The sequence below is a fragment of the Phaseolus vulgaris genome, chromosome 1 (assembly GCF_051622355.1).
Source record: "Phaseolus vulgaris cultivar YP4 chromosome 1, ASM5162235v1, whole genome shotgun sequence".
Taxonomy (NCBI): domain Eukaryota; kingdom Viridiplantae; phylum Streptophyta; class Magnoliopsida; order Fabales; family Fabaceae; genus Phaseolus; species Phaseolus vulgaris.
The window spans coordinates 41,789,027-41,840,542 of NC_143498.1; the positions used below are offsets into that span (position 1 = coordinate 41,789,027).

General features: G+C 33.2%; 1 protein-coding gene and 2 pseudogenes across 2 annotated transcripts; 2 read left to right on the plus strand and 1 right to left on the minus strand.

The window, feature by feature from the left end:
- Positions 1–9,058: 9,058 nt before the first annotated feature.
- On the minus strand, positions 9,059–12,305 carry LOC137814102 (cytochrome P450 93A3-like; annotated as a pseudogene). The gene is made up of 2 exons (XR_016521187.1): positions 11,398–12,305; positions 9,059–11,106 (listed from the first exon to the last, which is right to left on the minus strand). The product of XR_016521187.1 is annotated as a cytochrome P450 93A3-like (transcript).
- A 30,585-nt stretch (positions 12,306–42,890) lies between these two features.
- Positions 42,891–43,403, plus strand: LOC137814107 (heterodimeric geranylgeranyl pyrophosphate synthase large subunit 1, chloroplastic-like; annotated as a pseudogene).
- Positions 43,404–48,406: 5,003 nt separating this feature from the next.
- Positions 48,407–50,275, plus strand: LOC137814103 (3,9-dihydroxypterocarpan 6A-monooxygenase). The gene is made up of 2 exons (XM_068616675.2): positions 48,407–49,394; positions 49,510–50,275. Exons 1-2 carry the CDS (start codon positions 48,489–48,491, stop codon positions 50,116–50,118), a joined length of 1,515 nt encoding a protein of 504 aa, XP_068472776.1. The 5' UTR covers positions 48,407–48,488; the 3' UTR covers positions 50,119–50,275.
- The last annotated feature ends 1,241 nt before the right edge of the window (positions 50,276–51,516 follow it).

Below are 51,516 nucleotides of genomic sequence, written 5' to 3' on the forward strand. Positions count from 1 at the left end.
CTCTCCTCAGCATATGAGTCACTCAACCAAGAACTAGATGCATGTGAAGATCTTTTTTTGTTTTTCTTATGTATTCATCCTTTTCTTTCACAATTTTCAACTCCTCTTCTAAAATAGCAAGATGAGCATCCCTTTCTTTTTTATCTTCTATAATTTGGGTCTCATGTTGCAATTGTCTATGTGATAGTGATTGAAAGTCTTTGACTAATTGTTTTAAAAGAGATTTTATAGACTTTCTATCACTTTCACTTGGAGTAGAAGAATGAGATGACATGTTGAAAGTTATTTGTTAGAAGCAATTCACCAAAAGAAAGATAGGTGGAGTATCGTAGGTAGATTCCCAGGAAAGGGAGGTGGATCACTTAAGTACCAAGCCTTTCCTAGCCAGATTCTATTCCACAATACTTTTACAAACCCTTCTCTAAGTAATTCACTTAGAGCACAATCAAAGATGAAAACAAAGTTTTATGCAAGAAAACAATGCAAAGCAATAAAACACACAATTGAAAATTGCTAACTAGAAAGCTTTAAAACTAGGCGTTTCCTAAGGTGAGGTTTCTTGGCACTTAGAATCTTGAAGACACACTCACCGTCTAAGAAGAAATTAATCCACTAATTTTTCAAGGTTTTGCAAAATACAACTTAAAGAAATACAAAGAAATTAAATCAACGTTGAGGCATAAAATTTTGTGTTGATCAACTTAGGAAATTAGATCAACTTAAGTTAACTAATTTTGAGGCACAAAATTTTAAGACCTATTCTATGCACTCCTTCACTTTGTAGCTCCTTTGTGTTTATTTTTATGCTAGCTTGCTGATGTACCCTTGTTATACCTCTTTAGGATATTTAACTTTGAACATTCAATGTAAGAAATTATGTAAATTAATTTCTATAAAGTGACTCACATGACTTAGAGTTTGGACTTTGGGCCCAAATACGAATTTAATAATAATAATAGAATAAATAGTCCATTGGTTAACGTGAGAAATATATATCTGATGATATACCTAATGAAAACCTAGGTCAGATCAAGGTAAGTGCCTATTCCTTCTTGATTGTATGATTGTGTGAGAGTCATGATATGATAAGATCTATATGTGAACATTATTGTATGTGTTCAATTTACGTCCATTCATGTTTTAAATTTACATGTGGTATCAAAGCCTCGTTGCTCATTTTTTGTGATTCTCCATTAATGTTTTTCAACAAAATTAAAGAACCCTAATTTTAAAATATTCCCAATTTAAGAATCCTAATTTAAAATTAGGATTTATAAATTAAGATTTTCATTCCTCTATAACAGATCCCTAATTGTCCTAAACCATCCAAAAACAAAGAATCCTAATTTTAAAAATAATCCTAATTGAAGAACCCTAATTTTAAAATTAGGGTTTATGGATTAAGGTTTCCATTAACATAACCATAATCTTCCTGCATCCAATTTCATTAACGACGTTAATACTCTGTGCGAGAATCCATTATCGGAGTCGCTGTTGGCGTGGAACCGGAAGCCACCGTCGCTCGCGCAACCTTTGTCGCTGTCGGCGCGCACCTCTCCGTCACCACCCATATTTGCAGTCGACGACGCAGGTCGCCGTGACCTGATCGTCGTTAAGGAACAGAGTGGTTCATGCGGTGATCGTGGATCTGTAAGGATCGGGTTGAGCCCAGGGTGCGGTGAACGTGCCTTAGGGCGCAACGGCGTTAGGGTTGAAGAAGGAAAGCGCGGTGGCATCGGGGTTGGAGAGGGAGAATGACGGCGTCGCGCAATGTCCTTTTTGGTGGCGCGGTTATCGTTTTCCTGAACAGGGTCCAACATCCATTAATGGCGCGGTGACACGGGGGCGCGGCTGAGCAGGTGACCCGCGCCACGTACAGGGAGACGGCGGTGGGGAGCTGTCGAAAAGAAAGGGAGAGTAAAATGAGTAGGGTTTTTGGTGTGTGATAGTATCAGCCTCGGCGTGATGATGCAATGGAAGGGAGGTTCACGGAATTGGAATGCAACATAATCTTGGATTCAAAATATTATAATATAATATAATGAAATCCGTGTATGAATTATCCACTTTACGTTATCATTTTTTATTAAACTTTAATTAAAGTTTTTTTTTAATTAAAGTTTTTTTTAATTAAAGTTTTATTATATTATAATGTAATTTAATTTACATTAAGTTAAAAGTTTAATTAAAGTTTTTAATTCAAATTTTATTATGTTATTATAATTAATTTAATTTGAATTATATTAAAGTTTAATTAATTGATTGAAAGTGAGGAATGAAAAGAAAAATTATTTTTTTCCGCTTTATGTATTATTTTTTAATGATATAATTTTTGGAATTATTTGTATGATAGATTTGTAAACACCAAAGTGATCAAATCTTTATGTTTTATTTAATTCCAAATTATGGATGAATTTTATTTCAATTAATGATATACTTTTTGGAGTTATTTGTATGATAGATTTGTAATCACCAAAGTGATCAAATCTTTAAGTTTTATTTAATTTCAGATTACTGATAAATTTTATTTCAATTACCTATAGAATGGATGCTAAATTATTTAAATATGGGTAAATGGAAATTCATTATTATAAGACATTTTTGGATCACCCAAAGGTTGATTAGTTGTCCTTATAATTAATGGATATGATTGTTGGTAGTGAGTATGTGTTATTAGTTTTGCTTGTATATACTAAGATAACAAGTGTTTCTAGTTGATGCATATATCTTGCCAAATAAAGTTAATACTATTAGCATCATTATGTTTTGTGTATTAATGAAACTCCCAAAGGAGAACATTAGTATACATAAAATGTTTTATGAATCTGTATTGTATGGTTTATGAGTCGAAGTATTAATGTTAAGCATGTGTGATTGCAGTATCTGTACTGTAGCCTTACATTCACAAGCTACGTCTATTCCAGTATGTAATGGTCTAAATTTTTCTGACTGGAGTGAAAAAGTCCAATTTCACTTAGGTGTATTGGATCTTGATTTGGCCATTCGAATCGAGAAACCTGCTGCTATTACTGATGATAGTAGCAATGAGGAGAAAGCTCATTATAGGGCTTGGAAAAAGTCAAATAGACTTAGCCTGATGTTTATGCGAATGAGCATAGCAAACAATATTAAGTCTGCTCTTCCTAAAACCGAGAATGCAAAAGAATTTATGAAATTTGTGGAAGAGCGCTCCCAAAAAGATGATAAGTCTCTTGCTTAGACATTAATGAGTACATCAACCACCATGAATGCTTATTATGTATGTTTTGAATCAAACTTAACGGAAGTTCCACATAATTCTTGGTGGATTGATTCTGGATGCACAACTCATGTTTCTAACATGATGCAAGAATTCCTTTCAACCCGAACCATAAAGTCAAATGAAAAATTTGTCTTCATGGGGAATAGAGAGAAGGTTCCAGTGGAAGCAATCGGGACTTATCGTTTAATCCTCGACATTGGATTTTATTTAGACTTGATGGATACTTTTTATGTACCTAGTATATCTAGGAATTTAGTTTCATTGTCTAAACTTGATGTTGTCGGATACTCTTTTAAATTTGGGAATGGATGTTTCAGTCTATATCAACGTACCTATTTGATTGAATCTGGTACTCTTTATGATGGATTATATAGATTGAATCTCGATAATCTATATGGTGAAACTCTTATGACCTCGCATCATAATGTTGGCACTAAACGTAGTTTGGTGAATGAATGTTCTGCTTTCTTGTGGCACAAACATTTGGGACATATTTCCAAAGAAAGGATGGAGAGATTAGTAAAGAATGAAATACTTCCAAGTTTGGATTTTATTGATCTGAATGTATGTGTGGATTGTATTAAAGGCAACAAACAAAACACACAAAGAAGGGAGCCACAAGAAGTACTCAGCTTCTTGAAATTATACACACTGATATATGTGGACCTTTTGATGCAAGTTCTTTCAATAAAGAAAGGTATTTTATCACCTTTATTGATGATTTTTCACGTTATGGTTATGTCTATTTACTGCATGAAAAATCACAAGCAGTGAATGCTTTAGAAGTTTATATAAATGAAGTGGAAAGGCAATTAGATAGAAAGGTGAAAATTGTCAGGTCAGATAGAGGTGGTGAATATTATGGAAAGTATGATGAAAGTGGACAACACCCTGGTCCGTTTGCTAAGTTCCTTGAGAGACGTGGTATTTGTGCTCAATACACAATGCCAGGTACACCACAACAAAATGGTGTTTCAGAAAGGCGTAATCGAACCTTAATGGATATGTTAAGAGCATGTTAAGTAAGTTAACTGTACCTGTTTCATTGTGGATGTATGCTTTAAAAACTACCATGTATTTGTTGAACAGGGTTCCTAGTAAGGCAGTTCAAAAGACACCTTTTGAATTGTGGACAGGAAGGAAACCCAGTTTGAGACACCTGCATCTTTGGGGATGTCAGACAGAAGTCAGAATATACAATCCACAAGAAAAGAAATTGGATGCAAGAACAATCAATGGATATTTCATTGGTTATCCAGCAAAGTCAAAAGGGTATATGTTTTACTGTCCTACCCATAACACAAGAATTGTTGAATCTGGAAATGCACGGTTCATTGAAGATGGTGAAACTAGTGGGAGTGATACTTCACAAAATGTGGAGATTAAGGAAGTTAGAGTACAAGTTCCTTTAACTAGTACCTTTACTTCAAGTATTGTTGTTCCTAATGTAGTTGAGTCACTCAACGATGAAGAAGAACAACAAATTAATGATCATGAAGTTAACAATGAACCTGTAGTAGAACAACCACAATAAATAGTATTAAGAAGATCTCAAAGAGAAAGAAAGTCTGCTATTTCGAATGATTATGTGGTTTATCTACAAGAGTCAGAAAATGACTTAGGTATTGATAATGATCCAGTTTCATTTTCAGACGCCATCAATGATGATAATTTTGATAAGTGGTTAGATGCCATGAAAGATGAGATTAAATCAATGGCACAGAATGATGTATGGGACCTTATAAAATTGCCAGAAGGATGCAAGAGAGTCGGGTGTAAATGGGTCTTTAAGACTAAACGTGACTCTCATGGCAATATTGAACGTTACAAGGCCCGACTTGTTGCCAAAGGATTTACTCAAAAGGATTACATTGATTATAAGGAAACATTTTCACCTGTTTCTAAGAAAGATTCCTTTAGAATTATCATGACATTAGTAGCTCATTATGATCTTGATTTGCATCAGATGGATGTCAAAACTGCCTTTCTGAATGGGGATTTAGAAAAGGATGTTTATATGGACCAACCAGTGGGGTTCATTGAAGAAGGAAAGGAACACATGGTGTGTAAACTTAAGAAATCAATATACGGGCTTAAACAAGCTTCTAGGCAATGGTATCTTAAGTTCAATGATACTATTGTGTCCTTTGGGTTTAAGGAAAACATCGTTGATCGGTGTATATACCTAAAGGTCAGTGGGAGCAAGTTTATATTCCTGATTCTGTATGTTGATGATATCTTGCTTGCAACTAATGATTTTGGTCTATTAAGTGAGACTAAGAAGTTTCTCTCTAATAACTTTGAGATGAAAGATATGGGTGAGGCATACTATGTGATAGGAATTGAAATATTCCGTGACAGATCACAAGGACTGTTAGGTTTGTCTCAGAAAACATATATTAATAAAGTTTTAGAGAGATTCAGAATGGATAAATGTTCGAATCTCCTGTTCCAATACTGAAAGGAGACAAATTTAGTCTCATGCAATGTCCAAAGAATGATTTGGAACGGAAACAGATGGAGAATATACCTTATGCATCTATTGTTGGGAGTTTGATGTATGCTTAAACTTGTACACGACCAGATATTAGTTTTGCAGTTGGTATGCTTGGAAGATACCAGAGTAATACAGGATTGGATCATTGGAAAGTTGCAAAGAAAGTTTTAAGATACTTGCAAGGAACGAAGGATCACATGCTTACTTATAAAAGATCTGGACATCTTGAGGTGATTGGATATACATATTCAGATTTTGCTGGCTGTGTGGATACACGAAAGTCTACTTTTGGTTATGTGTATCTTTTAGCCGGAGGGGCGATTTCGTGGAAAAGTGCGAAGCAGATAGTCATTGCTGCATCCACTATGGAGGCTGAATTTGTGGCATGCTTTGAGGCTACAGTTCAGGCTAATTGGTTGCAGAATTTTGTTTCAGGACTTGGAATTGTTAACAGTATTGCCAAGCCGCTGAGAATTTATTGTGATAACTCCGCAGCTGTCTTCTTTTCTAAAAATGACAAGTATTCCAAAGGTGCTAAACATATGGAATTGAAATACTTTGCCGTTAAAGAAGAAGTTCAGAAACATAGAGTGTCAATAGAACATATTAACACTGATCTTATGATTGCTGACCCTTTAACAAAAGGGTTACCGCCCAAAACATTTACTGGTCATGTTGTAAATATGGGCATTATGTCTACTCGTGAATGATGAATGTTGTTATTAATGCTTATTTGACACTCTGAGCTCATTGAATAAATAAAGTTTCTGAAATTTATGTTTTCTACTTTATGTATATGCATGTAAATTATGTTGTGGAAAACAAATTATGTTGTTATTGATGAAAATGACATTATGTTTGAACCTATTATGGATTTCTCATTATAAAGTCATATTAAAGAGAAAGGATGATATAGTAGTACATGGAAGGAAATGTGTCGATTAAAATGACATGTAACCGCCATGACTCTTATTATTTCTGTATCCTTGATTTTGATTAATGATAGAATCAATTTATGTAAGGCCCTTTAAATGCGAATTTATGTAATTATTAAATCATGAAAGTATTATAACTCATATGAGTCAAGTGGGAGAATGTAAGAAATTATGTAAATTAATTTCTATAAAGTGACTCACATGACTTAGAGTTTGGGCTTTGGGCCCAAATATGATTTAATAATAATAATAGAATAAAGAGCTCATTGGTTAACGTGAGAAATATATATATGATGATATACGTAATGAAAACCTACGTCGGATGAACGAAATTGCTAAGAGATAGATTGGGACAAAGGAAATAAAGTAATTGCTCAATTAGGATCACTCATGGATCTAGGTAAGTGCCTATTCCTTCTTGATTGTATGATTGTGTGAGAGTCATGATATGATAAGATCTATATGTGAACATTATTGTATGTGTTCAATTTACGTTCATTCATGTTTTAAATTTACATTCAAATCTGCACCTCTTTAGTGATATAGCTCTCACAAAAAATTTCAGCTCCACTACTCACCAAGACACTTTTTGAGTTGCTTCCACCAAGAAAGAGATCAAACAAGTTTAAAGCAAAAAAAACTCAATTTAAAGATTGGACCACAACAAAGGGAATTGATATATGACAAGACTTGAAAGAGTATTCAATAAAATTGACAAACAAAAATTAAGGTACTCAAGAAAAGGTAATACACAAATTGAACCTAGAGAGTGTTACTAGAATTGGATGAAGAAAATAAAAAACAGCACTACTAAAATTTTGTGTAAAATTTGCGTGACTTTAAAAATTTATGTTTGCATGACTTTAAAAATTTATGTTGAGCCAAATATTTCAAATTTAAATGTAAAATTTAAACCACAAAAAACTCAATGTCTAGCTCAAATTAGACGCTGGAATTGTACCAAAACAGTGCCCCAATTAATTATGATAAAATTTTCAAAATCATTGCCGCTTCACTCTAAATTAACACAGGTTGTAAACAAAAATTTGACTCAAAACCACATTAAAATCATTCCGTGACACCAAAGATCCTGTTTGTGATTAATACGCATAACGAAGAAGTCGGTTTTTTGACCATGATGGGGTTATTTTTTTTGTTTTTACAAAAATGGGGTCCGTTTTAAAAAAATTACAAATTTAGGCAAGTCGTGCCTAATTGGGACGACTTCATATGCAGAAGTCGTCTCAATTAGGCACGATTTCTGTCATGTCATACTAAAGTCGTGTCAACTTGGTACGACTTCTGTCCTGTCATACTGAAGTCGTGCCAACTTGGCACGACTTCTGCCCTGTCATTACTGAAGTCGTGCCAACTTGGCACGACTCTGCCACGTCATAATTTTTTTTTTATTGTTTATATATTGGGTAGTAAGTTATATAATGTTAACAATTAATTTCTTCTCATCATTACGTGTTCTGTAAAATCATTACTTCTCAAGCTATTTATTTTGCAAATTCATAACAATAATTCTCTATTTATTTTCCAAATATAATAATTTTTCATTTATCTATTTATTTCCAAATTCAATAACAATTTTCTTTATTTTATAATTAATCAAATAATCAAGTTATTGTATTACATTACCGTCAAACATGATCCATACTCGATTATCCAATTTTTTGTTTCTTAAAAATAACACTCTTAGAAAATTATGTATCAAATTAATTTTTAACATTACATAACTTACTATCCAATATATAAACAATAAAATTAAAAATAAAATAATATATATATATATATGATGTGGCAGAAGTCGTGCCAACTTGACACGACTTCTGTATGACAAAGCAGAAGTCGTGCCAAGTTGGCACGACTTCAATATGACGGAGCAAAAGTCGTGCCAAGTTGGCACGACTTCAGTATGACATGACAGAAGTCGTGCCTAATTGGAACGATTTCTGTATATGAAGTCGTGCCGAATTGGCACGACTTGCCTAAATTTGTAAATTTTTTTAAACGGACCCCATTTTGGTAAAAAAAAAAAAAACCCATTATGGTCAAAAAACCGAAGAAGTCAATCTGATATTTCTTATACAGGAAATAATAAATTTCTTTAGAAATAATGAGAAAAGTTAGATCTAGCTCTTTTAAGTGTTTATTTTGTTACTCAGTACATAGCAAAGGTTTGTATAAGTGTAACGAAATCTTAATTCTAATTGAATAATAACATAAGTTTGGAATAAACCTTGCATGCGTTCATTTTGCAAAGCATAGACAGAGTCTGCAAAATTTTTTTTTTATCAGCAATAAAATAAATTAAATTAAGTGGGATACTTCAGGGTATCCCAACCCGTATACATCAACCATATAAATAGTTCTCCATAGGACATGGAGATAGCAACCAAAAATTGGCTTAACTTACATAAAATACCCAAACTAATGAACAACATCACTTAGTGGACATCTAAACCCAACAACCCACTCCCTTAATAAGAGAGCAATTAGCACACAAAAGGTGCATCAATCATGACAATACCACCAAAGAGATGTGGAAGGACCAGAAGACAATAACCGTACCCTGAATTCTTTTCTTCATCTTTATAATAACAGCAACCTGCCATCCCCTTACCATCATCCTTTTGTTCATTCATTTCACGTTAAAAACCGTGACAGCTTTGTATTTATGCCTCCAAACTTCACTCTTATTCCACTATTATACAAGACATACATATGACTCCAACACCTCCACACCGACTCCATCCAGCACCTGCACCTACATCTTTTCCGTTTCCAACAACAAGCACACCAAATCCTTATGTAAGCAACTGTTCACATCAAAACCAACCTACAACCTTACGATTGCAGTTGCAGCCTCAAGCACATACCATGGCTGAAGCACCACAAAGATACTAAAACTGGATTCAGGAATCTCAACTGCAACCTCCACACTCTAGAATGAATATGAGAATTGGGCTCTTAGTGCAACGCCAGTTCCAAAATCCGACCTTGATAAGTGCACCTCCCAAGTAGAGTAGGCTTGTCAATACTCACCCAACCCAGTACAACCCAGCTTTAGAAATCTGCAAAAGGACTCCCTTGGCAGCACCAAAAATGCACCTAAATTCGAATCCTAGGCACCATTCAGCAGCATCATTGAGGCCCTTTAACTTCTGATTGTCCACATAATCTTAAAACTTAGTCTTCATAAACTATTTTTATAACCTCTATTTAATACAACTTACAAGCACCAAACCTTTAGTTCCTCCAGCACATCAACACCTTATCTTCCTTGGGTCACCACGGCTTCCAGCAGAGACACAAACTTTCTACACCATAAAACTAATTGCTAGAGTCCTAGAACTTGATATTAACCAACCAGATCAAGCATCATCACCAAGACAAAAACCAGAATTTTATCCAGCCTCTCAATCTGACAAAGGGTAACCAGCGAATCAGCTCCATCACAACCAACACACCATTAGTGTCCGCGCCAGCAGATCAACAAACCAATAGCACCAGCAACCACCAAGTCAGCCAACAACTCCTGCCAGAGCCAGTGAACCAGTTCAGCAGCACCTTTTAGTGATAAGTGGTTCATCAATCAACATGCACCAGCCACTACAACATTTCGGACTACCTGGTTTAACTCCATCTCCCGCAGCACCTGTGAAATTTATGATGGTGAATACTACAGATAAACAAGAATGAGCCAAAATGTGAATTTTCAATTTGAAGTTTTTCCTTTCTGACCCAATCTTGATTTTGTCTGATCACTGTCACAGGGGAGGAAAAGGATTAAGCCTAGGAACAGGAACACAAACCAATGGATGAGCCCTTGAAAGAGTTATCCCAGGTTTCTCTTCCATGTCAACAGTCTCATTGCCTCCTTTAACTTTCCATTCAAAGCACTGAATCATAGCAGCAAGATTGGTCTGTACAACCTGCAAAGCCAGTGAGGTTCCAGGACAACCTCTTCTTCCACTCCCAAATGGAATCAGATGAAAATATTGTCCCCTCACATCTAACTGGCTCTTACCATTTTCCTCTTCACTAAGAAACCTCTCTGGTCTAAACTCAAGTGGGTTCTCCCAGTGTTTGGGATCCCTACCAATAGCCCACACATTAACAAACAACTGAGTCTTGGGTGGAATCTCATAGCCCCAGATAGTGCAGCTTTCAGACGATTCTCTGACAATTAATGGACCTGTGGGGTGAATCCTCAGGGTTTCTTTGACTATAGCTTGTAGGTAAGAAAGGTTGACAAGGTCTGACTCTTCTACTAATCTACCACTTCCAATCACAGCATCAATCTCCTCCCTTGCTCTCTCCATCACATCTGGGTGGTTAATCAACTCAGCCAAAGCCCATACGATTGTCGAGGCTGCAGTGTCTGTTCCTGCCATGAACACGTCCTTCAAAATTTAGAACTATACCATCAGTTTTTCATGTTCGACAAATTCTGGATCCAACACAAAAACTACTTAAAATTGTCAGTTAAAATCAGTTCTGAACCTAAAATCAATTATTTAATGTAAAAACACACATGTAAACATTTATCTTACATCAATTAACTGATATTTTAACATAATTCTGGATCATCTAACGTCAATCAAAGCATACAACGGGTCGTGAGTCCCTTATTTGCATCATAGCAATACGGTAGAGTAGAAGTCATTAAAATCTTGTGACAGAAAGTGACTTACCAAGATGAAGGCCTTTATGTTCTCTTTTGTCAATTTTATGTCAGAGTTCTCATTTTCATGTATGTCCAATAATACATCAAGTAGATCCTTGATTTGACCATCTCCTCCATTTCCCACTTCCTTTCTCTTCTTCCTTTCCTCTTGATGCTCCTTGATCGCCCTCTCCATCATGGTGTCAAACCTGTCTCGAATTTCCTTGAGTCTTTTCCCGAACCCCTGGACATCCCAGTTCTTAAAGAAGCAAACGAAATCTGACACATTAAACTTCCCAATGAGAAGAACTGTGTCTTGCACCAACTTCCTCACCTCTTCAGCTTCACTGTCATCTTCAGAACATGTTTGGCTCATAATCATCCTCGACACAACGTTATTCGAGAGCGTCAAAAGTTCTCTCCCAACATCAATAGCCCCGCCTTCCCTTTCTTGAGAACAAGCCTAAGAAACCTTAACGTCTCTTCCCTTTCCGACATGCATATTTTCTTCATGAATTTCCAATAAGGTCCATACGGCGCTAAAGTGAAGTTCTGGGAGCCATATGTTAGAAAATCAGCTGCAGAACTTTGCGGGCGGTTGGAGAAACTGGTTTAGTGAGTTTTGAGGAATTCTCTAGCAGCTTCGGGTGTGGAAGCATTGACAGAAGGCACAGAGCCAAGGAAAAGATGCATTATGGGTCCATAGCGAGTAGAGAGCTTGTGAAGAGCCTGGTGAGGTATTGGAGAAAGAAGGTGGAGATGTCCAATGATGGGTAAGGCTTGTGGACTTGGTGGTCTATTACTCTTGTTTCGTTTTCTGCTAAGTATGGCTCGAACCACGATTGTGGAGACTAAACATGTGATGAACAGCAGGATATAGTCTTGGTAATAATCAGCCATATTTGATTAAATGTTTGGCAAGTGAATGAAAATATGTTGGTTGGCAACGTATATAAGGAAAAGATTTCTAGTTAATGTTTGCTAAATTTCTAGTTCATGTTTGCTACTCTTGTCTATTTTAATCCTTTTTAATTTATTTTTTAATTAAAAATATTATTATAATGTGGTGTCAAGCATATATTTTTATTGTATTATTTTTATTGTATTTAGTATCAAAGAAAACATTTCCATTAGCATTTCTAAGTCAAAGTTGACAATGGTGTAAGCATCATTAATTAAATTCATTAATTTTTCATTTTTTTAATTAAAGTTGTCAATTGTGAAGAAATTATGACAATTTTATTTAAATTGAACTTGTCAATTCGGTTGACAACTTCAGTTAAATTATTTTTAAATAATTAATATTTTTTTTAAAAATTCATATAATAATAATTTAAATATTGTTTAAAATTACATGAAGTGAATAAGAATGTTTAAAAATTTGTATTTTATAAATAAATAATATTAAAAAACTTAAAACTAAATGTTATTTTGACATAAACAAAGTTATCTTAAATCAAGTTGGATCAAAGTTGCTTGTCGATTTCTACTTTAGTTAAGACAACTTTCGAAAAAACTAAAACATGGTTTGTTGAACGAGCCTTCAAAATAGACATCATGTTACACACATGCCATTATTATCCAGAAAATATCATGACCTTACTTAGAAAAAATCAACAAGATTCAACTATATGTTTTGTGGAAAGGTTTAATGCAGAAAATTCTGAATTTGATATCCGAGAATTAGCCACCCCCCAACATGATCGACAACATCAGTCATATACAGTTAAATTAAATGATTGGTGGCCACTTCCAAGCTCTTCAACTTCTCTATCGTCACGTTATTACCGTTTGTTCCACTTGTCATTTACAAATAACAATATTAATTGATCTAGTTTACAACCTCCACACGATTAGAAAGACCTATAAAGTAGAATTTCATTCCGTCGAAGCGAGGATTATTGGTCTAGTTATACCAAGCCAAATTTCATACCCGACCTCACATGCAACGTAAAGACTCGAGACGACCAATTACATCTCGTTTGCATAATAAAATGGATCAACCAATTCAGAACAAGTAAAAAAAAATGTTCTTACTGTCGCAATGAAGGTCACAACAGAGAAAATTATCTATTTAGACAGTAGAATCATCCTTTGTAATGTTATTCTCATCAAATATTTTAATATCATATTATTTTAATGACTTATATTCAATAATTTAATTTATTTTTTAATACATTTATTTTAGCATAAATACATGTATATTATTACTTTTTACATATTATATAATCTATACTTTCATATATTATATAATCTAAAAATTTATACATAAACCATCACTACAAGAAAATGAAGATTTAGCTGCCAAATATTTGCGTGGGCCAACTGTGGACGCAAATATCATCGGCCAAACGGACGCAAAACCCAAGCAAACTTAATTTAGACGCAAAACGGACACACCTACGGATTTATTTATTTATTTTTTAAAAAAAATTCATTTTGCATCAGCCATGACCCACACATAGTTTAATGTATGCGTCGGCCACGACCCACGCATAGTTTAATGTATGCGTCGGCCACGACCCATGCATGTTTATATTTTAGGTTTTTAAAATTTATTTATTTAAATTTATTTAATGTATAACATTATAAGAATTATTTTAATATTTAATTCTTTATTTTATTTATTTTAAAATTATTTCTTTAATATTATAATAAATTATTTAATTATTTAATTTTTAATATAATTAATTAAATTAAATTTATTAAATTAATTAAGTGTTTGATTTAAAATTAATTGAGTAAAAGAAAAGACGTATTTAAATTATTTAAATGTCATATAAAATATTTTATTATTTTAAAGATTATTTATTTTAAATTTATTTGATTTATATATTGTCATAAATATTTTATGTTTGAAATTATGATATAACATAATTTTAGTAATTTTAGTAGACTTAGTTCTTAATAAATGTAACATAAATAAGTAAATTTCAACTGGATATGATATAGAATGAACTTAAAATCATGGAATAGAGTTCATGATTACATTTTGGATTATAAGTTAATAATCCTAGTCCATTGTCAAGGTAAGAGTTGAACTAAAAAGTGCATTGTAAAGGTTGAAAGAGAGTATCATAAGCAATTTGAGAACTATGAATCATTTCGTGATAGTATATAGAATTACCTTATAATCAATATAGTTGATTATTAGATTTTGGATTAAAATAAAATAAAATAAATTTTTGAAAGTTTTAATATAATTTTTATTAAATTTCCCTTAAATACTTAAGAAAAACTTAAAAAATAAATCTGTTGAATTTTTTTTCCATCCCTTTATGCGTGGGCATTGGCCCACGCTTATGCGTCCATTTTTTTCGTGGGCTTGGCCCACGCAACGTGCGTCCAACTCACTGGCTCACGCCAATTTTCATTTGCTTCCAAGGTTTTTTCGTCGGAACTATGACCCACGAAAATCCGACGCTCATGCGTCCGTTTTTGGCCTTTTGAGTCCGTTTTTGGCCCACTCTAAATCATTGTTTTCTTGTAGTGCATATTCTATTTTTATAAGTGTATTTTTAAATTTAACAATATTTAAAAAATAGTCAATATTTTTAATTTATCACACAAATCATTTTTAATCCAATTTATTTAAAATTTTTATAAAAAAATAATTTTAATTCTTCAAATTTATATATGATTTTCTTGAATAAAACAAAATTAAATTTTGGTAATATTTATAAAATAATTTTTTTAACTATATATATTTTTTATTTTGAAAAAATATTAATTATCATTGATTTTGAAAAAAAATTCAAGTGAACTTGCCAACCGAATTGATAACTTCAATTTAAATAAAATACACTAAAATTGTCAATCCAATATTCAATTTTTTCACCATTTATTTAAACTTGTCAATCTGATTGACAATTTTAATTAAAAAAAATAAGGTGACAGATTAATGAATTTAATTGATATTACGTTTACCATTTTGACAATTTTAACTCAGAAATGAAAATTTTCATAATACATGGTAATCTATTTATAGATAAAGAATTGTTAATTAATGGGCAAGCCTAAAAATATTTAATTATTTATTTTTTAATTATTTTAGTTATTTATTTTATCTTCGAAAGAATTGATCATATTTATGTGAATATTCACTTCTCAACTTTTGAACTAATATATAAATTAACAATTTTGAAAAAATATGTAAAGTAATAATTTTTAGGAAGACTACTATATAAATTTATAATATTGTAGCGTACGGTTTCATCAAGGCTTACACAAAAGAAAAAGATATAAAAATAATGTAAGGCGATGGCAGATTATAAACTATAATTTCTTTCTTCCAGTAAAATAATTAAAGCTAGTTTGACCCGTAATAGCCTTTTTTTTTTGTCAGCAAACACGTAATAAATACGTAATATATTAAAAATTATTGCCCTTCTTCCAAATATAAAAGCTCGTTTTTTGGCCGGCAATTAATTGGTCAGATATATAACATTTCTTAACCTTCAAATCATATGACACGTGTTTTAATTTAAAGGATACGTGGAAGATAAATTAACATAGATTAATTGAAAATTTGTTATTACGTCTCGGGATCGAATTTTATTTGTAATAAACAATTTTTTATTGTCCGTGTCTGATGATTTTATGTAGTGAATAAAAAATTAAAATTCTAATTCAAACTTAACATATTTGACTTTAATAAGATTATCCAAATTATGGCCTTTTTAATAACTTTTTACATAATATTTTATTTTACAATTGTATGCGGCAAATTCTAGAAAAGAAAAGTTTCAAGTCCCCATCATTTTATGTATTTTTATTTTAACTATCAAATATATTATTTGTTAATTTGAATATCTAATAAATTTTGAAATTTTAGTTATCTTCCTAAAAAAATATATATTGATATTTATGGTCCTGTAGAAACTAATTGAAAGAAATATTATGAGGTAAAAAGTTGTAGAAACTGATGAAACGAAATAACACGAAATTGCAAAACTGGTACATTTATTTTTTATTTACTTTAATAATATATAATAAAATTACAGTTACTGGAACACTACAAAAAAAAGTGTATATTGTGGCGGTTATTTTCGTATAAACTGGCGTTTATAACCGCCACAATATACGCTTGTGGCGGTTTTCCAAACCGCCATAGAACTGGCCGCCACAAAGTTTAATGTGGCGGTTTTACGTTACCTGCCGCAACACCCACCACTTTAAACATAGTGTAAGTAGTGGCGATTTTTATATGTAAATAATGTCAGTTATAACTGTCGCAATTTACATTCATTGAAAAAGATTTTGACGCCATAATATACGTAAGTAGTGGCGTTTTTAACTGACGTAATTTTAATTCTAAATAAATAAATTTTAATCACCACTTTTTTATAATTTGATTTATACAATTATAAATTATGTGAGACCTTATGCATCCTATAATATCCATGTCCCTATCAGAATACCTTGTATATCTCTTATATATTGATTCTTTATTTAATTAAACTAAGGAATCTAGCATTCATCTTAATATTTGTTACTGCTTTGTCTATCACAATATTAAATTCAGATTATTCAACCTCCTTTTTCACCTTTCCTTTTTTACCCTATCTAAAACCTAATAATCTAAATAAACTGAAGGAGTAGCATCACCAATCATAACACTGTTCTACTGCTATATCTTTATACACTTGACTATTTGTCTCTCTTGGTTTAAGTCCACCTTTTTTAAGCGTTATTATTGATAATATTAAGTTACATTTTTTTTTCTTATTGATAATATATCCAACAGTCCACTAATGATCATACCAATAGTGACTTTTCTCCCGTGATCATTCCAATATCGACTTATTTTGACTGCATCTCACATTAACCACATCTTTGTCCTTGGCATTTTCTAGCCCTACATAGAGAGCAGTTTGATGCCTATCTTTTGCCCCAAACTCCAGCCCAAAACATATTTTCTGAAACAACAAATAAAATCAGCACACTGCAACTACATTCTTCAAATACTATCCCCCTTCATTTCATGCATGGTGAAATCAAATTCAAACTCTAATAGCAGCTAACACACATATAAACTAAGGTGTTCATTTCCGAAGAGAAGGAATAATATCTTGCATGGAGTTGCAGATTTGTTATGACTGCAAAGTGCTGCAAATGATGTGAACACATTGCTCCACGATAACTAGTTCAAGCCAGCATCATTCAGTAAAGGTAATAATCTCTCGTAGACAATCTTTTACTTCTATCTATCTTCTTATCCATGTAACATTTTAAACTTTTTTCTTTATGAAATATTATTAAAATAGAAATGAATTTTACTCCTTGTCTCCACATTTATATTTTTCAATCAAATTCAAATAATAAAAAATATATTTTAAAATGAGTAAGGTAAAATTTAAAAGAAAAGAAAAGGTCAATTGTATATTCGTATAAAAATGTATTATTTTAATTAAAATGAATACTTTAAAAAGAATTAATAAATTTTAATGAAATAAAAGTTGAGATAGATACATTGGCATGAGAACAAAAACTAGAATTTATAGGTTGTCGGCGCTGAAGAAGCTGAGAACCATGTCCATCAACCATACCAGGGAGCATTCCTGGTACCTACTTATTCCATTGATGAAAACACATCAGTAACATTTATATGCATAGTATACTGCCACTGTGCATTTGGGTCTTTCTTCTTCTTCTGTTTTTTCTTTTTTCTATCCTCATTATCTTTTGATTTCTTTTTAGAAGTAGATGCCTTAGAAGGCAGGTCCTACTTTATTTCCTTCTTGGCAGGCTTCTGAAAATTTGCCATCATTAAGGTATCAGACATACCATAGATTTAAGAATAGAGAAGTACTACTAAGATAACAAAGGCAAAAAAGAAAAGCAAGTGCCTCTTTCTCATCTTATTTTTAATGGCATCAGAATCGTCTGCCCCAAAATCATCAGTAGGAGAACCTTCATCATCCTTGTCAGCAACAAAATCTGAATCTTGTAGACATTTACCACAATTTAATAATATAGAAACAAGACTAGAAAAACCTTGCCACATTAAGCTCCAAATAGGGGGATCAAGACTAATAATGACGAAGGTATGTGGTTGATTAGACTACACATACATATAAGAAATCGTCACTACACTTAACAAGTCTAAAAAAGAATCAATTTAAATACATGGCTGGCTAATGTAATTGAAATTTTATTGGTCACTTAATATGAAAACAAATATCAGTCGAATGAAAGTACAGAATCAGGAAATGAACCTTGGGAAGTAAAAATAGGCGAACCACAATGCTATATTGGATTTTGAAATCATTAGCCTGTCCCTAAAGCCGCAAGAATGACATGTGTAACTCAACAATGTATCGTCCTCTACATAAAAGAACAAAGTTTTATTATTAATACTTAATTGGAGGGACAATAATACAAGTGGTATAAACTATGAGAAGCCAAAAGCCCAAAAATACTTGAATATATGTATATGCCTTTAAATACATTACCTTGGTGTAAGGATCAGTCAAATACTTCACAATTAATAAGGCAAATTAGGGATCTTGTTTCAACAACGACTCACTTGTTCCTCAGTTGAACCCTTTGTATATGCCTCAGGAATATCTGAAGTTGGTGGGAGTATACTCTACATTAAACATGACAATGTCCAAAATCAATAAAACAAATAAATTCAATATAATCAAATGATTAAGAATGCAGCATATTTTACAAAAATGAAGATCAAGACACACGTGCAACTGGACCATGAATATGTTATACCATATATACCAAAATATGTACATGGGAAAACCATATATACCAAAATATTAGGCATGGTGTAGGAAGGTTCACCCAAGGTTTTGTTGCATTCCTCTGCAGACAAGCATTTCATCTTATTTGGTTTCTTGTGATAAGTTTGTCATGGTTTCAAAGATATTAGTGTGACTATTTTATTCCCACTTTTCCTTTCTACTCCCTATATAACTATACATCACCAAGTTAATCCTTTGTTTTTGAAGAGGTAACATGGAGATATCAAGAAACTTACAAGTGTAACTTTATATCACATAAGGGTAAGAATATTCCAAACAAGTGACATCTAACTTAAATAAATCAATAAATATTCAAATGAACATTATAATCCATAGAATCTGGAAGAAATGACAAACTACCATAAGTACTGTTACTCTGCTTCTTTTTCCCACTCATACGGTTACTCTGCATCATCATGATACCATAAGCTGCTGGTCAAACATTTATTTTAGTTGCCTTCCTTGTTCCTCAATTCTCAGAACCTGCACCACCAGAGTAAGTTATATGAAAACTTGAAGTGAGGAAAGAGTGTTAAAAGAATCCAAATATCGCCCCTCTCATTCATTAGTTTTAGCATCCAATTCCTCAAAATATGTGCCTAACTTTTATCCACATTTTAGCACATGATAGTGCAAATTCACATCATCACCTATGCCAAAATGAGTATGTCTTGCTTTAGTAAAAGGCCAAAATGTTTTATAAGAGGTTTGAAAGGATCACAGATTCAGTACAATGTAAAAACCTTAAAAGTTTGGAAAGCAAGAGAATATACTAGCATAAATAAAAATTCGCAAGAAAAATGATAGCACGGATATACCTTTAGTTGTTCGTGAAGACACCTCTGAGCATCTAATTGAAGCTTAAGTGCCTCTCTAATTTGTAAGCCACTGAAGATCAAGAGCAGTGTTAACTTAGCAGATTATAAAACGAACTAAGCAACTTCATGGAAATACAATTATTATAGGAATATAATGAGTAGCATTACGTTTTTACATCAAGATGATGCAAATTCTTTATGTGGGTTCTTTTGTCAGATTTCCCTGAAACAGAAGAAAATTTTCGGTTCAGTATGTGGAGTTAACCTGATATTTGAAAGAATTGAAGAACAACGAAGATCATGAATAACTGGTTGGAAGAATAAAAGGGAACAATAAGTCATATCCTAAAGGAGAACAATACTAGCAGAGAGAATTGTACCTTGGAAATTTAGGTTGCTCTGATTTTGCATTTGAAAGAGATATTGCATTTTCTTAGAACTTAAAATGAGTTTTAGAATTCTCTCACCAATTATATAAACAATATTCTTATATAAAGAACACACATATCAGTTATTGTAACAACATCAAACTGCACAAAAACTTCCTTTTGAGTTTAAGACCTTCATAACCAATTTGTAGGTTCTTCACACTGTATAATCAAGGAAACAAGGGGTTAAGATTGAAAGGATTGTTATTACCTTGGTGAAGGCTATTCTTCACAACTTTCTGACCATACTTCCTCCATTTGTAACCATCATCAAGCACATCCACATCACTTCTTGTCTGGAAACAAAACTGTGGTTCTCTCAGCTTCCTCCTTACTTTCACCTTGTTCTTCTCTGACCTGAACTTCTGCACCTACCATCACATCCACACAGTAACATTTTTTTTATGAGGAAAAAAAACTGAATAAATTGCTATACAAAGTTAAACGGCTTTTTTTTCTTAATCACTTCAAAGCAAGATTAATTAACCTTAAACTATACAAAGTGAAGTATAAAATTAAGAACAAGGATAGATTGCACACGGTTTTGAACAATCAAATCAGAGAACACTAGATTGCACACGGCTTTGCACAAGGATTTGAACAAACCTGAAAAAATCCTTCCGCGGAGGCGCCGATGGTGGCGATTTCGATGCGGTACAGCTTCGAGCGTTTAGGGTTCGTGACTGTGAGGAGCGTTTGAGCATTTAGGGTTCGTACAACAGAGAGAGAGGTTTGATCGTTTGAGCGTTTAGGGTTCGTACAGCAGAGAGAGGTTTGAGCGTGAGAGCGTTTAGGGTTTATTTTTCAGACCTAGAAAGATGTTTGTGAGGAGGGTTCTTCGTGAGGAGAGGAGCGTTTAGGGATTCAAACCAATTTTTTAAAATTATTTTAAAAAATAATTAGAAATAATGAGAGAAGAAAAACTTTTTTTTGAAGGATAATTATGGCGGTTGAAAATGACATATTTTATAAGATAATTGTGGCGGTTAATCAAGTGACGTATTATACTGAAATTTGTGGCGGTTATTAATAACCACCATTTTTTATACGATTTTTTGTAATGGAAGTTATAAAATAGAAATACTAACAACCCTGGAAACTGACCACTAATGCAATACTAATGGTAAATAATTTAAGGCTAATAAAATCTGAATTAACAACCAACATCTTCTGATCTGCAGTATTCTAATTTGATCATGTTCTTCCCAACTTGGTCTCGCAGGAAGGGATATTGAATATCAATGTGTTTACTTCTTTGATGAAAAAACGGATTCTAGAGACATTGTCAACAAAAATCGTGATTGGAACATCTAGATTAAAACCAATTTGAGTCATGATATTGCTGAGCCAAATTGATTGACAAGCACTGTTGCTGCTACATACTCTCAGCTTCATAAGTAGATAATGCAACAATTGACTGTTTCTTTGATGACCACAAGCAAACAATTGACTGTTTCTTTGATGACCACAAGCAAACAGTCTTTCCGATCATAAAACAATGACCACTTGTGCTCTTCCTCTCGTCTGAATCTCCACCCCAATCACTGTCTGAGTATCTGACGATCTCAATCTTCTTAGATGAAGAGTAAAATAGACCCAAAGTTGTAGCACCTTTGATGTAGCGCATAATTTTTACAGCTTGTAAATGAACTTGTCGAGGTGACTCCATGTATCGATTGACCAATCCCATATCATAACATATGTCGGGTCTAATACACGTGAGATATCTAAGGCTCCCAACAATCTGCTTAAAGTATGTTGCATCTACAGTTCGCACATCACCTTCCTTCATGAGCTTAATTCCAGTCACAATTGGAGATTTAACTGATTCCATCGTCTCCTTGGATGATTTCAATGCCCAAAAAGTAGGACATAAGACCAAGATCAGTCATCTCAAATTCCTTCATCATGATATGCTTGAAGTCACCAATTATTTTGAGATTACTTGTTGTAAAAATCACATCATCAACATAAAGACATAAAATTAGCAAATCTCCATAATCATTAGTCTTTACCTAAAGACCATGATCTGATGCACATTTTTTGAATCCAGTGGCATGAAGAAATGAATCAATCCTTTTGTTCCAAGCTCTTGGTGCCTGTTTAAGACCATATAAAGCCTTAGTTAGTCTGTACACCTTCTTCTCTTTGCCAGATTTTATGAAACCCGACGCCTGCTTTACATAAACCTCTTTATCAAGTGGGTCGTTTAGAAAACTTGACGTCCATTTGGTGAGTTTTCCATTGCCTTTGTGCAACTAAAGCAATGATTAATCTCATTGTTTCCATTCGAGCTACAGGAGAAAATATTTCTTCGTAATCATAGCTTTCTCTTTGCTCGAATCCCTTTGCCACCAACCTTGCCTTGTATCTATCAATCTCACCATTTGCTTTCACTTTAATCTTGTACACCCACTTCACATCAATTGTTTTGTGTCCTTTTGGAAGATCAGTGAGCTGCCATGTATTGTTTTTCTCAATCGCCATCAATTCTTCATTCATAGCCTCTTGCCATTTGGGGTGTTGAATGGCATCTGCAAGCCTCACGGGTTCTGAATCTACAAGAAAAGCAAAGTGAACCAATTCTCCATTATCATCAACTTCATCATCAAGATTTACTTCATAATCTTGAAGGTGTAAAGGTTGTCGCTGCTGCCTTCTTGTTCAAGTTCAGGTTGAATTACAAGTTCAAGTTGAACTGCAGGTGCTTCAAGAGTGACTCCATCTTTCACATCATCATTCAAAACATAAATATATCGTTTGAATATGCTCCATTCTTCAATCAGAGTTGTGTTAGGAACACTCCGAGTGGGTGATCTGTTTATCAAATATAGCGCACATGTTATGACCTCAACCCAAAAAATAATTTGGCATACCTTTCGCTTTAAGCATGCTCCTCGCCATGTCCATGATTATTCTATTCTTTCTCTCGGCAACTCCGTTGTGTTGAGGTGTGTAGGGATAGGTTATGTTATGTTGCAACCCAAGTTCTTCACAGTGCCTTTTGAACTCATTAGACTTGTACTCACCCCCTCCATCACTACGCACCATCTTAATTAGTCTTCCACTCTGTCTTTCAACAAATGCTTTAAATATTCTAAAACAGTGGAATACCTCATCCTTGCTTTTCAATAGATAAATCCAGGTTTTCCTTGAGAAATCATCAATAAAGGTTAAAAAATACTTATTACCTCCAATTGATGATATGTTCATCGGGCCACAAACATCTGTATGAACAAGCTCCAAAGGAAATTTCGCATGCCAAGGCTCCTTAACAAATGGTATCCTGTGATTCTTTTAAAAAATGCAAGCCTCACACAATTGATTAGGGTGATGAATATGGGGTAAACTATTCACTAAATTTCGTTTGGAGAAATTTTCCAAACTCTGAAAATTTAAGTGCTCAAAGCGTAAATGTCATAACCACGATTCATTATTCACTATTGCATTCAAGCACTTGAAATCATCCATATGAAAATCTGTTGGAAACATGCGGTTTTTTGATAAAAAAATTTTAAGAATCAAATTACATTTTTTTAACAAAAATTGATAATTGATTTTCAACTATGTGCATCACGTAACCCTTTTCGGCCAACTGTCTCATACTCAATAGATTACTTTTCATATAAGGTACATAGAAAACATCTATGATGTACCTGTGATCATCATTCTTCAATGTGATAAGAATTCGCCCTTTTCTAGTCACAAGAATGAACCTGCCATCACCGAATTTCACTTTTGTGCGAAATGAGTCATCCAAATCTGCAAACAACTCCTTCTGACCACACATATGATTCATGCAACCTGTATCCAAATACCAAGTCTGATTGTTTGGAGTTTCATTTGATGTGGTTGCCATTAGTACTACATGATCATTCATCTTGTTCGTGATTACTATCTTCTTGAGCATAATTGGCAGCATGATTATGACCTTTTGATATGCACTCATTTGCACAATGACCGCGTTTATGGCAGTTATAACACTCCACATTTGATTTATTAAGCGTCCTCGTGCTCCACGACCACATCCTCCGCGCCAAGAGTTATTTGAACTTGGATTGTGATTGGAACCAGTGTTGTTTTGGTCAGCGCCTCCATGATTTTGGCCACCACGACCTTTGCTGGAATAGCTACAACCACATCCCCGTCCTTTACCTCGTGAACTACCGTGTTTATGATAGGAGCTACCAATTGAGGCTTGTGCTTGTAAAGCCTGTTCAATCGATTTTTCAATCTTATTGTCATTCATCCGCTGCTCATGCATGCACTCGTAGGGAACCGGACAATAACCTTACTGTCATTGTTGAAATGTTATTGGTCTCTTCAATTGCGACAACAACATGTTCAAATCTAGGAGTTAAAGACCTTAAAATCTTCTCCACCTTTGCCTGCTCCGAATGTATTTCACCATTGGTCTTCATCTGATTTGTCAATGCAAGAACTTTGTTTATATAGACATCAACAGTCTCTATGGTTTCCATTTGCAGCAGTTCATATTAGCGTCTTAGGGTTTGAAGACGCACCCTCTTGATCTTGTCATCACCTTTATAATTGGTTCACAAAATTATCCAAGTCTCATTGCAGTTGTTGCTCCTTCTATCTACTCACGATGCGCTACTCGTTGCGTCTCAGTTGCATTATCAGCTAATGCAAACACTCTACTCTCAACGACATCCCATAACTCATAATAATAACAAAACTCTCATTTGCACACACCACCGATTGTAATTTTGTCATTAAGGATAAGAACTGATAATTGGGTAAAGTTCATGATAACAGACTGGCTCTGATACCAGTTGTAGAAACTAATTGAAGAAAATAATAGAAGGCAAAATGTTGTAGAACTGATTGAACGTAATTGCACGAGATTGCAAAATTGTGAGCTGATACATTTATTTTTTATTTACTTCAATAATATATATAATAAAATTATAATTACTGAAAGCTATAAAATAGAAATACTAACAGTCCTATAAATTGATTATTAATACAATACTAACGATAAATAATTTAAAACTAATAAAATATGAATTAATAACCGACAAGTCAATTCTTTTAGTTCATCTTTGAAATATTTATAAAATTATTTTTTATTTCTTCAATTTTTATTTATCATCATGCTTGATATCTTTTATATCATACGGTATATTATATTAATAATTAGTAAAAGAGATATATAACATTTCTTAATCTTTCAAATCATATGACAAGTGTTTTAATTTAAAGGATACGTGGAAGATAAAACTCATGTAAGTATGATGAGAGCCTTAAATTCAAATTTTTAATTTATTAAATATTTAAAATGAAGAAAAATAATTATTTGATATTCAAAACAAAAATTAATTATATATTTGGGATCCATATTATTTAAGTTAAAAATAAATAACAATAATAATAAAATAGTTTGTTTTGGTATATATTTGAAGAATTATATATACCTCAATTTTGAAAAATATAAATAAATTATTAAATAATTTTATATTAATATTTTTTCACAGCTGATTGTAACTTTGAATCTAAGTTGATTTTAACAATAAATTATCTAATAAAAAGTTATTAAAGGTGTTATTCATTAAAAAAAATAAAAAATTACTAGATATTTATTAATGAAGATTAATATAGCCTCTACTAAGTCACACACATAATAGAGATTTTTAAACCTATGGTAAGTGTCAACAAATTGATAATAAACTGCAATAAAATATTTTAATTTTGTTGTTTTTAAGAAATTCCAGAGATATATTTTCTCTGAAAATCTTTTTTAGATAGTTCGCTCTTTTTTTGAAGAAACTTCAACGGAGGTAGTGTTTTATTTTGGAGGTAAATAATTTCAACTCTTTTGATTTTCATCTAGTTACCTTCCCTGGAGTGCAATATAGACACCTAAATCCTCTCACGGTTGATTTTGGCTTAATCTCAAGTCTCACATCGGTGGGTTCATTGTTTGGGAAGGAGGTTTGAGGGTTATAAATTAAACTCTACTCCTTCACTGTTATATATCCCAATTTGTAATATCTTCTCTCATAATATAAAAGTGAGCTGTTTTTGCTGTGCTCGGAGATTAGGCTAAATTGGCCGAACTCCGTTAACAATTTTCTGGTGTGTTTTTTTCCTCTTTATCTCTTTTATTATTCCGCTTTATTTATTCAATATTATTTGTCGGGTAGCTCTGTTAGGGTTTTGTTTTAGTGGGAAAATTACCCGTTTTTCCCAACAAGTGGTATCAAGAGCCGAAGGTTCGCCTTGGGTTGTTTGAAATTATTTGTAATATTGAATATTATATTTTGAGTTTGTAATGGCAAATCAAGAAGAAGAGCGAAGAATGTATCCAGAGTGTCGGGCTCCTCGTCATCATGGTCGAGGTTCCCGGTGTCCACTTTGAAATTGGCGGTGGAAATATTTGATGGCACTAGACATTTTGGCATGTGGCAAGGAGAGGTCTTGGACTCTCTTTTTCAGCAGGGTCTTGATATTGCTATTGAAGGAGAGAAACCAAAAGAGGTAGAGGAGAAAGACTGGAGTATCATCAACCGGTTAGCATGCAGAACTATTCGATCCTGCCTGTCCAGAGAGCAGAAGGACGCTGTAAAAAACGAGACTTCTGCACACAAACTGTGGAAGGCATTGAAGGACAAGTTTCTGAAGAAGAGTGGTCAGAACAAGCTCCTGATGAAGAAAAGGTTGTTCCGATTTGACTACCAACAAGGTACTACTATGAATGCACACATCACTATGTTTAATCAATTAGTAGCAGACCTGTTGAATTTAGATGTGAAGTTTGAGGATGAGGATTTGGCTTTGATGTTGTTATCATCTCTTCCTGATGAATTTGAACATTTGGAGACTACGCTCCTTCACGGGATCAACGACATCAGAAGAAGCATTGGTGGCAAGAGGTCGTCAGCAAAGCCAAACAAAGGAGAGAAGAGGGATGTCTAAATCTAAAGGTCGAGCCGTTGCCAAAGACGAGTGTGCTTTCTGTCATGAGAAAGGACACTGGAAGAAAGACTGTCCAAAACTGCAGAAGAAAGAGAAGGTTCCGCAAGATGCAAATGTTGCAGAATGCAAAAGTGATGTGGAATCAGATATCTCTTTAATTGTCTCGCTTTCAGCATCATCGTATCCAGATGAGTGGATATTGGATTCAGGTTGTACTTATCATATGTGTCCCATTCGGGATTGGTTTTTTGAATTTCAAGAACTCGATGGCGGAGTTGTTTACATGGGAAATGATAATCCATGTAAGACAACTGGGATAGGTTCAATCAAGCTGCGGAATCATGATGGATCCACCAGAATTTTGCGGGATGTACGGTACGTGCCAAACTTGAAGAAGAATCTCATCTCATTGGGGGCTTTAGAATCTAAAGGCCTAGTCGTGACGATGCGAGATGGAATTCTTAAAGCAACTTCAGGAGCACTGGTGATGTTGAAAGGCGTGATGAAGAACAATTTGTATTACTATCAAGGTAGTACAGTGGTGGGGACAGTAGCGGCAGCAACTTCTAGCTCTAAGAAGGATGCTGAGGCAACGAAGTTGTGGCATATGAGGTTGGGACATGCTGGAGAGAAATCCTTGCAAATTCTTACCAAGTAGGGATTGTTGAAAGGTACGAAGGCTTGCAAACTTGAATTTTGTGAGCATTGTGTTCTGGGAAAACAACGAAGAGTGAAGTTTGGCACTGCAATTCACAATACCAAGGGTATTCTGGATTATGTGCATTCAGATGTGTGGGGACCTGCCAAGACTCCGTCAATCGGAGGTAGGCATTATTTTGTCACTTTTGTGGATGATTTTTCTAGGAGAGTTTGGGTGTTTTACTATGAAGAACAAAAATGATGTGCTTGAAATTTTCCTTAAGTGGAAAGCTGAAGTTGAAAACCAGATAGGAAGGAAGATTAAGGTTCTCCGAACAGACAATGGAGGAGAATACAAGAGTGATCCGTTCCTGAAGGTATGCCAAGATTGTGGCATAGTTCGACACTTCACTGTTAGAAAAACACCACAGCAGAATGGGGTGTCAGAGCGTATGAACAAGACACTTGTGGAGAAAGTTCGTTGTATGTTGTCTAATGCTGAGTTAGGCAGAGAGTTTTGGGCTGAGGCTGTGACATACGCTCAACATCTCGTCAATCGTTTGCCATCATCTGCTATAGATGGCAAAAGCCCGTTAGAGGTATGGTCTGAAAAACCTGCAACTGATTATGATTCTTTGCATGTTTTTGGTTCTATTGCATATTATCATGTGATTGAATCAAAGTTGGATCCACGGGAAAAGAAAACTCTTTTCATGGGCTTTAGTCCTGGAGTGAAGGGATACCGTTTGTGGTGTCTAGAGGCAAAGAAGACGATTATCAGTAGGGATGTTACCTTTGATGAATCTGCCATGTTAAAGAAGGTAAATCCAGAAGGAGCTGACAGTACTCCACAACAAGTGGAGTGTGTTCGGAAGCAGGTGGAGTTTGAGCCAACAGTGGTGATCCCAACACGAAATACCACAAGTGACTCTCCTATGGCAGAAGAAGAGTCAGATGAGGAAGAGGTTCCTACCCAAGAATCTCAACAACAATCAGCGCCAATTGTAGTTAGAAGACAGAGACGAGATATTCAGAAGCCTGCTCGTTTCATGGATATGGTTGCCTATGCACTTCCAGTTGTTGATGACATTCCATCCACTTACCCAGAAGCCATTCTGAGTTTAGAGAGTGGTAATTGGGCAGGTGCGATGGAAGGGGAGATGCAGTCTTTGAAGAAGAACAAGACGTGGAAGCTGGCACAATTACCAAAAGGTAAGAAGGCAATTGGGTGCAAATGGGTATTTGCAAAGAAAGAAGAATTTTCTAATAAAGAAGATGTTCGCTATAAGGCAAGGTGGTTACAAGGGCCAAGTTTGAACATTGTTTAGACTTGGTTAATATTTTGCACATTTGAAGTTGGCACCCGGAGACGCAAATTTGAAGCACTGTAAAGTTTGTTTTTGTTATGTTTTGAGAAGATTTGTTTTAGGTGGGACTTGAAATTAAGCCAAGGTGGAGATTTGTTGATTTTGGCTTAATCCCAAGTCCCACATCGGTGGGTTCATTGTTTGGGAAGGAGGTTTGAGGGTTATAAATTAAACTCTTCTCCTTCACTGTTATATATCCCAATTTGTAATATCTTCTCTCATAATAATAAAAGTGAGTTGTTTTTGCTGTGCTCGGAGATTAGGCTAAATTGGCCGAACTCCGTTAACAATTTTCTGGTGTGTTTTTTTCCTCTTTATCTCTTTTATTATTCCGCTTTATTTATTCAATATTATTTGTCGGGTAGCTCTGTTAGGGTTTTGTTTTAGTGGGAAAATTACCCGTTTTTCCCAACACTCACCTGCAACAATGTCTTGTCAAGGAAACCAATCAGATTCCAACCGTTTGCCGAACTCTTTGGCTCCTTTTACCGCTGTCGTAGGCCAAGGTCGTGGTCTTTGTTGCAACCACGATCACGGTTAACAGTCTTTGCAGCATCCTCGATCAACAACCATATCTACCAATGTCCTTTGTTTAATCTCCCAAACAGTTTTGTATATAGTCTTCAGTTCTTAAGGTATTTCTAGAATTTTCTGAACAGAGCCATCTTCATAGATAATATTATTCTTCAATGTAGGAAACCATATCCCCATTTTAGTCAAGTCATAAAGAAGATGCTTGTTGACAACAACAAATTCACCACTTAAAACTCTACGACTGTAGATATTTGAAATATATGGTTCAAAGCACTCATTATTTCCAAGAATCTGGCTAGTGGATACAGTAGGCATAAGAGCCATAAGAAGTGAATTTCTCACACCATTCTCCAATATCATCTCCCTAAGTGCACCCCAATCCCAACATTTTGAGGGCGTCACACCCCACATGTCTAGCTGGAGAACTCCCTAGGACTACCACTATATGTCTCATAGGGACCTTTTTTTTTGCAACCAAATCACGTGAAGTTTTCAGCACATGAGAGTAAATAGTCTCAAATATCTCTATTAAAGGATACGGATACCAGTTACAGAAGGATCCTAATATTAATTGAGAGTCTTTTCTAATTATCAGTTGCTTCTCTTTATAGAAAAGAATAATTGGGTGTCTTTTCTAATTATCAATTATTTCTCTTTATAGAAGGAAATAACCTTTATTTTATTTTTGTGTGTTATGATTCTAGTATTTAATATTGATTATTTCCTTCTTTAGTAAAACCCTAGAATGAATGTACTTCTTGTATATATTCAGACCATTTGTTTTGATTTGAATAACAAGAAAGAAGAGATATTCATTCTCATATCCTTTGTCTTTAGTTTACTCTTTTGTTTATCTCTGTTCCCTTTTGTTCATCTCTGTTCTATTTTGTAATATGGTATCAGAGCCATTTCGAGCCTATCCTAGCGAGTGTTTGTGTTGGGCCTATCGTGCCACCCGCTATCGTACCACCCATAATATATAGTCCCACGCACGAGTTGGTAGTTTCGACGTGAGGGGGGTGTGTTGGAGATCCCACATCGACTAGAGATTAGAGCCTTTCATTGTATATAAGTGGGTGCAAACCTCAACCCCATGAGCCGGTTTTATGGGGTTGAGTTAGGCTTAAAGTCCACTTTGTAATATGGTATCAGAGCCTTTGCCATCCTTGAATAAAGTTTGCTCTCTTGTTACACAACAAGAGAGACAAATATTTGGTGATCAATCCAAGGCAATGATTGCTACTAGCAAAGGAGGTTATAAAAACAATGCTACAACCTATGGCAGAGGTGCTGGATACGGAAGAGGAAGCAATGGAAGAGGATATACTTCCAAAATTTGTAGTCATTGTGGAAGGACAGGGCATACCATTGATACATGCTATAAAAAGCATGGCTTTCCACCTCATTTCAAGTTAAAAAATCAGAATCATGATCAGAGTCATACTAATGCAGTTTTTCATAATACAAATTTCAATAATAATGAGCAGAATCATGAAGGTTCAAAGTCAGAAGTGGAGTCTCAACAAATTGGTTTTACTCCTGAGCAGTATCAAACATTGTTAGCTCTTTTACAACAGACCAAATCCAGTGGCAATGCTTCTAATCAAGTCTCTATTATTCCCTCCAATCCCTCCAATCAAACAGGTAACAATTTTATTTCTTCTTTTAGTTCTTGGATTATTGATAGTGGTGCTACTGATCACATTTGTTCATCCTTAACTTATTTCACTTCATATCATCAAATTGATCCTATTTATGTCAAATTACCAAATGGAAATCAAGTCATTGCCAATTATTCTGGAAGTGTTTTTCTCAATCAAAATCATGTCATAGACAATGTTTTGTACATTCCTTGCTTCAATTTTAATCTTCTTTCCGTAGCAAAATTGATTGATAAACTATCTTGTGTTCTTACCTTTGACTCTAATGGTTGTCACATTCAGGACAAAATAACAATGAAGATGATTGGAATTGCTAAGACGGAAGATAGACTTTATATACTCAGGATCCCATCTTACCAGAAATTTCAAATTAAACCCCTTGAATGTACACACACCATCAATATTGTTAATGTCAGTGCTAGTGATCTAGAAACCCTTTGGCATTTTCGATTAGGCCATATTTCAAATAAATGTATTGATGTTATCAAGAATAAATTTCCTTTTGTTAAATATAACAAATCTTTTGTTTGTGATGTTTGTCATTTTGTAAAGCAAAAAAAGACTTTCTTTTCCTATTAGTACATCTAAATCAAAAAAATGTTTTGATTTGATTCATGTAGATATTTGGGGACCATACTCAATACCATCAATTCATGGTCATAAATATTTCTTGACCATAGTTGATGACTATTCGAGGTACACATGGATTTTTCTTTTGAAACAAAAATATGAAGTTGTTAAGGTTTTGGAAAATTTTGTTATTTTTGTTCAAACACAGTTTGAGACAACAATAAAAATAATAAGAAGTGATAATGGAACTGAATTTTTCATGACTAATTTTTTTGTCAGTAAAGGAATAATACATCAAACATCATGTGTCAACACTCCACAACAAAATAGTATAGTTGAAAGGAAACATGGTCATTTATTAGATGTAGCAAGAGCTCTTATGATACAATCTCATTTACCCAAAATTTATTGGTCATATTCTGTGATACATGCTGTGGATATTATAAACATGCTTCCCACACCTGTTTTAAACTATTCTTCTCCTCATGAAATGCTTTTCAAAACTGATGCAAATTTTAATGGATTAAAGGTGTTTGGTTCTTTATGTTATGCAAGCACCTTGTCAACAAATAGAAGAAAATTTGATCCAAGAGCATCAAAATGTGTTTTTATTGGTTTTCAACGGGGGACAAAAGGATATATTTTGTTGAATATTCAATCAAGAGAAATTTTTGTGTCTAGGGATGTTGTCTTTTATGAACATGTTTTTCCATACCAAAGGGTTCAAGATACTAGCAATGAAACTAACGATCCCGACGTTAATGATCAAATTTTGTTTGCTGAAGATCAATTTGTCTTAAGTCAGCCATCACAAGCCATTCTTGCACCTTGTGATAATACACCTTGTGATAATGTTGAAAATGGCAGAGATAATAATTGTGAGTCACAAATTGAGGTTTCAGAAGAAGATTGTTCCCATATAGACCAAAACCTCAATGAAAATCATGATATAGAACAAAGTTCTGAATCAGATCCATCTGTCCGAATGAGCACAAGAATAAAAAAATCACCTGAGTATTTAAAGGATTATCATTGTAATCTTAATGTTTCCAATATATCTTCAAGCGTTAAATATCCTTTGAATTTTGTTTTGTCTTATAGCAATTTATCACCTTCTTACAAATCTTTTGTTATGTCTCTTTCTTCACATGTTGAGCCAAACACTTATTCTGAAGCTGTGAAACATGACTGTTGGAGAAAAGCTATACAATTTGAGATATCTGCTTTAGAGTCAAATCAAACTTGGGAGACTGCTCTTCTGCCTCCGAACAAAGCTGCCATAGGTTGCAAATGGGTATTCAAAATAAAATATAAGGCTGATGGAACAATTGAAAGGTATAAAGCAAGGTTAGTGGCAAAGGGATATACACAAACAGAAGGCATTGACTACCTCGATACTTTCTCTCCAGTAGCAAAGATGACCACCATAAGGTTGCTTCTTTCTTTAGCTTCTATTTATAATTGGGAATTGAAACAATTAAACATAAACAATGCCTTTTTACATGGAGATTTGAAAGAAGATGTATACATGGTTGTTCCTCCTGGATTGACTTCTATTCCACCAGGAAAAGTTTGTAAACTAAAAAAGGCTTTATATGGTTTTAAGCAAGCTAGCAGAGAATGGTTTGCCAAACTGTCATCATTTTTGCTTTCTATGGGATATACTCAATCTATGAATGATCATTCCTTGTTCATTAATTCTTCTGAAGGATCTTTTACAGCATTATTGGTATATGTAGATGATATAATATTGACAGGAAATGATAAAGAAGAGATTGCTCGAATCAAACAAGCCTTGAATCAGAGATTCAAGATTAAAGATCTTGGGAATTTAAGATATTTTCTTGGTCTAGAAGTAGCAAGAAGTAAGACAGGAATAATGGTAAATCAAAGGAAGTATGCATTGGAATTATTAACAGATGCAGGTCTTTTAGCCTGCAAACCTGCACCCACTCCTATTGATAATCATGAGAAATTCTCTTCTACTGGAAGTGTTCCTTTCACAGACATTCAAGCCTACAGAAGATTGATTGGAAGACTTATGTATCTCACTAATACCCGACCTGACATAACATTTTCTGTGCAACAACTTTCTCAATTTCTTGCTAAGCCTACAATTGCTCACTATAATGCAGCGATTAGAATTCTCAGATATATCAAAGGGGCTCCAAGTCTTGGTCTATTTTTCTCTTCCACTACCTCTATTCATCTGAAAGCCTTTTGTGATAGTGATTGGGGCACATGTAGTGATTCAAGACAATCAGTGACCGGTTTTAGTGTGTATCTTGGAAATTCTCTCATATCTTGGAAATCAAAGAAGCAAGGAACAGTATCAAAGAGTTCTTGTGAAGCTGAATACAGGGCAATGGCCACCGTTACATGTGAAATTCAATGGCTAACTTATCTTCTTCAAGATTTCAAAGTTCCTTTTGAGCAACCATCTCTTTTATACTGTGACAATGACTCAGCAAGATACATTGCAGCAAATCCAATGTTTCACGAGCGTACAAAACATATAGAAATAGATTGTCACGTGGTCAGGGAGAAACTAAAGAAGGGTCTTATCCATTTGCTTCCCATTTCCACCACAGAGCAACTGGCTGATATTTATACCAAAGCTTTAAGTCCTCAATCTTTTAAGAATATTTGTTCCAAGCTGGGTCTCATCAATATTTGCTCCCCAGCTTGTGGCGGGGTATTAAAGGATACGGATACCAGAGTTATAGAAGGATCCTAATATTAATTGGGTGTCTTTTCTAATTATCAGTTGTTTCTCTTTATAGAGGTGAATAACCTTTATTTTGTCTTGTGTGTTATGATTCTACTATTTAATTATTGATTCTTTTCCTCTTTAGTTAAACCTAGAATGAGTGTACTACTTGTATATATTCAGACCATTTGTTTTGATTTGAATAACAAGAAAGAAGAGATATTCATTCTCATATCCTTTGTCTTCAGTTTGCTCTTTTGTTCATCTCTGTTCTCTTTTGTTCATCTCTATTCTATTTTGTAATAGTGACCAACACAGTAATCTCAGCGAGCATATCAAAGTTAAAAAATTGATTCCCAGAGCTTGTACTTCCAACAAGCTTAGATGGATGACGAGGACACCTTTCTCTCTTACATATTGTGGTAGTGCAATGGATGCCAAATTGCACACAGCATTTTCAATTGGACTTGAATACTTAATTATCGCAATGCACAAGTTTGATAATTTAATTGTGTCCAAATTCTGTTGGTTGCTTCTTATTCCAAGTATCCTTAAAAGCATGTAAGGGGTTCCAATTTCTTTATGTGATTTCAGAATTTCAAACCAGAGGCTCGACTTTGAGCCTAGACAACCTTCTTTGTTTTCCCTTCTCTTTCATATCGATGGTAAAGCTCCTCAAATTCCTCACCCCAACAATCTGCCCAACCTAGTGCTTCATTAGGGCAAAACAAAAGCACTCTTACTTTTATTTGCTTCCCCTAGTGATGTGAGTTGATTTTAGGATTGTTCATTTGATTAGTGACATTTTACTTAGATTTAGATTTTAGAACAAATATAGGTGAGAAGCCTAAGGAAAATTCCCGCTGGACCTTGTCCATTTCTCCTATTGATGAGGTCTTCATTTGCTTGTTGAGATGACCCTTCATAGTTGGCATCCTTGGTCATCTTCTTGTGGACTTGGTTTTGGAGTCTTTGTGGGTTTGCATCATGCTCCCCAGGTGCGAAAGAATTCGTCCTCGAATTTAGCAGTCTTGCATAGAACACATGAAGTTTGTTCACATGAGATGAATATGGTAGGGGTGAAGCAAACTTATGTTTATTAATGTTAGGGAGATGATATGTGGGAATTCTAGCTACAAGACATGTTTGAAAAGAATATTTGGGGATGAATTGTTTTGTGAAAAATCCTCTTAGAAGGTGAGAACCTTTAGGAGGGTTTGGAATAGCATTCCTAAACTTCTTAAGCAAAAATATTAAGTATTTAGAATTTTTAGGCAATGAAAAAGATAAGGAAGGAAAACACCTTGGAGGTGAAGGAATGAGACCCATGGTATCTTGTTCTTCTTTTTCTCTTTCATTTTCTTTTTTGGTATTTATGTTAAGTTGGTCTTGTTTAACCACTTCTAACATTAAGGTTTGTTTATTTGGACAATTGGTGCCCAAAACTTAAACATTTAAAACATTTTGTTTTTGAAGTTTTGGTGGGTGACTTAGGGGTAGAGGGTGAAAGGTTGTTTTTAGAAACTTTTGGTTAGAAGTGGGTTGGTTTGAAAAATTGGAAGTTGAAGTTTTTGTAAAAGATTTGTGTGTGTCCTTCCAAGAAGAGTTGAAGAAGCCATCATCATGAGTATGTTTGAAAGTTGTTGTTTTCAAAAGGTGTGATTCCACGTTGATGGCTAGGTGAACCACTTTCTTTAAAGAAGAGTACTCATGTAATTCTACAAAATCTTTAATTTCTCTTCTCAACCCACTTACAAACTTAACTATCTTGAATTCTTCATTATCATGCATATTGTTTCTAAATCTGGAAAGTATTCATCTACCGTCCTATATCCTTGATGAAGCCGTTGGAACTTCAACAAGTGTTCCATCCTATAAGGAGGAGGAACAAACCTCGCGCACATGCATGCCTTTAAATCATATCAAGAGATCACGGTTGGCCTTTCGTTTAGCCCAATGTCCATTACAAGTTTGTGCCACAATTGGTTGGCATAGTCTAAGAAAACTAAGGAAGCTAACCTAACCTTTTGGTCCTCGGTGACCTTATACATATTAAAAAGATGTTCAACCTTAGCTTCCCAATCTAAATACAAAGAATGGTCATTGGACCCACTAAAACTAGGTAACTTTACAAAAGCAAAAGAATGTGGTGATCGTGGTTGGTGCTGATGTTGCCGTTTGGAAAAAGTATGCAATTTCCATGCATCATTTTCTTCTTTAGTTTTCCTTGCTTGAGCTTATTCTAGGCGTTGCAATCTTTGGGCAAATTGGCTTAGTTTCTCTTCTTTGTGGACAATGCACTTCTTGATCTCCACAAGTTCTCCCAAAAACTGAGCTTTGTGATAGGATTGCGGTTTGGAAGATGCACCACTTGTAATATTAGCCATCATAACAAGCAAACAAGAAGCACAAGTTACAAACAATTAAAGAAAACAAGTTAGAAAACAAGATAAAGCTTGCGGCACAAATGAAGTAAAAACACTCAACCACTCAAGAAAAAGTTTCTTCCCTTAACCAAAGTCTTTCTTGTGGTATGAACAACTCTCAAGTGAAAAAGAACAAGGCCTCCACACTTGGTCAAAGATAATTCACCACAAAACTTGAGGAAAGAAAAAAAGACAAACAAGAAAAGGTTAAAACAAGAAAGGCTAAACCAAATTGGAAGGAAAAGAATGTGACAAAACTTTTAATAGAAGACAAGCAAGAAAAGCACAAAAGAAGACTCTAAGAACTCACAAAACTGTTAACTATGAAGCTTTTGTGATTAGAAAAATGCTAAAGGAAAAGGATCACTACAAGAAAAATTGGAATTACATACAGTCAAAATCCGTATGTAATGTAAAAAATTTACTTTTTAATTTTTATTTACCACAATCTTTATTCCCCCCCAGGTGCAAATAATGTTTACAAGCAAACTGCAGCAGTTAGCCAGGATTTGAACCCAAGTCTTTCCAATGACCAGGGGAAGCATTGACCACTACACCAGACAAGTTCTTTAGTCATATTATCATTTTTATTATACTTATACATATTAATATAATTTATACATATTAATATAATTATTATTAATAATAATAATAAAATAAATTATATTTATATTATTCATATTATTAATATTTATTAATGTTATAATTAATATTATTATTAACATTATATTCATATTATTAATATTTATTAATATTATTATTAATATTATTATTAATATTATTATTAACATTATTATTAACATTATTATTAATATTATTATTAATATTATTATTAATATTATTAGTATTAATATTCATATTATTATTAATATTTATTAATATTATTATTAATATTATTAGTATTAATATTCATATTATTAATATTATATTCATATTATTAATATTAATTTTGATATAAATATACATTTAGATATTTATTGTGTGTGTATAGTAGTTTTATTTGACTTGAGTAATATTACTTTTATCCGAATATAGATAGATAGAGAGAAAAAGGAAGAAATTATATAATATTAATATAACTTTAATACTATAAATACATATATATTGATTAATATATTTCTTTATTTAATCATTAATTTTTTAAAACTCATGGTTAAAAATTTAAATTTACTTTCATATTATATATATATATATTAATATAAAATTATTTGATATCTTATTTTCAAATATAGGTTATTATAGGTAGTTGTGAAGTTTTTGTTAGATGGCTATATAGGTGCTTGTATCTTACACTTCTTTTCTGATTTGAGATTCTTGTATAAGGATTGAAATATCCTTAAAATGTTTTGTTTAATTTTTTTTATTCTTTGTCAATAAAAAAAATCTTATTTTCAAATATTTACTTACATAGATTAAAATTGATATAATGTATAATTTTTAAAATATTTTAAATTATAAATTATTTAATCACTTTGTCATTATGATTTATATTATATATTAGTAGAATGGGTTATTTAGTAACAACTTTTTACATAGATTTATGGAATAATTAATATAGTTTAAACTATAATGATATGCTAACTAGTAATCTGTATTAGAGATTTAATTAATAGTTAATGTAAAAGTCATCATTTTATGTTAAAAGATAATATTGTTTGTTGACAATATTCTTTACTATAACACACAAGTAAAACCAACTACCTATAATGAACTTAATTAAGTCAATATGATCGTAAAATAATAATTAATATGATAGTTGATTTTAATGTAATAGGTAATATGATGACTATGAGTATGACATATATTAAATTTGATTCATACTAATAGATAATATAATAAATTATGTTTAGATTCAAGTAGATTATAGATAAATTAAATGTGATTCATATGTTAATATTGTTAGTATCATTAATATTGTTAGTATTATTATTATTGTTAGTATTATTAATATTGTTAGTATTGTTAGTATTGTTAGTATTATTAATATTATTACTATTATTACTATTGTTAGTATTATTAATATTGTTAGTATTGTTAATATTGTTAGTATTGTTAATATTATTAATATTATTAATATTGTTAGTATTATTAATATTATTAATATTGTTAATATTGTTAGTATTATTAATATTGTTAATATTGTTAGTATTATTAATATTATTAATATTGTTAGTATTATTAATATTGTTAGTATTATCAATAATAATAAGTATAATAAAAATCATAATAAAACTAAAGAATTTGCTTGGTGTAGTGTTTAAATTTTACTTGGTTGCTGAAGGATTGCTGAAGGAACCTGGCTTCAAATCCCATTCACTGCTAATTTTATTTTATGGTGCTAATATTTACATACGGAAAAAATCCGTATGTAATACCCGTTTACATACGGAATTTAATCTGTATGTAAAAATCCGTATGTAATGTTGATTTTACATACGGATTTTGATCCGTATGTAAAAATCTGTATGTAATGTTGATTTTACATACGGATTTTGATCCGTATGTAATAATCTGTATGTAATTCGTGTTTTTCTTGTAGTGGATAAAGATTCCACAAAGTTGAAAACAATTTGCCAATCAAGTTGAATCCATAGTTTTTGAAAATGATGTTCTATACCAAGTGATAACCAAGATGCCTTTGGAAAAATTCTTTGATGTTTTTGCTGTTCTAATTTTTTTTTTGTACAAATAGCTTGTTGTTTTTTATGTATATTTTTTTTGTACAAATAGCTTGTTGTTTTTTATGTATATTTTTTTTTTGTTAAAGTGTCACTGTTTTGTGCAGTAAAAACGGTACTGTTTTGCTTGTTGTATTTTTTTTTTATCCTAATGTGACTAAGGGCAAAGAATGATCATAGGTTGCATCATGTACATTTTCAAGAACATTCAACTTTGACAAAAAAATTGGCGGATTCAATATAATTGAACACTTGAAATCATATGTTTGGAACTTAACATCAACTTCTACTAAAACAAGTTTTAATTAATGTGTAAACTTCACAATTAAAAGCAAGTAAGAAGAATCAAAATAAGGACAGCTAGAACACTAATAAACATATGACTCAAAGTAAAAACCAAGATCAATAAAAGACATCACAAGAATATATTCAAAACGAAAAATGTTATGAATATAAGAAAGGCTTACAAAAATTCTGCAAGAAATTAAGGTGCTGGAAAATTAAAAGCAAGAAAATAATGACAAGAAAGTAATGGTACTTGAATTTAAAGACAAGAATTAAAGGTGCTAGAATGTAAATTGCTTGAATGTAAAGTGCCAAATCAACTCAAAAGATAAACACAACCATAGCTCTTGATACCACATGATGTGAGTTGCTTTTATGATTGTTCATTTGTTAGGTGACATTTTAGTGAGTTGCTTTTATGATTGTTCATTTGTTAGGTGACATTTTACTTGGATTTAGATTTTAGGACAATTATAGGTGAGAAGCCTAAGGAAAATTCTCACTGGATATTAACTTAACAAGTGTTAAGTAGATGTGAAGGTTAATTTTCATAAGACCAAAGGAAAAACACAATTAAAGGTGAGTATGAATGACAAACTAGGTGCGAAATTTAAATCAAACACACGGAGTGCAAAAACATGAATCGAAATGAAATTCAAGAACAAGAACAAGACATATTTTGGAATTTAAAATAGGAATGGAAAGAGATGAGTGAAAAGAAACTTAGGAGATGGTGGAATTGTGAATGAGCATGCCACTTGGATGGTGAATTGAATCCAAGATAAGTGTAAATGCCGCCACTTGAGAGCTCACAACACTCACAAGATAAGACCAATGGTTTAGAGAGACAATGCTCACAAACTCTAACACAATTTGTGTATAGTAACTTTAGTCTTCATTCAACATATCAATACATGAGGTAGGCCTGCCTATTTATAGATTTAGGAGTCTTGAAAGAGAAGTAAAAAGGGTAGAATGGGAAATGGGAAAAAGTGGGCAGCCATAGGGTTTGACTAAGTCAATCCTATATTCTAGGCTTATCCTTCTAGAAACTAGGTCAAAATGCCTTCAAATGGGCTAGGAACAAGCTAGAATGCTACCCACATCCCCTATTATGCTAAAGACACTTTATTCTAGCTTATTTATACTATTTGGACCCCTACAAATGAGCTCAACTTATTTACAACTTTTTTCTAAATATTTAAGAAGACTAATAGGAAGAACTTCAAGTGCTCTGAACCTTATCCATTCCTCCTATTTATGAGGTCTTCATTTGCTTATTGAGATGACCCTTCACACTACAAGAAAAACATCAAATAGAAACCAATTTGTAGGGACCAAAATAATTAGTTGCAATAGTAACTAAATTAGAGATCATTTTAGAAACTAAAAAAAAAAAATTGGTTTCTAAATTAGTTTCTATTATTGTTAAATAGTTTCTAAATTGGTATCTAATTAGCTATCAAGGTTTTAACTACCAATTATTTAGTTTCTAAATTTGGTAGCAAAAACCTTGGTTTCTAATTAGATACCAATTTAGAAACCATTTAACAATAATAGAAACTAATTTAGAAACCAAAAATTTATTTAGTCCCTAAAATGGTCTCTAATTTAGTCACTATAACAACTAATTATTTTGATCTCTAAAATTTGTTTCTATTTCATGATTTTCTTGTAGTGTCATAGTTGGCATCCTTGGTCATCTTCTTGTGGACTTGGTTTTGGAGTCTTTGTGGGTTTGCATCACCTAGTTATGGCTTTTTCTTAGTTTCATAAATAACAACACCAAGAATTGGAAAGAAATATAAAAGGTAGCCTACACAAAACAAAGAGCTACAATATTATCTGGAACAAAATTCTATGTTACCCTTATTGGCACTTCATTACCATCATATTAACAAATTAGTTTCCTAAGTGGTTACGGTATAAACAGAAAAACTGATAACATAAAAAAGCTTAAGGAAAAGTAGAAATTAAAGGAATGAAATAATAAAAAAAATAAAGAATTGATTTACTTGGGGAAGTATCAGGGGCAACCAAAGCAATGCCCTTAGCAGCAACGACCTTGAGCACCAGCAACGACACCTTGAGTACCAAAGACTTCCAAACACTCAAAACCATAAAAATATTTGAAAACACAAGCAAACAATAAAACAAAATTCATTCAAACAAACCTAACAAAAAAAACCCAAAATTTCATATATATATGAAAAGGCGAGATAGATGACAAACAAACTTACCAAAGCTTAGTGTTGTCCAGGTGAGAAGTGAGGAAGAAAGTCGAACAAGAATGTGAGACAATGAGGAAAGACGGTGAGGAAGAACGTAAGACAGAGACGAAGAAAGCAAGTAGGCAGAACGCAAGAGCGAGGAAGAAAGCACGAAGAACGCCGCGAGAGGGAGACACAGTGTATTGTGTGTTGAGTGCATCTTTTTTTCACGAGAGAAGGAAGAAGAAAAGTTTTTTCCCGAAAAATTAGATTATATTTTATTTCAGTTTTTTCTTAGATCCAAAAGGCCACGTATAGATAACCGTGGCTTAAAGTATTACAATTTTTATAATCGTGGCTTAAAGTGTCAACAGGTTAAAAACTGTAGCTTCTTATAAATTTTAAGCCACATCTCTAAAATTGTGTCATTTACTATGTTTAGGAAACAATTTTATACTTATGGTATATTTTAGCATTGCCTAAACTAAAAAATGTTGTAATGACGAAGAGCGTGTCTCCCACCCGAGTGGTTTGCGAGATAGTGGAGTTGGCAAAATCAATCGGAGCAGAAGGTGTTACGGGAGGACAAGTGATGGATGTGAGTTCAGAAGGGTTGTTGAGTGAGGTGGTTTTGGAGAGATTGGAATTCATTCACCTTTGCAAATTGGCAGCATAGCTGGAAGGTGCGGTTGTGTTAGGGGAAATAATGGGGGGTGGGTCGGACGAGGAAGTTGAGATATTAAGGATGTTTGGTCGTTGCGTTGGGTTGATGGGTCAGGTTGTGGATGATATTCTGGATGTTAATGAATCGATGGAGGAATTGAGGAAGACGACGAGGAAGGACTTGGTGGCTGATAAACTGACATATCCCAAGGTTTTGGGGGTGGATAAGTCTAAGGAGATTGGTTGAAAATTGGTGGAGGATTCCAAGGAAATCTTGGCTGGGTTTGATACCCCAAAGATAGCTCTACTCTTTGTTGTAACTAATTACATTGTAGGAAAAATTAATTAGGAAATGAAAATTGATGCTTTGACAATTCTTGGAATGATATACAACTCTTGATGTGATGAGTTTAGAAATAAATATTTATAATAAAGGCTAAATTTATAATTAAATGGTATAAAAAAATATTAAGATAATATTATTCAGAGTTATAATGTACTTGCATAAAAACATATAGATTATCTATAAATCATTACTCTTAGAAAAATGAAAATGATACATTCACAGCAGTATGCATCTGTTTATAGTTCTCAAGACTTACATGGTAAAGGGTGTTTTCATCATTGGAAAAAAAATTGGGCAAACAAAAATTCGAAGGGTGTTTCTGTTATTGAAGGAAAGAGTTAGATTTTGAAATGTACAAAACTGTGTTAGGGAAGAAAGCGGGTTTTCGTTAACATGGATAGTTTACACTGAACAGTTTCTTCCAATTGTTGTGCGAATGGAAAGACGAACTGCGAACGAAAGTCCATGTAGAGTAAGTCAAATGTTAAGTATTTGTACTTCATTCAATATAACACAAGAACAATTTATAATCCAGAAACCTAAACAATTGTGTTGGATTAGAATTTTGTGAATTATTTGCAATATTGTCCAATGAGGTCAATAGCGAAAGAAGTTCAATAAAGTCACCGCTTGAGACTTACAATTGCAAATAATTAAAGGATTTATCAATATACATTAAGAAATCTTTCACACCGATAACAACAATAGGTTACACAAACTCCTCAAATGCATCAGTAATCTCAATGCATGTGTTCAAGTTCACTCCACTTTGAAAGCATATCCCTCAAGGAACATGCACAACATTGTATTGTTTGGTTCCTAAGGTGATGAATTTAGTTTTATTCTTTTGGCAGGATTGGTTGTGAGGTTCGGCGGGGTTCTTGGTGGCTAAACGTGATGTATCTCCTAGCTTCATTTGAGTGAGAATACATCAGGGATATTTGGTATCAAATTGTGAAAATATGCAAAATGTATTAGAGAATGGTGATTTGTGTATTTTTTTTTTAAAGTAGTGTTTGATAAACTTGAATAAACAAAGTTTAAGCTAGGTAAATACATTGTTAAGCTATTTCTATTAAAAAATGAGTGTGAAAAATTTTGTTAAATGCAACTTCAATACACACAATAAAGAAACTCTTAAAAAACTATTTTTTGCAAAACTTTCATTCTTTGATTAGATGCAAATAAAAAACATGCAATATTAAAATATAAGAGATTAGAAAGATTTATACATGTTATTTTTAGACTGGTTCATCTTACAAATCTAAACTACGTTTAGCTCTTGATCAACACCATCAATGTTCCACTAATATAGACTAATGTTACAAGTTACAAGCCAAATATTACTTGGACCTAAATACTTCCTACTAAACTATAACTATTATTTGGATTCAACCACTCCAAAAATATTCATTGGACATAATCACTTCTAACTTAGTACAACTATTGTTTGGAATAAAACACGGTTGACTAAAACACTTTAATAAACAAATGCTATTCTTAGTAGGTGGGTTTATGGCTAACTCAACCTCATAAATTTGGTTTGTAAGGTAGAAATTAGCCCCCTATTTATAGCCGATTTAGGATCTCCAACAAGAGCTGACAAGAGTTGAATAACAATGATATAATAATGTCAAAGAGCTTTACTATGATTATTTTTTAATGGTTTTGATACTATCTTAGTAAGTGATTTTATGCTTAACTCAACCTCACAAAATCAACTTGTAAGGTGAGGATTGCACCCCTCTTATAAATTATAATTCAAATTTATTCATAGTATACGTGGGATCTCTAGTAATTATGATCTAAACAATAACACACTAAAAGAAAATAACATCCTATCACAAATACTACTTTCAGTACATTCTTCTAGATTGCTATGAAGACAAACAATATTCTTCTTCACAAAAGCGAAGACTAAGGTCCAAACAAATAGCTTTTCTCTTTTTAGCGTAAATCATAGGTTCTTACACACCTTGCTAACTTTGTACGATTGGTGCGCTCTCCCTTGAGCGAAACATTTCTTAACCACAAATACTTTTGTTGCGACTCTTACTTATATTCTCATTTACTAAAATGGGAGACACTTGCATAATATTTGTGTTAAAAAGATTTTTTTTGTAAGAAATTTACAAATATAAGATTCTTCACTAGTCATATAATTCAGATATGAAAATTGTTAGAATGTATGGCCTTAAACGAGAAGGGTGGGGGAGGGGGGGGGGGAGTGAATTGTTTAAAGGGAGTTTTCGAAAACTTTTTAAGCTATAATGAAATTGTTTGCAAGAAACCAGATTAGGAATTCAGTTAGCCAAGAAACAAAGCTCAAAACAGTAAAGCACCAGAAAAAAATCGGTTGTTTCGAAGAAACAATCGGTTTTTTATACCAGTAAAAACAACAACAACTTAATTTAAAGAGTTTAAGGAAGAGAGAGATGCACAAATAGTTTATACTGGTTCACTCTTAAACCAAGAGCTACATCCAATTTCCCTAAAACCACTGGAGAATCCACTAAGTAATCAAAACCAGATTACATACACACACCACCAAAGAAGTGACCTTGATCCCCTCAAGAAACATACTTTCTTTGGCTCAGCACACACACCAAGAATGTTGATCTTGACAACCTCAAGAGCACACAACCCTTCTTGGCTTTACAACACCAGAATGTACAAAGTATTCAGAACGAAATACACTTGTTACAGAATGAACTGAAATCAATACAGATGTAATCATATTCCACTCTCTCTTGATAAACCAAAGCTCAAAGATGAAAACTCAAATCTTTGAAAAACAATTTGTGAAAAACTCAAATTTGTTTTTCTATCTCCTTAAAAAAATGAGATGCATATAAAATTACCTTCCGGACTCCATTTTCTGGAATATGTGTTCCGTATTTCTTTTTCCAGAATAAATTTTTTGAATTACGAAATTTCTTATTCGGAATGGGCTTTTCATTTTTGTTTCTGGATTTTCATTTCCAGAACACAATAATCACTCTTCCGGATATTCTTTTCTAAAATGTATTATTTCAATTCTGGATTTTATTATCTGTAATAGAATTTTGATTTTTGTTTCCAGATTTTTATTTCCTAAATTCAACAACCTCTTCCGGATTTATTTTTCCAGAATATATTATTTTCAATTCCGAATTTTATTTCCAAAATAAAGGGTATTTTTGGAAATTAAAATAATATGTTGGGTGCAGGTTAAAAATGATTGGGTGTAAGAAGCATTTGCCTTGAAAATATACAGGTGCCGGAGACTTAAACCAATAGGGTTTCAGCGGTGTAGCTTGGGCCTAAGAATGGTTTGGGCTCTAACCAAATACTTATTTACTCCTGCTATTTACAATTCCATATTCTACTAAATGCACCTCTTTAAATCTTTTTTATTTAAAATGATATGTTTACTTTCATTTGATCTTTTTTTTTGTTTCATGCTCTAAAAAAATGTGTTAGATTAAAGCGGACTGTTTCTTCCTGCACCTCCATATCTTCTTCTGCCACCTCCATACACATCATGAAAATACATTTTTATCCTTTTTTGTCACCCTCATAAACTAGTTTCTGGATTATGTAATTCGGAAAACATTTGAAAAAAGACTTCCGGATTACATAATCCGGAAGCTAAATAAGAGTTCTGGATTATGTAATCCGGAAAGTAATAATGCATCTCAAAAAAGGTTTCCGGATTACATAATCCGGAAGCTAATTATAAATTTGAAAAATGACTTCTGGATTATATAATTCGAAATATTATAGAGGGACATTTTTGAAAATTCAAAAATTTATGGAGGTGAGAGAAGAAGGTATGGAGGTGCAGAAAGAAACAGTCATTAAAGTGTTTAGAGGAATATGTTTTAGAACACTCTACATCTCAGCAAGTATTTGTCGGAAAAAATCTTAAAAAAGTACCTTTATAAATATTCAAAAAATAATTTTTTTTCTACATAATGCATTCTGAAATGTAAAAAGAGTGTTACAAAAATTAAAATTAGTTCTTTAAATATTCTGAAACATTTTGGAATACATTTTTGTTTCATAGCATTTGAAAAATACTTTCTAATTTGTTTTCTTAATATTGTGAAAATTACTTTCTAATTTGTTTTCTTAATATTGTGAAAATTACTTTCTCAAACATAAAAATAAAAGAATATTATGAAAAGGATAAACAAATAATTCTCAAGCATTTTGTTAATCTCTTTTAGCATTTCAAAATACTAACTAAAATACATTTTATTTTCTTAAAAGAAAGTATTTCCTATAATATAAAACAAGGAAGAAAAAATAAAGATAAATATATTATTGAAATAAAAGAATTAAAATGAGTGTCTTTTTTATAATATAATGTAATAGTATATATTAACATTCCTTCCCCTCATTGAGTATAAAATTTACCTTTATCAATTAATAATTTTATATACACTACTACAAGAAAATCATGAAATAGAAACCAATTTTTAGAGACAAAAAATAATTAGTTACTATAGTGATTAAATGGTTTCTAAATTAATATCTAATTAGAAATCAATATTTTTGCTACCAAATTTAGAAACTAAATAAATGGTAGTTAAAACTTTCGTAATTAATTATATACCAATTTAGAAACCATTTAATACAAACTAATTTAGAAACAAAATGGTATGTAACTTAATTATTATAACAACTAATTATTATTTTTATTTAAAATTAGTTTTTATTTCATGTTTTTATATATATATTTTGCAATTCACATAGATCCACTTTTTATGGGTCCACTTTTCATAATTGAGAAGGTTTGGGAGTGCTCGATGTGTTTTGGTTTGACTACCTTAATCTTTAATCAAATTGGTTGAAATATTGCTATCAGTGGTGTGATTCCAAATATAAAATAACATTAATAAATTTGATTTCATATCTAAAAAGATAAAGTATACCTAGTATGATTTCCGTGTAAATATTTTTACATTTATTTAATCCGAAACTACTTATATAATGCATGGCAAATTACTATGTGAGTAAGACCCATAATGGTAGTGTTATGGAACTGAGTAATACTTTGGACTCCAAGAAAAAGAAGCAAATAGTGTGACCAAAAACTCATCTATGGATGCTGCTGGTGCAACCCTTTTGGGTTACATCTTCTCCTCCTCCTTAGCTTTCCTTCTTCTCACTCTACTTTTGAAGTACTTTGGCATTTTACGAACCAAAAATGGCAGTGTTGGAGCTCCACCATCTCCACCGTCGCTTCCCATCATCGGTCATCTTCACCTTGTGGGTTCCATCATACCGAAATCATTGCAAGCTCTGGCTCGCCGTTATGGCCCTCTCATTCAGCTCCGTTTAGGTGCCTCAACATGCGTAGTTGTATCCAACGCCCAAGTCGCCAAAGAAGTCATGAAAACACATGACCTCAATTTCTGTAACCGACCCCAGTTTGGATCCTCAGAGAACTACTTATACAAAGGCTCTGATTTCGTCACTGTCCCATATGGTCCTTATTGGCGCTTCATCAAAAAGCTTTGCGTTACTCAACTTCTCTCCACCACGCAGCTTGGGCGCTTACGGCACATCCGGCAGCAGGAGATAGAGAAGCTCTTGAAATCTCTCCTGGAGTGTTCCTCTGAAGGCAGGGAAACGGATTTGAGCCGTGATCTTTCTGCTTTGACCAACAATGTCCTGTGTCGGATGGCCATGAGTACGACCTGTTTGGACCACGACGTTAATGATGGTGAGGATATTTTTGGCCTGGTGACAGAGTTTATGCACTTGGGAGCCAAGTTGAGCATGGGTGAGGTGTTGGGACCATTGGGAAAATTTGACTTGTTTGGGTATGGAAAGAAGCTTGTCAGAATAGTTGGTAAATTCGACCGGATTATGGAGCGCATCTTACAGGAACATGAAGCGAACAACTCCGAAAGAGGGGACATGATGGATATTCTATTGCGAGTCCACAAAGATCCAAATGCTGAGATGAGGTTAACAAGGAATGATATCAAGGCCTTCTTCCTGGTAAGTTCTTATCTTTTGCCTTGGATATTCACTGTTTTTTTATGTAAAAAAGTTTCACATTTTTAGAACGGAGTAGAGTAGAAAAGTGACTATAGTTTTTGTGGTGTGTTGCAAGGATATTTTCCTAGCGGGAACAGACACGTCTTCAACAGCTTCCCAATGGGCCATGGCAGAAATCATGAACAATGCAGGAGTGTTGACAAAGGTGAGGGCAGAGATTGAAGAAGTGGTGGGTTCTAGCAGGTTGGTTACTGAATCAGACCTTCAAAATCTACCTTATCTCCAAGCTGTTGTGAAGGAAGTGCTAAGACTCCACCCTACGGCACCGTTCACTATTAGAGAATCAAAAGAGGACTGCACCATCAACGGGTATGATATAAAGGGCCAGACACGGACACTGATAAATATGTACGCCATCATGCGGGACCCAGAAGCGTGGGCGAACCCAGAAGAGTTTATACCAGAAAGGTTCTTGGTAGACGACAGTGATGAGACGAAGGGTGGTGATTTCAGGTACCTTCCATTTGGATCTGGGAGGAGGGGATGCCCTGGATCTTCACTTGCCTTAACGGTTATACAAGGGACAGTTGCATCATTGATCCAATGTTTTGATTGGAAGACGAAAGGGGGAGAGAGAGTTTGTTTGGAAGAAGGATCATCATTTTCTACAGGATTGGCAAAACCACTTGTTTGTTATCCTGTCACTCGTTTTAATCCTTTTTAAATCTACACTGCTGTTATCTCTATCAAAAGTACTGTTCTGTCATCTACTATGATGTTGTTTTTAGGTTCATCATCTACTCATTCACCATTGGTGTTGTTTGTTACCACTGTTGTCATGTAACTGTGATTTTGTAAACATATTTATAGTTTCTGTCAAATAATGAGGTGTCTCAGTGTGCATTGTGCATTGTGCTGTCTTCAATTAATTAACCAACTAAAAGGAGAAATCAAAAAGAATATTCGTTTTAATTACTTAATATCTTTGTTTCATAGTTTAGTAAAAAAAATTAATTACTTGAAAAATAAAAAATTTAGATTTAAAAGTTATTTTATTATTTTAAACTGAAAAATACTTTTATATTAAAATTTATTGAATACAGTCAGGTCTAGCTTAAAGAAATTGTATCAGTTTGGTTGGATTCATACTTTAATGATCAAAAAGTCTAGTTTCATCCGATCCTATATTGGATAAATTTTTTATTCAAATTAAGTACTCAAATAAATTTAATTTAATTTAATATATACCTAAATTCATTTAGATTGTTGGTTGAATGGACTGAGCTAAAATTAACCTCACTTCAAAATTCCTAAAGTATTGATCAGGAGTGCCTCATTGAAATAACATGACATGATATTGTTCACCTATTCAATGTAGCTTTTTTCAAAATCAGTTGTGACTATAGCCAAGGCATAGATATAAATACCAAAAAAAAAAACATCTCATGGCAGTAATGTTGTTCTTCTATTGCTTGATCCTCCAGTTCACCAAAATGTTGCAAAGTCAGCAGCCCACTAATTAGTATTGCAGAAAATAATTAGATACAATGAAATGATAGAATCCAAGTTCGAAACAAAAATAAAATACTTTGATTGGTTAAAAGTTTCTCTATAAACACTAATGACAGGAAAAAAAATGGCTTTTCCGAAGAGCTAATTTTAATTATGCACAACTATGCACATAAGCTTAATTTTAGTTTATAGAAGAAGTTTATTTAATTATTAATGCTTATCTTCGTCTTAAATATAAGTACTAATGGAGATGTTTATCTAAACAGGATTTAGAACAACTTGTAAGATGAAGTGTAGCTATTTTACCTGGATGGAGAATAGGAAAAAGCATGCAATTAAGGCCTAACAATGAATGGAGGTTGTAGAAATTGTCAATGCCCTTGTCAATGTGAAACATCCAAGCAACCAGATACCGATCAAGTTCAAAATGAAAGCAACAAATTGTAAGGTAAGATGATTGATCTTTTGAAGTTTTTAGTTCCAGATAGAGTCTTGTATGCAAGCATCCCTGTAAATTGCCACAGTGAATAAAAGAAGGTAGTTTCTAACATGAAAGTATCTATTGATATTGATTTACATTCAGCTTATGAAAAAAAATCATACATGGAGA

Excerpts from the sequence above, each read along its gene's own strand:
- LOC137814103 (XM_068616675.2), top strand. The coding sequence starts at position 48,489 with ATGGATGCTGCTGGTGCAACCCTTTTGGGTTACATCTTCTCCTCCTCC. Across the intron at positions 49,395-49,509 it reads ATATCAAGGCCTTCTTCCTG|GATATTTTCCTAGCGGGAAC; the intron begins GTAAGTTCTTAT and ends GTGTGTTGCAAG.